We start from the raw sequence: 72,089 nt of genomic DNA, 5'->3' as shown, positions 1-72,089 counted from the left end.
GGTCTGTATACTGTTAATACTAATTATTTACATGGTCCAACAATTACTATAACATCCCAGGCGAAAAGTTACAAAGTGCGTTTAATATGAATATTGTTAAGGAAAAAATTGAAAAAGTGTATCCCAGTGTCTCAGAAACAAAACACTCATTAGGAATATAATGTATGTGACTTTGTTCTGTTGTTTGGTTGTATTGTGTGCACTATGGTTGTCGCATTGTACCTCATTGTATCCCTGTAGCTGTTTTAAATGGCAAACGGTGGTTACTAGCTGTGACTTTCACTGAGGGGTCAACGGTCGGTACTGTGTTTCAGTCTAGTGATGAGGATGGTTGTTGTGCTGTATATTGTGTGCACTATGGTTGTTGCATTGTACCTCATAGTATCCCTGTAGCTGTTTTAAATGGCAAACGGTGGTTACTAGCTGTGACTTTCACTGAGGGGTCAACGGTCAGTATTGTGTTTCAGTCTAGTGATGAGGATGGTTGTTGTGCTGTATATTGTGTGCACTATGGCTGTTCCATTGTACCTCATAGTATCCCTGTAGCTGTTTTAAATGGCAAACGGTGGTTACTAGCTGTGACTTTCACTGAGGGGTCAACGGTCAGTATTGTGTTTCAGTCTAGTGATGAGGATGGTTGTTGTGCTGTATATTGTGTGCACTATGGCTGTTCTATTTTACCTCATAGTATCCCTGTAGCTGTTTTAAATGGCAAACGGTGGTTACTAACTAGCTGTGACTTTCACTGAGGGGTCAACGGTCGGTACTGTGTTTCAGTCTAGTGATGAGGATGGTTGTTGTGTTGTATATTGTGTGCACTATGGTTGTCGCATTGTACCTCATAGTATCCCTGTAGCTGTTTTAAATGGCAAACGGTGGTTACTAGCTGTGACTTTCACTGAGGGGTGAACGGTCGGTACTGTGTTTCAGTCTAGTGATGAGGATGGTTGTTGTGCTGTATATTGTGTGCACTATGGCTGTTGCATTGTACCTCATAGTATCCCTGTAGCTGTTTTAAATGGCAAACGGTGGTTACTAGCTGTGACTTTCACTGAGGGGTCAACGGTCAGTATTGTGTTTCAGTCTAGTGATGAGGATGGTTGTTGTGCTGTATATTGTGTGCACTATGGCTGTTCCATTGTACCTCATAGTATCCCTGTAGCTGTTTTAAATGGCAAACGGTGGTTACTAGCTGTGACTTTCACTGAGGGGTCAACGGTCGGTACTGTGTTTCAGTCTAGTGATGAGGATGGTTGTTGTGCTGTATATTGTGTGCACTATGGTTGTTGCATTGTACCTCATAGTATCCCTGTAGCTGTTTTAAATGGCAAACGGTGGTTACTAGCTGTGACTTTCACTGAAGGGTCAACGGTCGGTACTGTGTTTCAGTCTAGTGATGAGGATGGTTGTTGTGCTGTATATTGTGTGCACTATGGTTGTTGCATTGTACCTCATAGTATCCCTGTAGCTGTTTTAAATGGCAAACGGTGGTTACTAGCTGTGACTGTCACTGAGGGGTGAACGGTCGGTACTGTGTTTCAGTCTAGTGATGAGGATGGTTGTTGTGCTGTATATTGTGTGCACTATGGTTGTTGCATTGTACCTCATAGTATCCCTGTAGCTGTTTTAAATGGCAAACGGTGGTTACTAGCTGTGACTTTCACTGAGGGGTCAACGGTCGGTACTGTGTTTCAGTCTAGTGATGAGGATGGTTGTTGTGTTGTATATTGTGTGCACTATGGCTGTTCCATTGTACCTCATAGTATCCCTGTAGCTGTTTTAAATGGCAAACAGTGGTTACTAGCTGTGACTTTCACTGAGGGGTCAACGGTCAGTATTGTGTTTCAGTCTAGTGATGAGGATGGTTGTTGTGTTGTATATTGTGTGCATTATGGTTGTTGCATTGTACCTCATAGTATCCCTGTAGCTGTTTTAAATGGCAAACGGTGGTTACTAGCTGTGACTTTCACTGAGGGGTCAACGGTCAGTATTGTGTTTCAGTCTAGTGATGAGGATGGTTGTTGTGCTGTATATTGTGTGCACTATGGCTGTTCTATTTTACCTCATAGTATCCCTGTAGCTGTTTTAAATGGCAAACGGTGGTTACTAACTAGCTGTGACTTTCACTGAGGGGTCAACGGTCGGTACTGTGTTTCAGTCTAGTGATGAGGATGGTTGTTGTGTTGTATATTGTGTGCACTATGGTTGTCGCATTGTACCTCATAGTATCCCTGTAGCTGTTTTAAATGGCAAACGGTGGTTACTAGCTGTGACTTTCACTGAGGGGTGAACGGTCGGTACTGTGTTTCAGTCTAGTGATGAGGATGGTTGTTGTGCTGTATATTGTGTGCACTATGGCTGTTGCATTGTACCTCATAGTATCCCTGTAGCTGTTTTAAATGGCAAACGGTGGTTACTAGCTGTGACTTTCACTGAGGGGTCAACGGTCAGTATTGTGTTTCAGTCTAGTGATGAGGATGGTTGTTGTGCTGTATATTGTGTGCACTATGGCTGTTCCATTGTACCTCATAGTATCCCTGTAGCTGTTTTAAATGGCAAACGGTGGTTACTAGCTGTGACTTTCACTGAGGGGTCAACGGTCGGTACTGTGTTTCAGTCTAGTGATGAGGATGGTTGTTGTGCTGTATATTGTGTGCACTATGGTTGTTGCATTGTACCTCATAGTATCCCTGTAGCTGTTTTAAATGGCAAACGGTGGTTACTAGCTGTGACTTTCACTGAAGGGTCAACGGTCGGTACTGTGTTTCAGTCTAGTGATGAGGATGGTTGTTGTGCTGTATATTGTGTGCACTATGGTTGTTGCATTGTACCTCATAGTATCCCTGTAGCTGTTTTAAATGGCAAACGGTGGTTACTAGCTGTGACTTTCACTGAGGGGTCAACGGTCGGTACTGTGTTTCAGTCTAGTGATGAGGATGGTTGTTGTGTTGTATATTGTGTGCACTATGGCTGTTCCATTGTACCTCATAGTATCCCTGTAGCTGTTTTAAATGGCAAACAGTGGTTACTAGCTGTGACTTTCACTGAGGGGTCAACGGTCAGTATTGTGTTTCAGTCTAGTGATGAGGATGGTTGTTGTGCTGTATATTGTGTGCACTATGGCTGTTGCATTGTACCTCATAGCATCCCTGTAGCTGTTTTAAATGGCAAACGGTGGTTACTAGCTGTGACTTTCACTGAGGGGTCAACGGTCGGTACTGTGTTTCAGTCTAGTGATGAGGATGGTTGTTGTGTTGTATATTGTGTGCACTATGGCTGTTCCATTGTACCTCATAGTATCCCTGTAGCTGTTTTAAATGGCAAACAGTGGTTACTAGCTGTGACTTTCACTGAGGGGTCAACGGTCGGTACTGTGTTTCAGTCTAGTGATGAGGATGGTTGTTGTGTTGTATATTGTGTGCACTATGGCTGTTCCATTGTACCTCATAGTATCCCTGTAGCTGTTTTAAATGGCAAACAGTGGTTACTAGCTGTGACTTTCACTGAGGGGTCAACGGTCAGTATTGTGTTTCAGTCTAGTGATGAGGATGGTTGTTGTGTTGTATATTGTGTGCATTATGGTTGTTGCATTGTACCTCATAGTATCCCTGTAGCTGTTTTAAATGGCAAACGGTGGTTACTAGCTGTGACTTTCACTGAGGGGTCAACGGTCGGTACTGTGTTTCAGTCTAGTGATGAGGATGGTTGTTGTGCTGTATATTGTGTGCACTATGGCTGTTGCATTGTACCTCATTGTATCCGGCCCTGTAGCTGTTTTAAATGGCAAACGGTGGTTACTAGCTGTGACTTTCACTGAGGGGTGAACGGTCGGTACTGTGTTTCAGTCTAGTGATGAGGGTGGTTGTTGTGCTGTATATTGTGTGCACTATGGCTATTGCATTGTACCTCATTGTATCCCTGTAACTGTTTTAAATGGCAAACGGTGGTTACGAGCTGTGACTTTCACTGAGGGGTCAACGGTCTGTATTGTGTTTCAGTTTAGTGATGAGGATGGTTGTTGTGTTGTATACTGTGTGCACTATGGTTGTTGCATTGTGCCCCTTAGTATCCCTGTAGCTGTTTTAATTGGAAAACAGAATTACAATAGACAAAAACTGATTCCACAAATTACATATTTGAAAGCCACTGTTCATATAAAAATCACCTAAATTTTTATTTTTTGTTTCGTTTCAATTCGTTTCGTTTTGATGCAGCGATTGCCATAAATCCTGTCATCCACTTTAACCAAGTCTCAGCTAGTCTGTGTCAGACATAAGCTGGTGACAAATCACTGTCATCCATTTAACCAAGTCTCAGCTAGTCTGTGCCAGACATAAGCTGGTGACAAATCACTGTCATCCATTTAACCAAGTCTCAGCTAGTCTGTGTCAGACATAAGCTGGTGACAATTCACTGGCATCCATTTTAACCAAGTCCCTGCTAGTCTGTGTCAGACATAAGCTGTGACAAATCATTGTCATCCATTTTAACAACGTCTCAGCTAGTCTGTGTCAGACATAAGCTGGTGACAATTCACTGGCATCCATTTTAACCAAGTCTCAGCTAGTCTGTGTCAGACATAAGCTGGTGACAAATCACTGTCATCCATTTTAACCAAGTCCCTGCTAGTCTGTGTCAGACATAAGCTGTGACAAATCATTGTCATCCATTTTAACCAAGTCTCAGCTAGTCTGTGTCAGACATAAGCTGGTGACAAATCACTGTCATCCATTTTAACCAAGTCTCAGCTAGTCTGTGTCAGACATAAGCTGGTGACAAATCATTGTCATCCATTTTAACCAAGTCTCAGCTAGTCTGTGTCAGACAAAAGCTGTAACAAATCAATGTCATCCATTTTAACCAAGTCTCAGCTAGTCTGTGTCAGACATAAGCTGGTGACAAATCACTGCATGTCGTCCATTTTAACCAAGTCCCTGCTAGTCTGTGTCAGACATAAGCTGTGAGAAATCATTGTCATCCATTTTAACCAAGTCTCAGCTAGTCTGTGTCAGACATAAGCTGGTGACAAATCACTGTCGTCCATTTTAACCAAGTCTCAGCTAGTCTGGGTCAGACATAAGCTGGTGACAAATCAATGTCATCCATCTTAACCAAGTCTCAGCTAGTCTGTGTCAGACATAAGCTGGTGACAAATCACTGCCACTGCCATCCATTTATCTAAGACAGGTAACACCTCTGTGAGGATGGCCACACAACTCAGACCTTTTAAATATGTACTGTGTAGGGAGAATCAATAAAGAGGGTTTTGTGGTGTGAGGGTCAGCAATCTCTAATAGTTTGGCCACACAACTCAGACCTTTTAAATATGTACTATGTAGGGATAGAAAGTAAAGAGGGTTTTGTGGTGTGATGGTCAGCAATCTCTAATACTTTGGCCACACAACTCAGAACTTTAAAATAGGTACTGTGTAGGGATAATTTAGTGTAGCGGTACTGTGGTGTGACGGTCAGCAATCTCTATGAGGATGCCACACAACTCAGACCTTTTAAATATGTACTGTGTAGGGATAGAAAGTAAAGAGGATTTTGTGGTGTGAGGGTCAGCAATCTCTAATACTTTGGCCACACAACTCAGAACTTTAAAGTATGTACTGCATAGGAATAATTTAGTGTAGAGGTACTGTGGTGTGACGGTCAACAATCTCTATGAGGATGCCATGGACACACAACTCAGAACTTTAAAACATGTACTGTGTAGGGAGAAACAATAAAGAGGGTTTTGTGGTGTGAGGGTCGCGATATCAGCAATCTCTAATAGTTTGGCCACACAACTCACAACTTTAAAATATGCACTGTGTAGGGATAAAAAGTAAAGAGGGTTTTGTGGTGTGACGGTCAGCAATCTCTAATAGTTTGGCCACACAACTCAGACCTTTTAAATATGTACTGTGTAGGGATAATTTAGTGTATAGGTACTGTGGTGTGACGGTCAGCAATCTCTATGAGGATGGCTACACAACTCACACCTTTTAAACATGTACTGTGTAGGGATAAAAAGTAAAGAGGGTTTTGTGGTGTGAGGGTCAGCAATCTCTAATAGTTTGGCCACACAACTCAGAACATTTAAATATGTACTGTGTAGGGATAATTTAGTGTAGCGGTACTGTGGTGTGATGGTCAGCAATCTCTATGAGGATGGCCACACAACTCAGACCTTTTAAATATGTACTGTGTAGGGATAAAAAGTAAAGAGGGTTTTGTGGTGTGAGGGTCAGCAATCTCTAATAGTTTGGCCACACAACTCAGACCTGTAAAATATGTAATGTGTAGGAATAATTTAGTGTAGAGGTACTGTGGTGTGACGGTCAACAATCTCTATGAGGATGGCCACACAACTCAGAACATTTAAATATGTACTGTGTAGGGATAATTTAGTGTAGAGGTACTGTGGTGTGACGGTCAACAATCTCTATGAGGATGCCATGGCCACACAACTCAGAACTTTTAAATATGTACTGCGAAGGGATAAAAAGTAAAGAGGGTTTTGTGGTGTGAGGGTCAGCAATCTCTAATACTTTGGCCACACAACTCAGAACTTTAAAGTATGTACTGCATAGGAATAATTTAGTGTAGAGGTACTGTGGTGTGACGGTCAACAATCTCTATGAGGATGCCATGGCCACACAACTCAGAACTTTAAAACATGTACTGTGTAGGGAGAAACAATAAAGAGGGTTTTGTGGTGTGACGGTCAGCAATCTCTAATAGTTTGGCCACACAACTCAGACCTTTTAAATATGTACTGTGTAGGGATAATTTAGTGTATAGGTACTGTGGTGTGACGGTCAGCAATCTCTATGAGGATGGCTACACAACTCACACCTTTTAAACATGTACTGTGTAGGGATAAAAAGTAAAGAGGGTTTTGTGGCGTGAGGGTCAGCAATCTCTAATAGTTTGGCCACACAACTCAGAACATTTAAATATGTACTGTGTAGGGATAATTTAGTGTAGCGGTACTGTGGTGTGACGGTCAACAATCTCTATGAGGATGGCCACACAACTCAGACCTTTTAAATATGTACTGCGAAGGGATAAAACGTAAAGAGGGTTTTGTGGTGTGAGGGTCAGCAATCTCTAATAGTTTGGCCACACAACTCAGAACATTTAAATATGTACTGTGTAGGGATAATTTAGTGTAGCGGTACTGTGGTGTGACGGTCAGCAATCTCTATGAGGATGGCCACATAACTCAGACCTTTTAAATATGTACTGTGTAGGGATAAAAAGTAAAGAGGGTTTTGTGGTGTGAGGGTCAGCAATCTCTAATAGTTTGGCCACACAACTCAGACCTGTAAAATATGTAATGTGTAGGAATAATTTAGTGTAGAGGTACTGTGGTGTGAGGGTCAACAATCTCTATGAGGATGGCCACACAACTCAGACCTTTTAAATATGTACTGCGAAGGGATAAAAAGTAAAGAGGGTTTTGTGGTGTGAGGGTCAGCAATCTCTAATAGTTTGGCCACACAACTCAGAACATTTAAATATGTACTGTGTAGGGATAATTTAGTGTAGCGGTACTGTGGTGTGACGGTCAGCAATCTCTATGAGGATGGCCACACAACTCAGACCTTTTAAATATGTACTGTGTAGGGATAAAAGTAAAGAGGGTTTTGTGGTGTGAGGGTCAGCAATCTCTAATAGTTTGGCCACACAACTCAGACCTGTAAAATATGTACTGTGTATAGGGATATAAAGTGTAGAGGGTTTTGTGGTGTGTCTGTGTCAGACATAAGCTGTTGACAGATCACCATCATCAATTTTAACCAAGTGTCAGGTAGTATTTGTTAGACACATAATGTTGTTCTATTCTACCATACCTCATAGTATATGTAGTTATTTGAAGTGGCAATTTGCATCAAATATGTGACCTCCACGAATAGGTTAACTGTCAGTATGAGTGTGTTTCAATGTAGTGATCTCTTGGTTCTATTAATAATGTATGGGGTAATGTTACTGTGCCTGTGCGGAATATATCTCCAGAGAGCTAACATACATTCAAGGTCAGTCCAGTGGATAGCACACATTGCTACAGTCCTTGTATAAATATACTCTGAAGAGAAAAATAGAGAAGTACATTTGTTCTACAACTGGATTTGAGAACAATGCACATCTCCTCAAATTGTCAAAAGCTTAAAAACATTCTTTTCCGCTAATACAACCATTCGTTACATAATGGTTTTCAATTCGACTTGAAACAGTTTATATTTAACTGGTCAATACCAAATGTCTTGATATACAAAAGATTGCCACCTTATTTACATATCAAGCACGGGTCAATACCAAATGTCTTGATAAACAAGAGAATGCCATCTTATTTACATGTCGTATTAATTTAAGCACTAGTCAATACCAAATGTTTTGATATACAAAAGATTGCCATCTTATTTACATATCATATTCATTTTAGCAATCACCCTTTATTGTTTTCTCTTTATTATAGACCTTGAGGAGCATGGAGATGTTACTCATAAGGGAACTAGGTGAAAATGCATAAGCAACGGTCATAGACCTTGACAACAGTTCCAAAGTGTAGATGAACGACGAAGACGAGATGGAATAAACATTGAATTCTCTATTTTCTCTTGTTTAACCAATGTCTGTGTCACACACAAGCTAATCACATTGACGTCCATTCTGCTAACCGAATATCGGCTTATATATGTCATGCACACAATGTACATTGTGTATTGTTAGTATGCACACTACGAACTTTCGTGATAGATCTTAATAGTTGTTACAGATGGATATAATTTCTATATTTTCACCATTACAGTTGCTCTAAAATATGTCCATCAAACGAACACTATTGTTGCCTGGCCCTAGTGTTCCTCTTTGATTTGTCAACATTTTATAAAAAAAAATTGAGTTATTAGAACAGTTTTGCTTGTCATAAATAAAATGTATATGTCGTCCTTGTTACAACCATATATGTAACACATTGCTATTTTTATTTACAATGATATACACATTGCTATTTGTATATTCACAAAGACACAATTACGAAATTTGAAGCTACAACATTGCACTTTTTGACTTTCTGCGATAATATCTATATTCGTCTGAAAGTTTAACATTTTGAATAAAAGATTAGGGAGAGCCTTCCCCGACAAAGAGATTTTTATATGATAACAATCTAAAATCGGACATTTAATAAAAAACTTAAAGATATTGAGAGAGGGCTTCCCACAACGAAGCGTTTCTATCTAATATTATCGACAATATCAGCTAAATATCTAACACTTTGAATATCTTTTTGACTGACTACTCAGATGAGGGCGGGCTTTTCCCGACCGACAAAGCGTTTTTATTCGACAGTATCGTCTAAAAATCGAACCCTTTGAATGACTTACACAGATTTGAGGTTGAGGTCTGGCCTTCCACGACAAAGAGTTTTTATCCGATAGTATCATCTAAAAATCTAATATTGTTAAAAACTTAGACTACACAGAAGATAGAGGGTATTTCCCGACAAGATTTTCTGTAACCATCGTAAATATTTGACCTTTATCGATAATCCGGTCATGAAATTTTGTGCAATGTCGCGCTTGCATGAGTTCAGCATTCCCGTTAATTTCTTTTATCTCACAGGTTGCAGTATAGAGAATGCAAGTATTAAATAAGTAATCAAAACAATGCTTCTGTTTTTACTTGTATCCTATACTTCCAGTCTACTTCTGTTTGTTATGTCGACAGCTTTTTTGTTAGTCTGTAAGGTACGCCGTGACGGGACGCCCTCACACATCGGCCAAACCCTCCTTGAGAGGAGGTCGGTAAGGGCAGAACGTCACGACGTATCTTACAGTCTACTTTTTTGTGTGTAACATTCATCAGGAAATCGTTTTTTCAAAATAACGTGAGTTCTATTCGTGGTCGTATGCATGTAGGTACAGTGATGCACTCAATATCTATTGGGATCGTGTCCGTAGAGTGACGCTGTCTGGTAAATGTAGACTATATGGCGTAAATCATCACTTATATTGACACCAAATGTCCATTTTAAAAGATAAAAAAATGAACATGTGGAAAGGGGACTAACATTATTTTCTGAAGTCATTACTAGAGGGCGCTACACTAGGAGAAATGTTTTCTTGATTTCATTGAATTTCTTTGGGATTTTATCATACAGTCGTTGGTGGCGCTGTTTATAAGAAAAATAATTGCGATCATTTCATTTGAATTCATTTTTGTTTTCCACTTACTCTCGGCTATTCAGCTCACCACTGATGGATCGCTTGTTGGCCGGGGTAGACTGGTGGTGGATAGTCTTAGTAACCGAGACTGTATACACAGTTGCCACTTGGACAACCAACACAAATGTGTTCGCTTTAAGTGGTTGCCATTACCAAAAACCTTAGACAATCCGGACAATAATGTGATGTAATGCTACACGTGACCTATGAAAAAACTGGTGAGGTATATGAGCCAATTAGTTTTTATACCTATATTTGATTCAATACAAATTCTGCAATGTTCAGAGTATCATATCGGATATGTAATAGGTATTCTCTGTTACATACACACATATGAATGTCAGTATGATCTTCTCGAACAAGAATGTGCATGAGTCATAAATGACATATTCTTATTAATAATACGTCTGGACATATTGTTCGTAACAGGGGACATATACTCATGAATGTTTGCACTCCCACACATAAATATCCCGAACAAGAATATGTATGAGTTATACAAACATATTCTTATTCATAATACTATTCCAGCGTATTCAGGCTTCCATATTGGGTTTGCCTAAATATTCTTTGCAAAATACTTTAGGGAATACGAGAATGAATATGTATGTCAATTTACCCAACATATTCACTTTAAAATACTACGCATATGCAATATTCCGAAATATTCCGTAATATTCACACTGGCATACGTAAGCATACAGAGATATAAGAATATTTCAGCATACTTCTGGCATACATAAAGTATTGCTGACATATGCTTGTTCGCATAGTACTGAATATGCAGCATTTGGTGCAGTGAAAGGTGTCGCGATTTCGAAAGATAATAAGTATTTCATTACTGATGCTGCAAATAATCAAGTGTATGTTTGTAACGCAAAAGGGAAACTTGTGAGATGTTTCCAGGGTAAATTCAATCTTCCTTTTGATATTGCAATTAATGATTCTTTAGGAGTAGCTTATGTTGTCAATCAGGGGTATGGTACCATAGACATGTTCACAGTAGGGGATGGGAAGTTCCTGCAGTCTTTTAGGGATAAAGACTCCCCAAGAATCCAACTTGATAGCCCCCGTGGAATAGCCATTAATAGTGAGGGCACTGTGTATGTTACAGAGAAAAACAAGCATCGCATCCAGGTTTTCAGTAGTGATGGTGAATTTGTGTTTTCATTCGGCACAAAAGGGCAGGATGAAGGTCAGTTGATTCGTCCATTAGGAATCGCTGTAGATAAGAGTGATTTTGTGTTTGTTTGTGATCATGGAAACAACAGAATTCAGAAATTTGACAGGATGGGAAGATTCATATGTTGTATATATGGTGAATCGTTGGAAGAACCAATCGGTATTGCCTATATTCCCGATGAAGTCCACAATAGAATCATTGTTACTGCATCTGATAAACTATTCGCATTTGAATAACTTACTTTTGTGATATCAAGATTTGATATCACAAACTGTTTACTGATGACTTTGTATCGGACTAAACCAGATGACTTATTCACTTGCTGCTGTTGCCTTTATACAGAGGACACGCCATGGCTTGAAACACTAGCCACCACTTTGTTTTTCGCGGACTGAAATAACACCATATTTCTTCCTATATAAACCAGATGAAGATTGTTATTCAGAATAGCAGTGGAAGGACTGTGTCATGGGACACAACTTGTCGATTTGCCTAATACAAATCAAATAATGTTGAGTTTAGGTTTTGAATGATGGACTTTGTGAATATTTTAATGCCTTTTAAGATGGCGGTTGACAATTCTTTATCGTACATCATCATTAATTAAATTTTTCTATTGTTTCAAAGAAACTTTAGAATATAGAAGTTTCACGATGGGTGTTTAGGGACAAAGAAAAAAACAAGTATTTATGATCGAGGTGAACGCCATGCATGCAGACGATTTGTTCACTAGAACACTAATATCTGGACATAACTATATATAACCATATCATAAACATACGGAACAAAGCTTTCATATGCATGGCTAAATTTAGAAAGATTTGAAGAACTTTATCTCGGAGATGCATTCTACTTTCATATGACAACGATACACCTCAAGTGGTGTTTTATTAATGAAATAATTCATTAAAGTAATAATTTATTAATTCACTAAGTGTTGATAACAATATATATATCTACTCAAACCGTTTTTGGATTATCCATACATTTTCAACCCATGTAACACTATATACTTTGCCTGCAACGCAGCTGTTTTAGTTATAGCTTTGTTTTCTAGTCATATGACATCATATTATGGGCAGAGTATAGACAGTCACATTCTCTCTGCCAGCAATGTTATATTGAGAAATTATGGTTGGTGTAATAAACTCAAGTCAAGTGAATTAATCTATCACTCTTTGTCATACTATATATATCACTAGAAGCACGCGGGGTGGGTTGGGGGGTTAGGAGCTATACATACTTTAAGGCGACCTACTCTGATGGTGACATATTTCAAAGTATTCGAAGGCTAACATTACTTTTGCCAATGGCATAGTACCGCCATCGGGTTGAGGGATTTCTTCGTGAGAAAGTGGTCCATTTGCAATTGTGTGGTACATAACCTTATATATCTCTATGTGTATCCCTCTGTAAGCGCATATAATTAAAGCATTCACATTGCAACCTCTGCCCTACTGGGTATCTAATTGCATCAATTTAAAAGAAATATGACCCAAGCGTAACTGATTTTATTAAGTTTAATGTCGATACAACTAGAGGGCAAAGTACAAACTTTTCAAGGAACATACAAGGCTTGACATACGAAAGTATTACTTTGTGAACAGAAGTTTGCCACAGTCAGTGGTCTCTGCACCAAGTGTTCAGTCCTTTGAGCGACGACTTGATAAACTTTGGAAAAACTTACCATACAAGTTTGACATTGACTCTCAACCATCAACTTTAGACTTTAATACACACTCAGCGCTGTATATGGCTGACAATAATCTGATTTAGAGACTGAAAAGCCTAGTATCAGATTTTTTCCTGTATTATCCCGTAGTAAAACGTTCCCGACTTTTCATAAACAACGTACGCTTGAGGAGGCATTATTCTCCAATATTTTCTGCTAACCGAAGGGTTCATCACTCGTATTTCCTTACAGCTTGCAAAAAAGATTTCGGGGGAAAGGTGGAAGTATCGATATCGTCCTAACATATCAAGTCGCGTGTGCTGGTACAAGATAACAATATAGATCGAGAGTATACACAGTGCTGTAGACCCCGTTGTACACGTGAACACATACATGTAATTTACAAATTTGTAGTGTGCATGAATATATTTGACATAGTCGCCACGCCTAGTTACGTTATTTTGTCCAACAATCTCGCTGATGCCGTCAATATCATACGTCCTGCACTGCCATTACAGTATTGTGTATCAGTTTAATACCTCATCCACTGAACTAAACATTCTCAAAGTGCTATATTAGTAATTCCTTCAGTACTGCAGTCAAAAATGAAAAATAACAAATGGTCGTCATAATATCATTGTTTTTTATTTGTATAGTAAAGTTTAACAAACATACAGGAATGAGCATTGTGTCAGTTTCAGCTTTTAATATTCAGTGTAGTCGACATCACCATCCTTTCCCAGTAGGAGGAATCTAGAAGTGTCATTTTTTGCTTTTAACCAAGAATGGGAGACTTGTAAACCGTCTGCGTAATTTTGTTGTGAAATTTTCAGCAGATTTTGCGTTTGTTGTTTTCTTGGCATTCTTGTATGTCATTGCTGCCAGGTATTTGTCTTGTTCGTCCATTCTTTCTTCACAAGTTTGGAAAGCTTCGAATTCGGCGACAGCTACAAAGAATTGGATGCCGTCTTGCACAATTGCCTTTTCAGGCACAACTCTACATACGGCTTGAGCTTGTTCTGTGGCTTCATGATCAGCTGGTGCAGCTGCCTTTGTTGTTGTTTTCTTAGCTCTTTTGTGTGTTACTGATGTCAGATAACAGTCCAGTTCGTTCACCCTTTCTTCATAATTTTGAAAGGCTGTGGTGATACCTTCAAAGAACCTGATCCTCTCTTTGACGCTCGTCTTTCTGGACATGTTTCCGCGTGGTCCATGTTCTATGACGTCATCCTGCCAATGTCAAACGTCAATATATAGCACAAAAATTAAATACTTTTATAAAATGATAAAACGACATTTTATCAGGTATCAGAGAAATTTATAAATCAAGGGTATCTTATTGTAAACCTTAGTTTAAAAGAGCTTCTGACAACTTTTCAAATTTAGTTTAGAAAAGAAAAAACAGTAATGTATATAATACACACAAATGTGAATTTTGTGTAACAACAACTGCGTGGCTTTATCCGAGACAAAAAAAATTGACCCTGAACTTCCTGAAGTAAAGAATGGCGTTATTTATCAGAATCAACTCGACTGATTACAGATAACACTAATCTAAGATGGTGGGATTCAAACATTTGGTTTTAATCTCCTACAGTGTATTAAAGACACACAACTTCATATACCAACACAATTACGTCATGTGTGTACGTGATTAGTGGTCTAGACGTCATTTGTTCATCAAAATACAAATTTCATTTTTTTTAAAGTACAATGTCGTTATTTTTCTATTATCGTATACTTACTGCAAGTTTATTATTCATTTCATCTGTTTGTACCAATGCACCCTTGAACCGTTTCTCATCTGTTTCTGTTTGTGTAGCAGTACTTCCAGTGGACTTAGGTGACACGGTGATCAGTGGCGTACCACATATTTGGGTTCCGATGGTCTTTGTTGATGGCTTAGATTGTACTGATACTGTAGCAGTTCCCTTTGGTGAAGTCTGGGTGGCAATTGTCTGCAAACTTGAGGATGCAGTTTGTATGCCGACTGTTTTCGTCTCCAGATTTTCCGTCTGCACGCTGATTTCGCGTGTACCAAGACGAGCCTCTCCGGTTTGTATACCTACTGTGGACATACTTTTGACCACGGTCGGTTTTCTTTTTCTTCTACGTTTCTTTTTTGGCGGGTTATACGTTTTGTCGCCTACACTACAGATGTTGGCCTCTGGATAAGCAACACATTGTTCGTCGTACAAAGTACTGAGATGAAAAAAATATCGAAAGTGCAATAAACTTTAGAATTAAAATGTTCCAAAATCGGAAGATCATAAACTTTGCAACGCTAACAAGTAAACATACATAGATAATAAATACACAGAAAATAGCACTGAAGAATATTAATATTCTGTTTACCTGTAGTCGATCTTAGTGTCGTCAGTAGATGGTGGCTCAGGCTTCTTGGCGGCAAAATAACGGTACATAAACAGAGTAAAGATACACACTAGTGTAATTATCATGGTGAGCAACTTTGACGTTGGTAACACTGAGAGTGAAACTAGCGTGTGTGGAACAGTGTTCCATGGACAACATTCTTATAGTCGCACACAACAACGGTGCTCTATTTTGATTGGTCTGCGGATCACGTGTCAGTGATAACGAAGGTGATTGGTGGAAAGTTTTCACGTTGTAAAACAGCAGTCACTACGCGCTGTCACAGTTACAATATAGCAAGTGATCGATCGTCTTTGTTTATCTGTAATGTGAGTTTAGATGTCCATTTCAACTTGAAACATTGATAGTGTATTTTATCGAGATAGTCTGTATTCATATTGAAGATATCTTCTAATATCAGACAACCAACACCGTTGTCGGGGCTTCTGGCTTCTTGGTCATGAGCTCGACTGCTTCCTTATCAGCCGCTTCTCCAGCAAGCGCCAGGGACGATATAGCGCTCCCCGACACAGTGTATAGTACAATTGTGTAGACCGAGTAGCCATCATTTCCCCAAATCTAACGTATACTGTCATTAATTGGAATCTTATCTATGAATATCAGGGAATGCCCATTAAAGTGACCTTATGGGTGAGAAAACAGCAATACACCATTTTTAATTTTTACTTGAAAAAATAAACAGCATGAAGCAATGTAGCCAATTACTTAATATGTTTCGTAAAATGTTTTATTTAATTGTAAACTCAAATAATCAACTTTTTTGTACGATGCGGAATGGTGTGATTAATTGTGCAGACAGCACAAGCAATTCAGACTGCAAATAAAATCTCTGTGCTACATCCCTGCCGGTAAAGTTGTCAAGTGTAAGTTACAATGATGAAAATCGAAATTAGACTAATTGTTAATTTTGACATTTTTTTTTTTTTCATTTTAAAAATTATTAATTTTTGGCTTGAATCGTATGTAATACCGATAATTTGCCAAAGGTTAAAAATAAGGTGACTTGGTATGTGTAAAGACATGTTTTACTGTCAAGATCGGTTTTTCTAATTGTACACAAACATGTTTCACGCGTGGTCCAAAGCATGTTGGTCAATTCATCCTTCTTTGCCTAGACCATAAGTTTATTCACGTGTTTATATACTTCTTTAAAGAAACAAAGAAATACAGACAGTGATAAATACCGGAACACCATGTTCAAGGGATTAGTTAGAATGTCAGTACGCCGATCGTCCAGGTTTTTCTAATGTATCTATGGATACTCTTTTACTTGCTAACTCTCTTTGATCAAGTAAAAGAGTATCCACGTCCCTGAGTTTACACATTTTGTGAAATCAGGGTCTGCCAAAGTGTAGCCTGAGTTTACTTCCAATCTACATGTTCTACTTTTTAGTGACTTCCTTGCATACCAGGCTAGTATAGTAGAGCGCCCTCTATGACATATTGTGGAAAGAGTGTATACTTATTTCACAAAAATGCATTCCGAATATATTAGCTCATATATTATGTGCGCACATTAAACAGTAAATAAACTGATAATAAAGAATGTAAGAAAGTCGATCACATCTCTCTCTCTCTCTCTCTCTCTCTCTCTCTCTCTCTCTCTCTCTCTCTCTCTCTCTCTCTCTCTCTCTCTCTCTCTCTCTCTCTCTCTCTCTCTCATAACATAACAAGCCATATTATCAGGGAATTTCAAGGAAAACTGTGCCAGTGAGAATAGGATTTCTCGATATTACATGCATTGTCTGTGCCGTTAAAATGTCTTCATCTACTATTTTCACTGTCAATTATGTAATACCCATTTTGACATAAATCAATCAATCAATCAATCAATCAATCAATCAATCAATCAATCAATCAATCGATCAATCAATGAAATTAGCCACATACTAACACAGGGGCGTGTAATATTTCATAGATTTGTTGTTTTCCAGGTCTACAGGCTAAATATAACAACCTTTTGAATACTAGTATATATTCCTACCTGTACAGGGGAAGAGAGTATACGTAGTACTATATAGATTGATACATTTGTAGCAGCAAGATTCGTATGATATTTTCCTAAGAAAACGGAAATCTAAGCAATAATACACGCCCCTGTGCATACTAATAGAAGAACGACTAAAAGTCATAAAGTTTACAATCATTACAAATTCGTAGTCCACTTGACTGAGTCTGCGCAATGAAATAATAATGCGCATGAGTCATGTGGTAATCACATGCCAAATATTAACCAATAGCATTTGATCATACTGACACAGCCCTTTCGGTAGTGCTGAAGGAACCCCCGAATATCAACCCGACGAAAAAATGGACGGGAATCCCGACCAAAACTGGCAAGGGCATACTCAAAATGGCGGCCCCCATGAAACCAACCAGACGGACCAGAAAATCACACAGAAAAACGACAACGATGATAAATTTGTTACCAAAGAAAACAGCGAGGTGAGTCGAAATGAGGAAGAGTCAAATGGGCCCCATGAAGCTGTTCAAAATGGCGGTGAAGCCGCCCCGGATGGTGTTCAGTGGATTGTCATCTCTCACGCTGACAACGCGAACAATCAAAGCAGCAGCGACGTTCACGCATTAAAGGTCGGAGCCATCGTTGCCGAGAGGTACAGTGACGAAGAAACACCACTGTGGGAGGATGAAAGCATTACTCCCGACCCATTAGATAAAGACAGAGGAATGCAAGATGGCGGAGTGAAATTGGGTCACGTTTTGGAAGGTGGGTCATCAGAACCCGGAAGTAAGGGAAATCCAACCATCTCACAAGATGATAATGCACCCGTTCATCTTTTAGAAAACATCACTCAAGAAAATCCGAGTGAAGTACACAAATTAGGGAAAGAGTTCGATATAGAATCTCTCATAGAAGGAAATTTAGGAAGGGACAAAAGCAACACACTTATGACTCCACAGGAGCTAGAAACTATGCCTGATGAAGGAATGGAATTTGAGGAATCGGTCGGTCCAAAGAATAGTGGGGCATCGAGTTTAAATGACAGTGTGTGTGACAGCTTTACTGAAATTATGAATGCAGGTGACAGTGAACAGTTCGAAAACAATGATTTGAGCGATTCACTGGAGCCAGTATCAAACCAAGTTGAAACAACTGCCAATACTAGTAGTACTACGAATAAAGGACAGGGTGCGACTATTTACATCGTCACAACTAAAAGCACAAGAAAGGAGGATGGAACTATTCAGAGAATTGTAACAATAAATCCTGCCGACCCTAGACTTGTTTCAAATCAAGGAGTACTAACTTTGCAGGGACCCAGTTCCTCTACACAATCATCATGCTCACAAACTGTGACAGCAAACCAACAAGTGTTAACATTGTCGGGAAGTAATTCTTCCATCACACAAGCTACATGCGCACAAACTGTACCTACTGCTATGGCTGCACATACAAACGTTGTAGTCACTCCTTCCAGTGAATCTCTGTTAAACACACCAGTAAGTGAGGGACTTGTAACAGCTCCTGTTAGTGGGGGATTAGTAACGACGCCACCTAGCGATGGTTTGATTTTAATGAATGAACCATCAACTGCTGGGCAAACACCAGTTGTTCCGACTAGTGGACCACCAGCAAGTGTGTCAGCAGGGGTGAAGTCAGAGGGTAAGTTGCTATCATAGACTGCTATATTATATGAAATGCTAATTTATGGTGACATTGTTAATCAATATTTTTCAATAGTGATTTCAAATCATGGCAATGAAAATATTAACTAAAATATAATATCATGTACACATTATTGTTTTGCTAATTTGAATGAAAATGTTGTGGCACTTCTCGCTATTACATAGTAGTACATATATTTGATATGAGTTCCGTGTTCTTTGTTTTAGCTCAAGAAGGAATAGAACCGGGAAAGAGTGACGGAAATGAAATGGAAAATGAGATACCTGCAGGAGAGGTATGTGTCTAGTTTCTGCAATATCTGTTAGCAAATCACTTCCTGTACTAAAAATAACAAACTTTTAAAAACATTATTTCTAGTTTTTTGCAATATATTTAGACACCAAGTAGGAAAATATAGTAAAGTTGTTTTATAAATAAAATGTCAAAAATTGAATACCCTGTGTCTTATTAATATGGTCACTGTAAATTAGTCAAAACAGGACTATAGATAATAGAGGAAACCTGACCTGTGAAAATACCTTCAGCTTTGTTGAATAATTTTGTGATTTGTCACCAGGATATGACTGATGAAGAAGAAGATGAGGACGATGAAGATGAGGACGACGATGATGGTGATGATGCTAGTGGAAAAGTATATTTTTGTCCTGAGAATGGCTGTGGTAGAAAGTTTAACTCAAAGGCAAAACTCAAACTTCATGTGTCAGCACATACGGGAGAGGCAAGGCCTTTCAAAGTAAGTATATACTTTCATAGCTGGCTTGATGTTAGGGTTCTCATCTGAAAATAATATTAATTCATATTTGTATAACAAAAGAGCTCAGTGTTATGCTAATTATCATGTTTTCATGAAGTCAATGTGCTGCTTTAAAATGACTAGAGAGGACTGTACATATTAGTTAGTAAAAAATCAATGGTTTGAAAATGTGGAAAGAAATGATAAAATTTCAGTCACTATGATGTGTCAGATTTTCAGTCAAAGCTGGACTGAGGTCACATTTTGCACCGATACATGTATGTACTTCACATACGTACGTAACTACATGTATGCACATAACCACATCTGTTGGCTCTTGTACATTGATTGTAATATATTTATCTTCCCTTTTCAGTGTACCTTTGAGAACTGCGTATGGGCTTTCACCACCTCCTATAAACTAAAGAGACATTATGCTAAGCATACTGGAGAAAAGCCATTCAAAGTAAGTATTATGTTTACCAGTTGATTGTTTAGTTGTGTGATACAGTTATATTTTGACGATGAAGGATCAGTGACTTTGAAGTAAATTAAAGGGGAATGTTACGCCAGGAAGTAAAGGTATTTTCTTAAACTTTGGGTTAGAGAGTCACTTCATGTTTTCACATCATATAAATATCGCTTAGTTGCCAAGAAACACCAAATTGAAACTCGTTTTCACCTTTGTCTTTTTTGTTTCTCCCAGTGTCCTGTCGGTGGATGTGGCAAATTTTATACAACTGTCTACAATCTGAACAGTCACATGAAAATACATCTCAGACCAACTACTCTCTTCCCATGTGATGTCGAAGGCTGTGGTGAATCGTTCTCCACACGACGGAAATTGGAAACGCACAAGCGAAAACACTGTGACGATAAAAAATTCATGTAAGTATGAACAATCCGTACTAGGTTTTGCTGACCTGATGATACTCGGTGAATAACGACTTGTCATTTTGTTCAGAAATATGTTATATGCTAGGGAGTATAACCCTATTCCTAACCATAACTATAACTCCCTAACTTGATACAAATGTGTATCAGCTCAACTTTATTCATGTTGATAAACTCATCACTATAAGCTGTCTTATTTGTACTTTCTTCACAGCTGTGATCATCCTGGCTGTAACAAGGCATTTGCCACGTCTAGTGCACTTGGTTCTCATGTACGAAGTCATCAAAGAGAAGAACAAATCTTTCCATGTACCTTTGAAGGATGCGAGAAGAAATTTGATAAACCGTGTCGGTTGAAATTACATCTAAGGTCACATACTGGGGAAAGACCATACGTCTGTCCATTTCAGGTATATTCCACCACATTTTAGTTTCCCACCTATGTTGTCATTTTCAAAAGAAATGCCATGAGAGCGGTACACAACATGAAACAAATGTAGGCCTAAAATCACATCGTAGCAGTACATTAAGCTGTCAACAATATTTGACTCAAACAATTCCATTGGTTTCAAAAAATTCAAGGATCTTAATTAAGCAAAGTTTGCAGAATTCTTCGGTTGAATATGCAGCCAACATTTGCTATGAAATTCTGGGAAATGATTTTTTCAAAGGATGTTACAATATTGAAATATCATAGCCCTCACATCTAGTCACTTCTTGAGTAATTTATTCATGGTAGTTATTCAATGTCTTGCCGTTTGTTCAACCTAGTGCAAGAGGCCTTATTTCACTTCTGCAATATTTTTTAACTATGCATACATCAAAAAGTAGAAACTTGTGAGAAGGACTCGGTAACCATTCTACCATTCACTACTTAAAGTTCATCATGTGTAAAAACAGTTTTCAATTTGCAAGAACTCTGCTTCTGTGTTTCATATTCATGCAAATATCGACATATTACTTCAGTATTAAAGAGACTGGGAGTGTGTTGGTTGCTTTGGTTACAAGATATATTTACTTTCTTTTCAGGGATGTGAATGGGCATTTACATGTCTACAGAAATTGACCAGACATCAAAGAAGACATACAGGTGAAAAGAAATATGTTTGTCCTGAGGATGGCTGTGGTAAAGCATTCACAAGAGCTGAACATCTTAAAGGTCATCTAGTCACTCATACTGGTGAAAAACCATTTGAATGCCCTGTCACAGGTAAGCACTCTCACGCTATGTATGAGTTGTATAAATGTATCTTTGAATGCCCTGTCACTGGTAAGCACTCTCATGCTATGTACGAGTTGTATAAATATGGCTTTGAATGCCCTGTCACAGGCAAGCACTTTCCTCTCTATGTATGATTTCTATATGTAACTTTGAATGCCCTATGACAGGCAAGGATTCTCGGAGGATTAATTTTCACTGTAGCTTGAAATCTGAATTTTTCTGTGGTGTGGTCTTAGATTTATTTAGATAAACACACATCTATATAAAGACTCGCATACACACAAATACATAGGCACACACGCACTATTATTACACATTGTATATTATTACAAAACTATTGAAATACAAAGATCCCTAAGAAAAACAACTTTCAGCTGTATTCCTGAAGCACAGTGCGAATTATGTATGTATGTATGTATGTATGCATGCATGTATGTATGTATGTATGTATGTATGTATGTATGTATGTATGTATGTATGTATGTATGTATGTATGTATGTATGTATGTATGTATGTATGTATGTAGAAAGAAATGCATAAGGAACTAATAAACCAGTCCGTATATATAGCTGTTAAATCCGACATTTCGAATAAATATTCTTTTTCAAAGGAAAAATTGGCGAGACAGAGAAATGCCAGGTGAAAACCCGAACATTTCTAAATATAATGGAACAAAACTGCGCGTGATATAAATAAACGGTTATACGTGGGATAAGTTCTTAAATTCGCACGCACCTAATAGAACCCAATAGAATACGCCTGAAATCTAAAAAAATACCCAATAATCATGATAATTTTATTGGGAAAGACGAGAATAATCTATTAATTCCAAGGGGTTCCAGCGTTCCAAGACGGAAAATGATTTCTTCTTCCTTCAACCTCAAAGCTTTCTCATCACCAGAAACCTTACAAATTCCTGAAATGGACATATCTGATACATTATGGTCGTTTGTAATAAAATGCATAGATACGGGATAGTTACGATTCTTTTGTCTGGTCAAACGGAGATATTCCACGAAACGGTCACCAACATTTTTGACATGTAATGCAATACACTACATTACTAATACAAGTAAATCTACTTGTAACAGGCACACTGTTCTTAGGGCCAAAAACATGATTAGTATTAATAATGAAATTAATGTATGTATGTATGTATGTATGTATGTATGTATCTATCTATCTGTCTATCTATCTATCCATGATGTGTAGCTGTCTGCATATATGTGACTGTAACATATATTGTCTATACCACTAAATTCAGCAGTTGAGTTCCTTATTTCTCACTATGTACCATATGTATTATTTTGAGACATCTAAATGATTTAATCTTTCAGATTGTGAAGCCAAGTTTTCAGCTCGTAGTAGTCTGTATGTCCACATGAAGAAACATGCTAACACCAATGATAAAAGCAAAGAGAAGGAAGGCTTTGATTGTCCAGTCCAAGGTTGCCATAAAGTGTATGCCAGTAAAGCTAGTCTCAAAACACACATCAACAGACTACATAACATCAACACAGTGGCATGTAAGTACTGGGTTTCTTTTAACAGACTCAAAACTTATCAATTTTCCTAACCATTTATGATTGATTCAGCTGTGTTCTTCATAGTATCATCAAAACAACTTTGTTAGAGGGGAATGCCACGCTAGGAAATAAAGATATTTTCGTACACTTTAGGTGCAGGAGAGTCACTTCATGATTTTACGTCACATAACTTTCACTCAATTGATGGCCATTACCACAGTATATAAAATACTTATACAGACAACAAACCTGTAAAACTGGAGTGACTGTACAATAGTCAGTAGGGGTGGAATTTGTATGAGTGACCCTTTCATTCATAGACGACAAGTACCTGTGGTTTACTCTGTATAGCACATATTTATATTGCAAACATTATTTTACTTTGACAGTGGAGGCCAACCAGTTTGGTTTTATTTATATCAATCCTGAAGATTTGTCTGGGACCACTTTGGAAAACATTACAGGAACCGGTGATGGTACACCCACAGGTAAGCACTGTATGAATATTCCACTTTCAAGATGCCTGTGTGGCACACATCCTGGTGTTCCTGGAGGCATGCAAAAAAAAATATTCATAGCAAACGAAAATATTAAAACACTTTAATCTCTTAGATCACTGGAAGCATAATAAAATGTAAATCTGTGTTCTTAGAAGAGGTATTATAGCAATTAGGAAAACAAAAGTTTGATTGCATATTACACCTGATAATACTACTGTGGTCATTCATAAAAGTCAACCAGTAGTTGGCATTTTGTAAATTTTGGCCATATCTTGAAAGACCTCAGAGAACAAGGTATTATACACAACACACACAAGTGCAATACATGTATCTGCTGTGACGAACGTGCATTCTAAGAATTTCACTCTTGGTATTTTTGTCTCCATTACAGTGGTGCGCATTGCTCAAGTTGGACAGATAGGACAGGTTGATCAAACAGCTGATACCAGCACATTTGATTTACAAGTCCAGCCTACAGCAGTCACAGCTGTAGCTGCTGGCCAGGACAACTCATTCCCACAGGAAGGTCAGTTTGATGACCAGAACTTAGACAATGCCACTGAAAACGTACAAGATTACTTAACCACCACTGATGTCGACCAACCTATTGTGACTGCCACCAACTTACAACCAGAAGTAATGGCACAACACGTTGGCAGTAATGTTGTCACTCAGTTTGTGGTAAACCCAGACATTGCATCTGTCAGCTCGGTGACACAAAGCCAGACACCAGAGACAACAGCTACATCTGAGAGTCCATTACAGTATACCACCAGGGTGTTCCAAGCCAATAACAGTGGTGCTGCCAGGACTGATTACAGTGCTATACAGGGTCTTACTGTGGTGCAACACAGACCTGTAAAACGACGGAAGATATTTCATAACGTTCCAAGTCCTGATTCAGAAAAGGCAACAGGTAAGAACTGGAAAGGCTCTAGGGCACAAGGATTCTCCATTTGTATCGGACTGGTCCATTGCTTTATCACGGGTGGGTGGGTGGGGGGGGGGGAGCTCCTAACAATCAACACAGTAGCCAAAGTTAACTTAATATTTCACCTAGGCTTTATCTCTAAGTGGACATTTCATTTGGTAACTTCACCTGTGTTGTGTGACTACTAAGGACTTGATCAACTTTCTGTGTACAAAGTGTTTGTTCTTAACACAAAGAGTTTCAAACAATGAACATAAATATTATAGTGTATCTCATTATTGTTGCATCATCTTGGTTGTCATACCTTCATCTTCTAATGACTGTAGATTTAAGAAAGACTTGTTTACGTTTATTGTGTACAGTAGATGATGAACACAGTCTTGATGCGTCTGAAGATTCCACCAATCCCACTTCACCAGTCTTCACTACTACAGCTGCAGTCAATTCACCTGCATTCACAACCACTGGTGTAGTTATGACATCCAGTGCCATTACACTACGGGACCCAGCTACTGGTTCACATTATGTCCAGACACAGTTGCTACAAGTAAGTCAGTTTCCCACCAAAATTTACATGACCAAATGTCAAATTTGTTACACATCTCAACTTTATTTTTGGTGTGAATTAAAGAATTAACCATCGTTGATCAATTCTTGTAAATAAATATCGCTAAAACGTGACTAAATTTATAATACAAACATTTTGACGTTACTGGAGGTCATATATTCAGGTAGCACAAGGTTAAAGGTCAGATGTGATCATGAAGAGGTTAAAGGTCATAAATGATTGGTATAAATGAAATGTGTATTCAGTGTCGTTATCTGTTCATTAAGGGCAGCTGTCAACTTCTGAGCACTCACTCTACTATGATATGAACATTCCGGCAATAAAATGAACCTATGTAAAATCAAAATGTTAAATCGAAATATCTGATTTTGTTGACAGGATGACCCACCATCAGACCAAGATATACCATTCCATCCAGACATATCACTGCCAGCGTCGTCTACCAGTTCAGATCAGTCCAGCATTTCCAGTGAACTGCCAGTTACAATCTTACAGGAGCCACAGAGTAACGGCGATGATGATAACCCATCAGAGACTAATGTCAGTGATGACTATATAGAAACTCATAGCAACTCAGATAGCAATGTTACACCATTCACTGAAAGTACGATAAATCTACAAGACCTGGCGTAACATTTGTCGCACCTTGTTACTTGTTATCATGCATATATTTTACATTGTGTGACATGGCGTCAAGTTTTCACTGTGACTTGTCCAGTTTTTCACATCGCTTGACTTGGAGTCAAGAATTTCGCACTGTGTTACTTATCCTAGAATTGTTACGCTGTGTGATGAAGTGAAAGGTTGATGGTGCTAAGTAAGCAGTTGATGTTATGGAAATGATGCTATTTGTCTTGTATCTCACACACACAACTCACAGTATACGTCAAAGATTTCCGTCGACTCTCAGAGAAAACTTTGTACAAGTTTTGAATATGTAAAACAAGTGTTTAATACACTAATGTGTACCGACAGCATTCTCCATCATTGGTTGCTGTGGTAACAATCAGTACAGAATAAACTGTTGATGGCATCTAAGAAATGCTTAAGAACTTTCAAATGGTAAATAGAATCTTTGAGCCAAAGTATTGTATACAAGGGGAAAAAATTGAAATTGCACCATCACAAGTTAATTCATCAATGAAATGTCATCTGTGATGTACTATACAATTTAGTGTGTTGTTTCACATGTCTGTGTAAGTTACCCAAGCTTTTCAAGTCATTGAACCCAAGACCAAGGCAATAGTATTTACGTAGTCCATTTATATGTAAAGCTGGCGAGATAAATTATTTGCTCATTTTATGTTTTTAAATTCAAACCTTCATCCCCAGTACACCAGTAAATATAAACCTAAACTTGCACATCAAATACATTCTCACAACTCAAGATAAGGAGAGAAGCCTTGACCTTGATCTATAAATAGAATACTTCATCATAGAATTGAATATGGGTATTTTCTTGCCTGTACATGCTACTTGTGGTTGGGGGGGGGGGGGGGGGGGTCAAAGAGGGAACTCTTGATTTGATGATTCAATGTACACAACCCATAACCTCTACACTTTGTATATATTGGAGGAGGAGGAGGGGGGCATTTTTTTTTGTATGAAACAGTATACTGTTGCTCCTTGCCACACAAAGTTACTTGAGTCGGGCAAGTATGGGTTGCAATTGACCGATACTGAACTGTATGCTTTTGTATGTAACAAGACAGTAGTTTGCAAAACACACTGTACTATAAAACGGTAGATGTTAGAACTAGTAATTATATGAGTGATTATAATTTAATATGTATTGTAATACTCAATAAAAGATAATGGTGTATCTATATATTTGTTGTCGTATTCACTTCACACTGTAGTCCTTTCTGCCCATAACAAAATGGACCATACATGTCATGTCGCACACATGTATTCTGAGATAGAACTTTTGTTCCAAACATAAACTTGCAAACTTCATGTCATTGTCAACAAATTGACCCACTATTTGGCACGTGATCTTATGGGTATGTGAGCCTAAAAAGGGGTCATAGATGTACATTTGTATTCAAAGATTGTTCCGTTAACTGCCCAGAACATGATTATGTTTACAATAAGTTGTAATCCATCTAGTAATCAGAATTTAACACAAGCCTCTAAATGTTAATTTGTGCAAGCTTCAATGCTACCATTCATGCTGATATACACACAAGAACTTGAACATACAGCAGGTTTCAAGTTACCATTCACCAGCTCTGTTTGATACGACCACGTAGAAACCAATAAGAAACTATACTTGCTACACGTAAAGGTAGCAAAATTGAATGAATCGTTTCTTGCTACTTTTAGTGTAAATGAAATATACACATCAAATTCAGATGTCAAAACACTTGAACCCGCAAGTCTGTCTAGTTGCAGTTCATAATAGACTAAAGGTAGTGAGAAATTGTGATATTGTATTCTTAGTTTAGGATATGCTGTTTCTTATTTGTTCTGTGTGGTTGTATCAAAAAGATCAGTGAATGGTTAATTGAAATGGGCTGTAGTATAAATGGGACAATGACAACGCCAATACAGAATACAAGAATTTATTATACCATGCATAAGCTAAAAATATGGAATATATACTCTGGTTGTTGTACGTCACGACACTGCATGTCTAAATCACTGGTTATGCTGTGTTTGAAATATGAGTCAAAATGTTCAAAATTGACATTACTTTCCTCGATTTTTCTTTGATATTACTGGCGCTGGTATAATGTTATACTCAAATATTTTTCTTCATTCAGCTGGAAAATACTCGTGACCTAAGTCACTACTTGTCCAGCAACTTTAATAGGTCACTCATATTTTCCTTGACTGAATGAAGAAAGATTTTTGGAGAACAGCATCTAATTATATATATGGTATACATGTATGGTTGCAAAGACTCCAAGTAATATAAACCTTCACTTCAGCCATTTTTTGTTTATAATGTCCTATAGGAAGCTTTGTCATAGTCTATGTCTCTCCAGAACATCTAAGATTACTGAACAAAGTATTATATAGCCATTGCTAGTGTCATCTTGTATTCTGATTCAGATCCTTGTATAGACTTGCTAAACCAGACTCATCATTGGGGGCTCACACTCAATGGCTGCCACCTAAAAGTCTGGGGAAATAGCAAACAAAATTATGTGACTTCTGCTTGCTCAATTTAGGAAATATTTTCCTAAATCCATTCTATTTGCATCTGGCAATTTTCACATGTCTTTCACTATTGCAGGGAAAGTTTTCCTAATCTTATTCCGATTTCTGTTGTCTTGATTTTTCCAACGTTTTCTTAGCCATAGCTAGAACGCCTTCCTTTGTTTTGTTACCACCAATGAAGCCACTAGCATGCACAAATATACAGCCAGGAATTCCACTCAGTTCACTAAGTTCATCATCACGTACACCTCTCCACTCTTCATACAAGGATAACCTATGGACATAATTATGCATAGAGGGCAAAGGTCATCATCTCATTCAACCAATAGACAATGGAGGGTCAAACCATTATTATTAATTTAGAATTTTCCTATATCAGATAATGAACTACAATTTCTAAAAATAGTGCAGTGAATAAAACTCCTTATACCAAGGCTAAAAATTCAGACATACAGGCGTCATAGGGGTAAGTTTTCATTAACTGTTGTAAATCTTTGCCTGCTGGAAAAACACATGAAACACTTTGATCCTTCTGATTTGTTGAGTTTTCTACTAGCCAAGTCATTGGTGATACTGTGTACATTGGCTTATGTCCACATGTAACTAAGAATATACAGCACAGACTATAAATTATACAGAATTGAATGCTGTACATGTTAGGGATTAATCACTGAACTATCAAACATGTTTTTTTTATAGTATGTACAAAAACTAAGTTGAAAACAGGAATGAATTCTGAGAAAAAATAGTACAAATTACAGTTAGTGGGGGTTCAATCATAGACCCTCCACCCAGTGGGTGGAGGGGCTATGGTTCAATGAACTTGTTCAATCAAACATGTTTTTTATATTTTGTACAAAAACTAAGTAGTATGTACAAAAACTAAGTTGAAAACAAGCATCAATTATGGAAAAAAATATTACAAGTTACAGCTAGTGGGGTTCAATGAATTTGTTTACAGTATTTCTATTCTATTTCAACACCTACTGCCAATCTGACCTCATCATTATTTCAAACACAAACTTTCCATACTCGTAACCATTACATATCCCTGAGAAAACATATGATTGCGAGCAAAAAACAGAATGAAATTTTCAGCAAAATCTTTGTTGAAAGACATAATTTGCATCAGACTAGACTGTATATGTCATATCATCCCACCCTCAACAGTCTGTGTATGAGTGATGGATGGTAGAACGACATGATATGGCGTATCGTACAAACTAACATCAAACTTACCTATTTTCAAATGAATCTTTTCTGATGGGTACGCATTGTATTCTCCAATTCCCATTCTGATCTGTGTACAATGCATACTTGATTGGAGTCTCAATCTTGAGTTCTGCTTCAAGGTCAAATAAATGGTCCTTCCATGGAAAACCACCCTGCTTTAATAGCATAATTTCACCACTTTCATCAACCTGTGGTGAGAACATTTACAAGGTTTCTCAACATTTACAAGGAAATGTGTATATCAATCAATCAATCAATCAATTTATAAAACAACAGTATCCAATTTGAAAGTTCAAAGGTACTGTACGGTTAGAAAATTTTAGAGAATAGATGGTTCTTTAAATTCTTTCTGAAGGGATTAGCTGTAGGTTTTTGCCATAATTCTAATGGACATCTAGTCCACAGATTGGGAGCAGCACAAGAGAAAGCAGGTCCAACATGCAACATTTGACAGATGATTGAAGTGTTAAGGGAGATGGTTTCCTGTGAATTATGTCTGATAAATAGAGTCAGTTACTACCAAACCAGAGATATTGTAGTTTTAATTTTAGGTGGCACAATGTTTTTGACATCTCACACACCATTTTTTGTTATGAATTACACAAACAAAATACAAGCACTGATACTGTGTACACACATGAAATGTTGCATTTCATCTCACTATGAACACAAATAACCAATTTGTGTTTGAATCTTCCTTTCACACTATCAGTGTCTGTACTTTGTGGTGTTTTATGTAATTTGTAACAAGAACATTGTGTGAAACGTAAAAAACATTGTGCTGCCAAACTGAAACTCTATAGTCATTCTGGTTTGGTAGTAAAGTCTTCTTTTTCAAACAAACAAACAAACAAACAAACAAACCTGAAATCTTTCCCCAATTGCTTCTTCTACCAGTGCTCTAGCAGGCCACCAACATTTGTGATAAAATACAACTCTATCAAGGAACTCTTCCCCGACAAGTTTCATTGCTTTTTGAAATCTTTCCTGTAAAAGTCATAGAAACAAAAAAATGTCAATCATTACTAACACATGGACAAAAATTTCTCAAAATTATCAGATAATATTAATAGCGTAAAAGTTACAAAACTTATATATCACAAGAATAAAACAATTTACACTAATCAAAATAGGAGTTTGGTGACACATTTGATAATTTAAATTTTTTAAAAAATGACAAAAATATCATTGAAGTAAAAACACTAGTCACTGCTTACCTCTACATCAACATCTTCATCATTCCACCATGGGTTTAAATGACCAACCCTTGAACTCAGGTTGGTAGACACAGCATACCTATCAAGTGAGAATATATACATATACTTGTACATAATCGAAGTTTTTAAAACTTTTAAATTTTTCTATAAAGTAATGAAACAGTGATAGAAATGGAGTCTTGTTGAAGATTATACATCAATATACATGGTAAATCATGGTGATAAATGTTTGTAAAGTGGGCATTCTATAATATGTGCATAACTATTCATAGGCAAAACATACAACAGTGTACATTCTCCACAGCAATTGCAGATGACACTGACAGCCACCACACTACAATCTTCTGATTCTTACACAAATTTCAATTGCATATCAACCCAAATGTATTGTGGATAAAGTTGCTGCAAAGCCTTGAGAAATCCCTGGGGAGAACACAACTACAAGACAATACGGTGAACATTACATACAACTCTAGGACTAACATAATATGGATAGTCCAGTTGCTTACTTTTAAGTGATTTGGGAAAATGAGGATGAACACCAAAGGAACAGAACTAGTTGGATCCAACTGACCAAAAATGTTATCAAAATTTGCTATGAAATATTTGAAAGGGTGATTTTCTAAGTATGCTACAGTACTACAGTACTGAAAAGTTCTGGCCTACACGTCAAGCCAAAATCTTGTCGAATAGCACCCCTAGTGGTGACACTACAGAATCTTTTATCTTTATGGTAACAGAAATATGGCATATTGCCGCTCTGTTTTAGTATCCAGTATACTCTTGGACAATGTAGACTTTATAAATTATGCTTACAGTGCAGAAAGTTGAACTGATTTACCTTGGTTTTTCATCAGATTGTGAAATGCCATTATCAATAGCATCAATCTCTTCAATAAAATTTTCATAAACTTTGTTATAAATGACTCCTGTTATCTGTGCATCAGCTGTGGTTTTCAAAACTTGTGCCAGAATTTGGTGACCAAAATGAAGATACACTAAACCAGCACTACTAAGCTTTGTAGTCCATTTCTTGTCTGGAGTCAGGGTACTCATGGAGTCTTTGAAGGACCTGTAAATAATGGGGGGAAAATGTCACATCAAGAAATACTGGTTATTTTTATGAACATTTCTGCTACTTTTGGGTATTTCTCATAAGAGTAAAGAATTTTGGCAGTCTGGTCATTGAAATTGAATTCATGGTCTATATGCCCCTGTGCAGGTAAACAGGTACACAGCTATCAAATGGGATACTGAACAACTTTTTCAATGAAGCCTGTTTTTCTCACTAATATTTCTTAAACTCCGAAAGGCAAGCATGGCCAAGTTTTTACAGAAATGGAGAAAAGACAATCGTTGGTGGCGCACTTTACAATACCTTTGATGATGATCATATCTATGTTTGCTAGGGTCATACTCAGCACCAACATCTACCACTATGTCACAAGTATCCAGAGTAGCTGAATCACGCGTTCTGACAATATCTGTAAACATACAAATGGTGACAAATGTTTATATATATATATATATATATATATTATGAGAAAAATGTCAGATGTGTGAAGAAATACCAAAGGAAGCATACATTTTTTCTGATAATTTCAGTCATGTATTTTGTTTTATTGTTATCCAAAGAATGTTCAGAAATGTTTCAGTACATTCTTGCCGAGTGTTATGTTGTGAACTTAAAACTGTATTGAGCTAATGTTTAATTAAAAGACGGGGCAAGATGTCTCATTAGCTCTGTTAGGCGTAAAAAAAAAATTGTGTCGTTCCGATTACATTCAATTTTATAATAGGTGGGTAGGTAGATTTTTAATTTTATTTTTTTAATTTTTTTTTTCATATGTGAGTGTCTAGTCCAGGTAGTTATGTTTTTTCTGTTGTTTTTCATATGGTCTCTGTGTTATTGGTTTCTTCTCATCAGACGTACAGCCATTACAGATTGGAAGAACTGTCTTTTTCATTTGATATCAGTTTCCACATCTACTATTATTGCGAGACTTCACACAATTTTTTTGCGAATTTCTTATTTTTTTTCTCGAATATGTAAAAAAAAGTTTAGGGTTGGTGTGAAAAAATAGGTTGGGGTCAGGTAACTGGAACCAAACAACTTTTTTATTTGACCTTAGAGCTATTTGTCACGTCCTTCACTATGGCATCTCTAGTTTCTGTAAGTTAATGTACATTGGTCAAATAAAGGAATATCATACCAATACAATATTAAAGGAAAACAAACTGTAACACAGACACTTCTCTTGGTCACCAAATATTCACCATCTTGAGAACTTCAGAAGATCAAGAGTAGAGTATTAGTAAACACACACACTCATCAAAAATTATTTTTTCAGACTCTTTATTCAGGTGATGCCATCAAAAAGAACTAAAAATTATTATAAGTTCACATCATACTAAAGATGTTATTAGGAAGATAATTCTTTTGATCCATAGTTCACAGAAAATATCAATATTTTTGAAGCTGTGAAATAAAGATTGATCATACCTGCATCTTTATATTGTGGTAACTGTTTCAGCATAAAACATGCCAACACTTCATCACAATGAAATGTACCATTATGAGTTCCTATTTTAACCAATGACTTGGTTTTCTTGGTTGGGTTCTTCTCCTCTGTTGACATGGTAACCAGTCTTCTAACACCTTCAAGGTATATAAACATGACATTTAGGATTTAATCAGACTTTTTAGAGATTCTGTTTGTGGATATATATAAATTTGCATACACAACTGAAAAAAATTATGACCAAAGAGGAGCAAGGTGATAATTTTCAAATTTCAAAAACCAACCAAATTTTACATTTCTTGATTACAATTTATTAGACGTTACTCAGTTTTTCCATTAAAAACAGTGTTATCTGTCTACAGTAACAAACTTATTTAAATTACACTTCCAATTTATTATATACCAAAGACAAGGAAGTCTATGTATATACCAAGTATGTACACGAACTTGCATCAGCCAAACTTTAAGGGATTAGTAAAGACGGTCTGTTTCATTACTTTCATACCAAGACATTTTGGTAGCTAATATTACGGTTCTGGCTAATAAGAACTCAACTGTAACGTGCTGCTTAAATTAACATCAAGTTTAGTTGAAAAATATGATTTTGAAAAGGATCATATTTATAGACTGTAGACATTACACAACGTCTCTATCAACAAAGGCAAATTTTGAAGATTCGCTTGTATAAAATGTGTACATTAATTTCTTTAGGAAATCTTTCAAAGTAAAACAATTCCAACAGTTATGGACACACTAATTCACAAATTAACTTTTCGCATTTTACTGTATCAAATATCGCTGACCATGATTGTCAGTTCATTCCTGTGTCTGCTGTCTGAGGTCTGTCATTGTCATCGAAACTATTTCCTCCTAACGTTACCTATTAAATTTCGAGAGAAAACACACTGTACAGAAGTGCATAGCGATCATGTTGGAAATTTAGTCTACGATTACAACTAGCACTGAGATAGTCCGTAACATTTCTTACTCACCACCAATATTATGAAAGGGAACAATAAGCCGGCGTATGCCCACCACACGATGGACACAAACAGAAAGGAACATGTGAGAATTTACCGCGCCGCATCAACGCATGCGCACATCCCTGAAATCTTTGACCTCTAACCTGAGTTGACCTGGTGACTAAATTTGACTAAGTTGACGCCAGCAGACACTCCTTGCAGACGTCAACAACAAAGAAATATAAATCACCACTATTGTTTCGTTACCAACGCATATCTGTATTAAGAAAGTAACTTACCATTAAGGTGCCAGTGGCCATATGGATGAGAATTTGGTATATAATATTTTGGATTTTTTAATTACTAAAACAACTTTACTATATTTTTCTACATGAAAAAACTATGTAAAACAACATATTCCAATCTCTTGTTTGCAACTCAATAATTTGCAAAAAACTAAAAAGTGTGTAAAATGTTTATTGTACACACAATAACAGCATTTTTTATACTTTTTTATTCATTTTTTTTTTAGCTTTTTGCAATTTCTTGAAGTACAAAACATGGTCGATTTTTTAAAAATGTTTCATTTTTTTACAAGTAGGAAAACATGGTAAAGTTGCTTTATATATTAAAATCCAAAATAAATTCGATAATTTGACTGTTTCGATGATGCTACTTTATTTTCTCTACAGTTCTCAAGTGAATTTCAAAATTGTTGGCACCTGTGAAGTTTGAAGGCTGAAATCATGTGGCCTTAACTTCAAACTGTGTGTGCAAACTATTTCTGAAGCAAATGCTAACTTTGTACCACAACAAAATTTTTTATTTCTGGTAAAGGTGGCTGGAGAGGGATACAATTCAGAATTTTTCTTTATTTCACATTCCAAAATTTAGCATCAGCTATTGCAGTGGAGAATCAGGAGTTACACCAATAGACCCTTTCGTGTAGGGTCTATGCTTACACATACAGTGAAAAAACAGCAACACTTAAATGTGCACATGTATTCTTTCATGACAAAGTTTATTTCCAGTCAAATGTGAAAAAATCACAACAGTACAATGCAGATTTTCTCATTCACAGTACATGTAAAGACAGTACCAAAAGTCAATCCATTGACTTAATCACAAATTTAGTTTACTTTGTGACAAAATACTCAAAATGAACAATTGACGTAATGGTATATTTGTATAATATATTTCAAAGATTAGTTTAAAGAAAGGTCTTTGAAAATCAAAGGTAAAGAAAAAGCAGTGACAGTATGTGACATACTCAAAAAAGAGAATATATATTAATCTGACATTTTGATTAAACTAGCACCCTGTGCTTTACAAGATAATACATTGTACTTCAAATTTCAATTTCCCTTGGAAAATTGTAAGCCCTGCATTTCTGTCATGGACTCATGGAGTGTTCACTAAAGCTGATACACTATCGTGTACAAAACTTTCCCGAAAGTTCAACATCTGCCAATTCCATACAGTACATTCTTCTCACAACGTACTGAAATCTCATTCTCTCATGCCTGAGTAGCATCTTTCTGCTGGGGTAACGATGCAATTGTGTCTTTGTCACAATGAAACCCGTGGTTTTAAAACAATATGTAATGTAACTAAATTTGCATTTTAAGAATGTCAGCAAGCAAAAGTTATAATACCCTGAGTTACACTACAACTAAAGAGATGAAAATATTTAGTCTATCACTGCTAATCAGTGTTGATGGCAGACAACACATACAATTAACACTTAAATGAGTAAATTGTCTGGTAATATGAAAACCATTTTAATATCTTGAAGTGGTGTTTGAAGATTAAAACATTCATAGTATGCAAATGAATACAAAGGATGTATTAGGGTGATTATAAAGTCTTGGTCACTATAACTTTTTCACAATTTCAAAATAATTTTTGTTCTTTGAAAATTAAATCAGACCTTTACGAGAATAAAGCAATCCTGATAAATAGCTGAATTACCTGTCTACAAGTATCAATGGTATTGTGTACACTGGCTTGATGTCAGTGTGTAAACAGTATGAACAAACAGTTTACATAATCTTACTATTTGTTGGGGATGAAGATGGGATTGGTAGGTAGACTGTTTATGTAAACACACAACATAAATATGGAAAACTATCAACAAAAATTAGGAAAATGTTCCTATTACAGATATGAGGGTTTTTATGTACCTTCAAATATTGTGTGCTACTACACTATAGTGAACAGAAAGTTAACATGCTATATCATATGTAATAGATTCTTAAATTCTACATATAAATCCCTTGGTGTTAAGACATTTTCAAGTTGATTGCATGACTACCGATAGGCACCTTAAAACATCAACAAAAAATATGAAAACGTTCTTATTCTAGCTATATGGGTTTTCATGCACCTTCAAATGTTACTCTACTACCACATTATAGCGAATGTTGTAAGTTCTTCATATGAATCTTTTTGTGTTTTGTAAGACATTTTCAATCGATTGCATAACCACCTGCAGGATTACTGCTCAATTTTTGAGTTACTCTGCAGTATTATACAGATAACTAGGCACCTTAAATAATACAGGGAAATAAAAACAAAAGTTAAAATATGTATGGCTTATAACCATAGAAAATTGCTGTATTAAAAACAAAATCTGGGAAGCACAATACTATACTATGCTGACATCAATGTTCATTCATTTTGTTTGTAGTGTAGATGAAAATTCATAAATTGTTTCATGTTGGTACACTTGCTATAGAGTAGGTCGGTCTACATGTCATAGTGCCAACTGAAGTAGCCACAGAAATTACTGAAATGTTACATAACTTACAAGATGAATATTATAATTGTGATCTTGACAGAAAAATCTCAAGATGGAAACACTCTAATTTATTCTTTTTATGGTGATAAGTATGTATTAGTATGATTACACACAAGTCAAGTTCTACATGTTCAAACAGAAAATATGGGTTTGATTTTCTGGTTGCTCAAGTTCACAACAATACATGTTTACATCACTGGTTCGGCGGTTCTCAAATCATGAGTCCACACATTCAAAATTGCTATTTCTTTTCTCATATTTTCATATGTACAAGTATATAATTCCCGGATATTTTCCTTACTCAGTCCATAGAAAACAATTGTGACATAAGGGCTTTGTCACTATTCATCTACCAGTATGACTTGTGGTGAAAATGCCTTATATGGACGTCACTCATATTTTAAATGACTGAACAAAGACATATGTTAGGAAACAATATATGATTATTATTCTAGTGTATTCTAATTCTAATTCTATCTATCAGTTTTCTGTATTTTATCAAAAAGTTTGTTAATTAATATAGGAGAAAGCATTGAAACCTATTATCTTTTCAAGAACATATGAATAAGCACATTCACTTTAAATGCCCTTAGTTTGGGGAACGGCGTTCTCTTATTTGATGAAACCATTTGTGCTTTCAAACTGTGATCTCAAAATGTTCACACCGTTTGACATTAAATCTCAAAACATGATATGTCTCTCATTCTTTGGTCACAGGTCTATCATTGCCAAAACAAAACCCCAAATGCCATGGCAACACAACATACTGCTACATATTGACTTTTTCTCTCTCCTATCCTAGCACACTTCCAAAAAATACCAAGTAGCCTGGAAGAGAAACAAAATACAAGTATTAGCTACAAGAAAAGGTAACATACCATGAAATAAACACAGCCTAAAGTCTTATTTTACCACAAGTACAAACTTCATATTACCTGAGAACTTACATGCCGAAGATATCTTATTTAAAATGTTCACATTTTAAATATTTTCAAATCTTTTGATCACATTTTTTTTTATCATAACTGTGAATCAAATATGATTGATTCTTTCAAATGCACTTTCAGTCTTAACTCATAGGGAAGTATTAGCAGTGGACTGACTATGAGATAACTCCATAACACATAAGCGCAAGTGTGGCATACCCATAATCAGGGTTTTTGCATGAGTGCTTGCAGTGTTCTCTGTGGCCATACTTTCACAAGCATAGTGAGTGAAAGTGCTGCAGAAAACACTGCAAGCATGAGTGCAAATACCCCTAAGTAGCCACAGTGGAACTCATGCAGTATGGGGTTCTGTTCTGAAACAACAAATTTCTGTGAAAATGATACTGTGTATTTGCATGCTTTCATGTACAATGAATGATTGAACTCTTACTGTTTATCAGCTAAGTAAAGAAGAGCCAAATTATGAAAAACTTGAATTTCTGCTAAAAGTTTAGCCTACAATCGCTTACATCAAAGTTGAGCACTCACAACAATGAATCGTTCAGTCTACTAAAATCAAAATCAAAACAAATATGGTAACAGTGGTAATACCCAAAGTAGCATCATAACTATGTGTAGATAAAATTAACTTACCCTTCTTTGTTTTTGTCCAACATTCTAGGTGCAAGTGCTCTGATATATGTACATGTACAAATCAGCAAAAGAATGACTGTCAATAAACTCTGGAAGTTGAATAATGCAGACTGGAATATAAAAATATACATTATATCAGTGAGACCACAAATTGTTGAGTTAGTTGAGTGACTTGGGGCCTTTAAATAAAGCCTAGCACCCTATTGTATGGGAAAGTATACATATGATAGACATCCTAGAAACCATGGATGTATAGTAGTGTCTCCATGTAAAAAACACAGGGTTAAAAGGTGACCGTATAGTGCTAGTGGCACTACAATCAACAGTTTTCACCTCTTCTCACATAATAATAGTCCTGCTTGCTGACGGAGTACAGGACTCGATTCTGACACTTTCCCTGTACAAAAGGGAAAATATCAGAGTCAGGTCCCGACTATATCCGTCTGCATGCAATCAGCACTACCACTAGTCATGTAGTGGTAATAGCTCGCGCAGCGGCAGCAAAGCTGTCGCATAGCGGCTCAATGACTAGTACGCATGTATATACTATGTGAAAAAAATTGGTGGTTCTCCCAGGGATGCATTGCGGCGCGCAGTGACTACGCATGCGCCTTCCATATACTACGTGCATATACTACCGTATCATCGTATAGCATAGGCGACACAACATCACCATGCATTGCAATATTGTAATAGTAGGCCTGTTGGCACGATTATCGTAACATTGTAATGAGTATCGAGGCATCACTGTACCTCAAGGAGAAATTGTTACACTATTTGGAAGTTTGATGCACGGCGGTCCGCGATATGAACCACTGATGTCATAGCGCAGTTTAATTTCTGGGTTGTGGAAGTGTGGTTTTGACATTTATATTGTCGATAATTGATTTTTTTACATGTTCTAAAAAGAAAAACAACTTTCCTGTGTTTGTTGGTACAGTAACATTCCTAAATCATCGAGTTGAATTGAGAAATCGTGATGTTCGGCAACATGTCAACAAAATATTTGTCCACGTTGGTGGAGGGTCTATGGTAAGTTGGCTGATTGAAAATGAACAATATTAATCTAATGGCTATGATGGTTTTTGAAACCAACAACTGCATAGAGTGTTGACTTTCTTTACTTCTCGTCCATGTCAGAGAATTAGATGTCATTCAATAAAATATATTTTGATGGTTAATACCCCTGGAAAATGACCCAAATCAAGTGTATCAACCCTGGCCCAGGCAGCCGGTCCCAATGAATATACCCTGCGCGAGCTTATGGGCTTTGCCTAGTTATGATATTACTCTAGGCCTGTTAACTTACTTTTTGGAGCTATCACTCAGATTCAAACATAGATCATTTGAGGTTACTTGGTGATCGGGGGACTGTGACCTAATCAAGTGATGAGAGCCCGGGGTGAGAGTGAAAATGTGAATTCATATTTGGAGTTGAAGTTACATCTATCTTGAAAAAGGTTCATTGAGGGCGATATACAATAACACTTGAAAGTACAACGTGTCAACTTCTCAAGTAAACCGCTGGTTGTAGCTACATTCAAAGTGCTGCCAGCTGTGTACGAGAGACTTCAACCTGTAAAACAAGATTAAAACAGTACTCACCATGATTTACCGTAGTATAAATGAGAAAACTGTTACATTTGTCGATCCTCAATTTTATCTTTAGTAAATTTGGTAACGAATACACGTAGAAATCCCTAAAATTCGACTAGCCGGGCCCAACACACTCACGACTTCCGTGACATTTTGAAATGCACCATGGGAAGGAAGGAAGTGCATTCGAGGTCATAGGTCAAAGCCAGGACGCGCTGTTTGTAAATCTACGATCATCAAGACAGTAGTGTTTATTGTCTCGTCTTGTGGATCCGAAGTGTAAAATTATGACGAGAAAAACTTTATGTAAATTAACAGCGAGTGGGGATGAATATTATCTGCTGACAACGCTGTACGAAGAGGGTGACGATGGTTTTAACTTGGTCCTTAGCAATGGAACAGCTGCATGGACAGGGGAAAGTAAGGCAATAATTTGGAAGGGAAAATATGCATACATTATAATTGTGATTCAATATCCTCAAGAGTGATAGCACGAAATGTATTGAAAAATTTCATGTATTTGTTTGTTTGTGTAAGTGTGGTGTGGGAACCATATTTTTAATTTAAAATAAACAATGTTCAGAGATAGAAGTTGTCTGGTCTGTACACAGTACAATGCTAGTTAAAAAAAAAAGTGTTGAGAAATTACAGAAGATAGTCATAAAAATGCCATTTTTTGTACAATTTTACTCTTTTATTTGCTAGGTTTTCATTTTTGTTAAATTTTGTTGTATGACATACAAGTTTGTATTGCTAGAAAACAACACTTACATATAGCTCATAGACCCTACACAAAAGGGGCCATGCTTACATCTACATGTAGATTGTAGGTCTATAAAGATTCTAAAGTAACCAACTGTGGTGAACTGGTAGTTTTGTTTGCAAACAGTGCACGCATTTCACTCAACATTGGATAAGGAAGGGATCACTTACTCCGTCTGCAAGCAGGACTAGTGAACTGGCACCTCTGTAACATAATCTGGCAAAATATATAGTGAAAATTTGTTTATTAAAAGTTTGTTACTAGAGGTGACTGACTGTAAAGTACATCATGCCATTCTGCCCTCAGGGGTTGATGTGTGAGGGCGCCCCGTCATGGCATACCTTACAGACTGATGTGTGAGGGTACCTCATCACGGCATACATGGACCTTACAGACTAGAGGTACTAGTACATGTAACTTACCCTTTATATCAAAAAGAAAGAATCCGTGACATTTCAACACGTTTTTGCTTAATTATTGATTGATGAAGGGCCCATGATTCCCTTTCATGTAAAAACCAAACTGAGGACAGGCAAAGACACATGTATTTCTTACAAATCTTATTTTTCTACAGTTACTTTAGATGAGTTAGAATCAATGGCTGAAGCTATAAAGATGGACCCCTCTGATTACATCACACAAACATGTAAAGCACTGACAAGAGAAGTGACAGGTCGGATCACGTTCCAGTATCAAATCAAGAAATACAAAGGAGACAGCATTGAATTGAGTTGGAAAAAAGTGATGGATACAGATAGAATAAAGGTTTGTCATTCTTATCAAACCTATATACTAATAGTACGACAATTACAGTGTGTGCTGTGGTATGAAGGTGGCTCAATTTATTTCAGAATTGATATGATTTGAAGCGTTCAACTCCAAAATTATTTGAATGCAATATGTATGTATATAAAAGCTGTCTTTATCATTGAAATGCCTGTGTAACTAGCCTGATTACATGGTTGTATACTATTACATTGTTAGACTCTCTCACAATCCTCAGAGCTTTGCTTTACTAAAATTAACGCTAAATGAATTATTTTGTATGTACCGATACCATCTACATAACGTACTCCATGACTGTACTCGAATAACCTTGTAGTGTGCACCCTCATCAACCACATAGAGATAAGTGACTGCGACGCTCAGTGTTTTCGCGAATCGGGACTGCGCAAAAACACGAAGCGTCGCAGTCACATGTCAATGAATGGTTATCTCTATCACAGTACAAGGATATTCAAGTACGGTTATATAGCTGGTATCGGTACATACAAAATAATTTGTTTAGCTTTAATTTTAGTAAAGCGAAGCTCTGAGGACTGTGAGAGAGTCTATTACATTGTTAGCTCTCATACTTCATAGTCCTTGTACTGCTTGTCATGATTACATGGATATGATGGCTATAATGTATGACAGTTAACGATGTAACACAACCATGTAGAAAACAGGTTCTTGTGCAATGTATAATATACCTAACTTATTTGTCTGATATAATGACAACGATGTAATTTATTATATGCATTTTTTGCTGAGAGCTCAAGGTGCTCACAATTATTACCCCTGACATGGATCAATGGCGTCACAACAGCCCTTTATACTTCCTCAACTCCCTTGTAATCCATTGCAGCCTCTGTAAGCACATAGGATTAAAGCATTCACATTGCAACATCTATCCTACCAGGTCCCCAATTATACAGTAACAGCTGGGTTGACTGAGGCACAATCATGGATCAAATCTTGCCTAAGGGCTTTAGCCATTCAGAAACAAATGGCAGTGATGGGGTTCAAACTTGTAACCTGCAGATTCTAAGCTGGTCACTCAAACCATTTGCCTATCATGACTCCAAGGATGTTTGACTATATTTATGGAATCTGACAAAAAACAAATAAGTACTAAATATCTTGTATTAATATGTCAGTGATGGTTAGATGTCAACACGACAAATATGTTTCAGTGATGATACTTTAATACATATATTTGCTATTTCCAGTTTCAGCTAGGTTCAGTTGTTTTAGAGAAGTCAACAAACACTGCAGAAACAGTGCGAGAAATCATTGAGTTCAGCATTGAGAAAATGGGAGATTTGAAGAAAACAATTTCAACATTAGAATCAAATAATGAGAGGCTGTCTGCAGAGAGAAGAAGTGCACTCAAGGTAAGGAGAAGGATTTCGCTAAAAGGTTAAGGTCACTGCTTCTACCAAATCAGCAAGGCTACAGAGTTTCAATTAGGCGACACAATGGTTTTCTTAACATCTCACACATTATTTTGTTACAAATAACACAAACAAAACACAGGCACTGATAACAAGCACACACAAGAAATATTACATTTATCTCACTGTGAACACATAAACAGTTAGTATTTGAACTTCCCTTGTTTCATCCGACAGTGATGTTCAGTTGTGTGCAAATTGAGATAAAAATGCATCGTTTTATATGATTGCGCATTATCAATGTCTGTATTTTGTTTTATGGAAATTGTTAAAGAAAAAAAGTGTGTGTGAGACATAGAAAACATCATGTTGTGTGATTGAAACTCTATAGTCACTCTGCAAACACTGGGTTGGTAGTAAAAGTCATATAGTCAGTGTTAGTGTGGTTTCATTTTCAGCTAGACTGTAAGATACATTGTGTTAGTCAACCCCTATCAGGCTTCTTAACCATGACTGTACAAATCTACCCGGCAATATCCTACACAAGCCAACCAGATTTGGTTGCAGCCAAGCAAATATCATTATGTTCTAAAAGGTGTCAAACTGACCATGATGTTAGCCTTTCAGTGCTGATTTATGACACCAGCCATCTAATTTTACATCAATAGTAAAGTAACTTTCTGGCCAAAATCTGGTATTTTATCAAGTACAAACAATTAACAAGTATCACCATGACAACAATCATTGTTATGAAGAAGCAGAAACTCTTCTGTCTATTTGATTTTTAATCTTCATAATGACCTCTGTTTGAACTTCTAATCACAAGTTCAAACCAGGTACAAGCTCTACCAATGTGTCCAACATTGTACTTTGTGTTCATAATATGCCATCTTCTCATCTTTATTTTACAGAGGTTAGAAAAGTGTGTTGACCTGAAATCAGAAGTGGAGAGTGATCTATATGGAAAGGTTGGTGAACTCTAAGTACCATATTATAGGAAGATATACTCTATTGCATAGACTGTAACATGTGTAAGATGTGATGTGTTGCTGAGCCCTAACTCACCTGCTCTATATCTAAAGGGGGTCGACCCATGTGTGAGGGTGCTCCATCATGACATACTGTACATACATGTACTACATGTATGTACTACATTCAAGCAAGTTTCGTAGCTAAAGCAGTGTTCTCCCCTCTATAGAGAAAGCATGGTGCAAACACTGTTCTTGCCATCTAGGCCGCCATGCTTAACAGGTTTCTACTGTGCTTCAAAAGTGTTCTACCATCCTTGAGCTTTAGTAATCTTTGAATGACAAAATCATTATAATACTTTCACATGAAGAGAAATGGCTGATTCCAAATGTACAATATGTGTATGTGTTAAAATAAACATGTCAGAGTTTGTTTCAGTGTTGAAGACATGCATATTATATGCTGATCACTATGCAAACCAATATGCAAATTACCATGTTATTCATATGTACATTGATATGCAAATTAGCCACCATCCTTGCCATCACCAAAACTATTAAAATTATGTGTTATTTTAACATCAGCCATTCAGACAGTATTTTGCAAAAGAATAGTGTTGGTATGAATCATTATGTTTTTATTTGCATTACCTTTTTTTGACTTAACGGTATTACCGGGTAATGTTAATTTACACCAAATGATTTATAGAAAATAAATCATACTTCCTCCTCAGTGACATTTTAATCAGATTGTTGTGCTACCATGATTCTTATGCTGCAGCACACCGTTTATATTTGTACTTTCAGTGTAATTTTAGATGAACTTGACCTTACTTGACCTTTGTCTTCCTAACAGTTCCAAGTACTAGTGAATGAGAAGAAAGCCAAAATACGACAACTCAAGGAGGATGGTAAGACATTTGACAAGTCGCAAGTTTTTGGATTTGGGCAAAAATTCAAAGTTTTGTGCATTTTTGGTTGAAATTAGCATAATATGACTTCAGTACTTTCAAACAGAAAAAATGATAAATGATGAAAACCTGAAAGGCTATCATTTCAATCCCAGGTCCTCATTATTGCTATCTTCTCAATGGAGCAATAAGGATTACATGGAATCATTCTTTTGATCTGATCTAACTCTCAGTTTAGCTCTACCAAACAGCTGTTTGCTCACCCAAGTTTTAGTCTGTGTCAGTATCCTTTCAAGTGCAATGTTTGAATCAAATTTTCTTTCATTACTGCCCTCACATCATTAGAGTCCTAAGGAGTGAACAGGACCAATGTTTTGTTCTGGACTGAATCATGCTATTACCAGACAACGTTTTTGTACACCCAAATTTTACTACTATTTAGAACTGGACTTTTAAACATGAAGGGACAAGAGCAATGACTAGGCCAAAAAAAAAATAATTGTTTGGTTCCGGTTACCCAAGCCCACCTAGCTTTTCACTACCAACCCTAAACTTTTTTTATGTATTTGATAAAAAAATAATAAAATCACAAAAATTGTGGTGAAGTCTCACGAGAAATAGTGAATGCGGAAAGTGACATCAACGTTAAAAGACAATATAAAACTGTTCTTCCAATCTGTAATGGATGTACATCTGATAGGAAGGAATAAACATCACAGAGACCATTTGGAAAACAATGGAAAACCTGAACTAGAAACTCAAACAGAAAAAAATTATATAAAATAAAATAAAAACTCTACCTATTCTAAAATTGAGAGTAATCGCAACCACGCAATTTTTTCATTAGGCCCTATCACTTATTCCATAAATCAATTTGAATGAACAATGTAAATTGAATGTTTTACGCAAATTATTTTGTTGGGAGATTTGTTACACTAAATGAATAATGTAAAAAAAAATATATAGAAAAACTTACCTTACAGATTTTTTTTTCAGTTACAGAAGCAAGGAGAATTGGTATTTCACAACCAAGTAGTAAGTTGTATTCAGTGAGATATTTAATTTGATGTTATTCCCCCATAGTTTTCTTCATTCCGCCAAGGAAAATAAAAGTGACTTGAGAGGCCTTTATCACTATGCGTTGCTAGACGAGTAGTGACAACCCTTAGGTCACAAGTATTATCTGGCTGAATGAAGAAAAATATTGGAGAATAACATCATTATACCAGCACCATAACAAGTGTTGTTGTTTTTCAAAGAGTTTCTTTGATTAAGACCTCAGTAGTTGAAATGTTTTACAATATTTTGTGATGATTTTTGTATAGTGAAAAATACACCAGTTGTAATCAGCTGAATTACTTGTCTATAAGTCGTTTATTGGCAATATGTACACTGGATTGATGTCCATATGTAAACAGTGTAAAAAATACACCAGTACTTTTAACCTGTCTGTTTGTCATTCACGGTCTTGTTTCATTGTTTTGATATTTATTTGTAAACCACAAGATGTAATAGGTTTAGATATCAGTCCCTGAAAAATACTAAAATCAACATTTTTTATTCAAGCAATATTGATATAGGACAGTACAATAGCGTTACTTTGGAACGGTAGATAAGGAACGAATGTGACGTTTCTATCCGTCTACTATGGACCTTGATAATGAAATGATTTAATATATTCTCCAATGATTGATGTGATTAGTGGGTTGGTGGTGGCTGTGCGGTTAGCTCATATGGCTCTTTCCTCTGCAGCCTGGGTTCAAACCCACCAGGTGTTGGCTGGGTTTGATTAAAATCTACCACGCTGTAAGTAAGAAGAGTGTCATTCAGTTTGACTGTACCGTACAATGCAGGTTTTCCCCGGGTACTCAAGTTTCCTCCTGCACTAACACTGAACCAAAGGAGCCTATAAATGGGACTAGCTCACGTTGGTTATCAGATTAAAATAAATAAATAAATAAATAATATATTTACAGGTTCAAGACAAACAGTAGATCAAAGAGAATCTGACACTGACAAAGAAATTGGTGATGGTGATACATCTGAACTTGATACTACTGATGAGGAAGAACAGGTAAAATTAGTGAAGTGTTGCCATGGCAATCATTTTACTCTTTTAAATTCCTCTCAAACCTAGTTATTAAACTTAAGGTAGGCAATGTGAGTCATGTGTGTGTGTGTGTGTGTGTGTGTGTGTGTGTGTGTAAAGCAGTTGAAGTCAACAATTTATAATAATCTTTATTTATACTTGATAGTTCTTTAAGCATATAAACACTTGTCTCCCAAGATTGCTGAGCTCTTTGAATCTAGTCATTCAAGGAAAATAAGGTGAAAAGTGTTATATTTGATTCATGTCATTTGATCTTCAAATTGTGTGGAGCACTGTAACTGCATTACAAATGATATTCCATAAATTTCACTTTTCACAGATGCCACTAGCTAAAGGTAGGAAGAAGCTGATTGCACCCCGAGTTGTTGAGACAGATGACTTGGTATTAGGAGATGGTGATGAAATGGACAGTGCTCGTCCCACTAAAAGGTAATGTAACATGTGGTAAATTATTGACTTCTGATGTCTTACATAATCAAACATCAATTATTTATGTGTGTGTCAGTGTGTGTGTGTGTGTGTGTGTGTGTGTGTGTGTGTGTGTCTTTGTCTGTGTCAAGGAGAAGGTTCAAGTTGCTTTATTTTCTGGTTTCATATCGACAGTGCATATCCTACATTCTCTTCTGTTTATCTGTCACACTCAGATGACCGTCTCAATTAATTGTCTTCTCCCTTGACCAGGCAGAAGACAATCACCTGACAGATAAGCAAACGAGGATATGAGGACATGCACAGTAGGTGTGCATTACAGTATTAATATAAAGTAAACCAGTCCTTCTCTTTGATAACATTTTTATCGGATTACATAAATCAATAAAAATCAAAGTTTTCTTTTCTAAACAGGAGAAGAGTTAGGCAGCCAACACAGAAGAAACAGACTCCATCCAAACCATCCATTCCTAAAATTTCATCTAAGAACTCTTCAAATGCAAGGTAAGTATCATTCAGCGTTAATGGTGTTGTCTTCTAGTTTCTCAACGATAATTTTATCCATACTGCTCACACATCAAGGCAGATTGGGTGAAGACAATATAATCAGCAACTAGTGGACAGGTAGCTCAGCTAGTAAGAATGAAAGAGCCATTTCTATTTACAGTGTGATGTATTTTACAGCAGGTAAAAATTAATGAAAAATAGGAAAAGTTACAACGTCTGTGGCTGAATGTATGCTGAAAGATAGCGAATGCTAGGGATCCAACTTTTTGAGAGAAATTTCAAAAGGATTTTCACTTTTCGACAATACCGACAGTTTTTCATGTAAAATTCCATTGACACTGTTTTACTCAAAATAATTGCAAGGTTTGAGACAATTTGAAAGAGAAATGAAGAGAGTACTATATATTCTGGTCATGTGACAGAAAAAACATTTGGGCACTATGAGTGCTAATCAGCATTTTCTCAATTGGAAATGAGGCTAGAAGATGTTGACTCTGAGAGTATACTTTGCAAAGGTACAATCAAATACATGTAGCTCAAATGTATAAAAAGCGTTTGGATTTGTAGCCTTTACTAAGTACAGTGTAAATCATGTACTATTGTTTCTTGTGTTAATTGCAGTGAATCCAGTACTGGTCGACCATCACTAAGGAAATCAACATCCAATGAGAGTCCAGATGACCTTCTAGGTGAACTTTAATGTGATGTCTCTGTTGAAAACACATCTACAACTCACATACATGTACTTTGTAAGATAGACTGTCATTGGATGGAATAGTGATAATTTCCATGTATCCTTGTCCTTCCACCAATGACTGAATGGATGACATAATTACCAGTTTCCAATCCACATCTCTAGAATCTCTGATGGCATGATACTGTATGGTGCATTATTGATGATTTAAGGCAATGGAAGAGAAGCCTGTTTAGGTATCATACCTCAGGCACTCCGAGCTCCTCTTTTTAGGCTCTTAGACAGGATGGTTTTGTGTTTACTCATATGGCAGTAACTACCCTAAGTAGTCACATGCACTCTCACACTGAATAAGTTCAGGTACAGGGAACTTGAAGTTGCCTTGGCATTTCACTCATGGTATTTCAAGCCCATACTAACAATAGCTGAGACGTTACACAGTAGTATCCTTTATTGAATCACAGTTGTAAACATTTGCTATTCGTTTACAGTGCAGTTGAAACAGGCTTCCACTGAAACGATTACACAATTGTTAGTCCCCGCGGACGAAGTCCGGAACGGGGACTTATGGATTGGGTTCCGTCTGTGCGTCCGTGCGTCCGTCCGTCCGTCCGTCCGTCCGCAGCCGTTTCTTGGAGATGCCTGTACCGATTTTTTTCAAACTTGGTACAGGGGCAACATGCTATGGCATACATATGCACGTCAATTTGTTTTATGATACGATCCAATATGGCCGCCTAGCAGCCATTTTGTTTGCGAATTTTCCCTGTCTAAAGCCATAATTCAGACATGCTCACACAGATCTCATTCAGAGTTGGTATTAGGACAGTGTTCTATGGCATATATGTGCATATTCATTGTTGTCATGATACGATCCAATATGGCCACCTGGCAGCCATTTTGTTTGTGAATTTTCATGTCCAAAGCCATAACTTAGACATGCTTGAACAGATCTCATTCAAAGTTAGTATTAGGACAGTGTTCTATGACATACATGTGCATATCCATTTTCATTGTGATACGATCCAATATGGCTGCCTGGCAGCCATTTTGTTTGCAAATTTCCCATGTCCAAAGCCATAACTCAGACATGCTTAAACAGATCTCATTCAAAGTTGGTATTAGGACAGTGTTCTATGACATACATGTGCATATCCATTTTCATTGTGATACGATCCAATATGGCTGCCTGGCAGCCATTTTGTTTGCAAATTTTCCATGTCCAAAGCCATAACTCAGACATGCTTGAACAGATCTCATTCGAAGTTGGTATTAGGACAGTGTTCTATGACATACATGTGCATATCCATTTTCGTCATGATACGATCCAATATGGCTGCCTGGCAGCCATTTTGTTTGTGAATTTTCCATGTCCAAAGCCAACTCAGACATGCTTGAACAGATCTCATTCAGAGTTGGTATTAGGACAGTGTTCTATGACATACATTTGCATATCCATTTTCATATTGATATGATCCCCCATACCCGACCAATCCTTTATTGTTGTAGGCATGTTCCATGTCCGACAAGCAGACACAACATATCTAAGTCTGTTTGATTTAGGTTCACAAGTGTTGTTGCATGATCAGAGTAGTGCTAATTCCTTAAAACCCAATCATAGCGGGGACTATGTCATTCTCAATGGCTTGTTTACTTTCCAAATGATAATCAACATGTTGACTTGTCTGCTTCCAAATCCCAATTGTGTGCCGCACCCCTATAACTCTTTGTATTTTAAGTTGTCTGAGTGTACATTAAAAATGTCATGTCAACATGAGAGAAATGCCAAAGCAACTTCAGTTTCCCTGTAAGTTTCAGGATTGCTCCCATAGATGTCCCAAGTCAGGACGGTTTTTTAGGACATACCTGTATACACAGACAACAAAATGTCATAGCTCCTACCTGAAGTAAGGTTAATTAGAGTGTTTTATGTAAACAGTGTAAATAAAGTATCTTACACTCTTCAGCATCACCAAGTTGGAACTGAGGATTCAGACTTTTTTTTATCTATCCATGTAGTGCCTAGAGTGCTTTGTATATTTAAATTACTAAGTCAGGTATTCAATACCAAGTGTGTAGTACATATATATACACACCTGATAATTTTTGTAAAGGACTTTATTTAATAAGTAGTCAAGATCAGTACTGCAACACTTCATAAGATAAATGTTGATAGAAATTTTTTTATTGAAACTGAAATGTCTTTTCATGTTTTTTTTGTGCAGTCATCAAGCGCAGCAAAATTTCCATTGCATATATGTTTTGGGACACCTACAGACAGGAGTTTGACACTAAAATTCAAATGTGTAATAGTTTCTCAAGCACCATATGTAGACCCAAGATATTGCTTGTCTTTCTGTCTTTCATCGTTCAGTAATACCATGGTAAACTACAGCAGTCATCCAAGTCAATTGTGGAGGTCAGGGGTTATCCCACAATGGAAGATTTACTAAGCCATGATTGACAGAAAGGAGCAAATTGGTACAAGAAAACAGATCAAACCAAGATATCTCTTGGGATTGCACATGATGCTTAAAAAAACCCATGAAACTTTTGAATTTTAGTTAAACTTTTGTTTGTAAGTGCAGCACAGGACAACTGTACTATTATGATACATTTCATAATTTTAAGTATATGGATCTTATGTGTGATGATTTTTTGAAATAATAGCTGAAAAAGTAAATAGAAAGGAAATTGGTGATGTTCCGATGTACAGTCATTGTATTATAATTTGATGTAATGTTTGCATGATAGATATATTGCTTAGAATTTTCAAACCACAGTAATAAATTCTTACTTGAATGGTGGCACAACTTAGTTAAGGAAAATAGACACGTTATAGAAGGTATACATATATATCTAATCATAATGCTGTGCATCTTCAAATCAATTTCTACAAAAATGATCAGAAAAACTACCAGTGTAAGTAGAAATCTCAATTCTAGGCAGTGAGATGTGGGTAATAGTCCTAAGCAATGACACGTTTAGGATCTGAGCTATCAAACTAATGACATATGAAGATTATGAGAGTGGTTTGATTTATTTGTCATAACCTGTGTGTATTATTTCAGGACAAGTATTATGCTACACCATATAATCACACTGATACAATAATTTTATCTCAATGTTGATGGAACATCTGATAATCTCCATCAATTCAATTCAACCTGTAATTACTTGATAAAATATTTGCCATGTATCCTGGTTACATATACTTTTCCATCAATAAGACTTGTATGAAATTTTATTTCAAACATTTCAAGAAGCAAGTTCGGGGAAGTTGTCATTCTCAAGACTATTTGGGTATTTTTACCATCTTTGTAGCGAATACAGCCGACATTCAGATTTTCTGTAAGTATTACATTGTATCAAATACAGTAATAAAATTATATTTTGTAAATAGGCATTTAGTATTTCAACTTGTTTATAATTTGAAAACGTTATACATACATACATACATGCATACATACATACATACATACATACATACACACACACACACACACACATACATACATACATACCGGTACATACATACATACATACATACATACATACATACATACATACACACATTCATACATACATACATACATACATACATACATACATACATACATACATACATACATACATACATACATACAAACTACTCTTTGTAAGATTTCATCTGCAGAATGGTCTTTGCAAGATATTACAGTCTAACACAATCAAATCAGCCCAACTCAATTTAAATTTTGAAACCCTCAGACAACAACAAATCAAACATTTGCCCTACAGCATGCCAAAACAATGAGTGTTTCATAAGAGACAAAAATGGTAACTATAACAGGTAGACAAGCAGATATACACTTGACAACATACTAGTTATAAACTACTCAAGTCATGCATGATCACCTAAACAAAACAATCAATCAGTCACCCAGACCATCTATTCTGTGCTTTCATCTTATCTGATTACCTAAATGTAAGCCTAAAAAATGAGCAGTGTTAAAATAAGTAAAAATTTAGAAATCTTCCTACAAACTGCTATTAAAGGGCCACAAGCTGTGTTGGTGTGTTTTTGGTTATAATTTTTGTTGCATATTCAAAATGTTATCGCAGTATTGTACTTATGCGGAAGCATACTTATGGTCGATGTAGGCTGTGATTTTAGGGTCCGTATCATCAAATACCATACCACATTTACCTTGCTATGTGTACAACTACAAACACAAGTTTATTACTTATAGATGATTCAATACACCTCATGGTATACAATATTGAAAGTGTGTTATTACATGTATTAACAAAACAGTTTCAAAAATGGTCCAGTCGCAGCTGGTACAGTTTTAAAGAAAAAGGATGTCATGTGAATTCACCATGAAATACTGGGATGCTGCACGAGATAAAACGTGGTTTCATCCACTCTCACTCGTGTTGCATCGATCAAATTGGCATCGACCCTAACTTATGCGGAAGTGACGTGTAAGACTTGCAAATTCTGTGTATGTACTGTTGATTACTTCTATTGTTCTGAAGAAAGTTGCCTACCAAGTCGATGTCTCGTATGTCACTTCCGGGTCAATGCCAACTTCGTATTGTTAAGTGAACGTGAATAAAAACCAACATATATTTAATAAACAACGTGAATTCACAAGGCAACCTTCCCCTTAGGTATATATGTAGTAAACAATGTATCTCGGTCAAGAACATATGCCCTGAATCATTATAAAGGAAAGATCTTTTTAATGTAGTTTAAATAGTGCATTTACAATTAGATTTCTGACACACAAATACAAATACAAATACAAATACAAATACAAATACCTATTACATATTTATCACAGCCTATTTCTCAATGGTATAATAACAGGCACATAATTACAATCTTGGGTGACTGTTACCACTTTTAAGAATTGACCAGAAATATCTATATAGGCATTACGTCAGTAGAAAAAACAGAAAATACTTTTTCTGTTTGAAATGGCATTGCATGTTTTGAAAATTGTCGAACCAAAACCCGCTTAACGGCTAAGTTAAGCGACTTATTCAGTTCAAAAGCTGCCATATTTGGAACTGGGCTAGTAATTGTAATGTATGCACCGTTTGGTAACATTTGAAGCACGTGGCCTAACAATGATTCGGCAACAGTGATGGAATCTGCGTAGAGTGGCATAACAGTGAAGCCGCCTCCACGTGCAGGCCAGACTATGATAAACCCTAAGATGACAAGATTTCCCATTTCATCTTGTTTTACGGCGGCAAATGTATACACACCATCCCCACTACACCATAACTTGAGAACATGGGGCCAATTACAAATTTGTGCATCGTATGTAATCAGACTATCAAATGGATGCTATTTGTTGGTACAATGTCGAACTCTTCAGGTAACTTTCCAATTAAATTTGTGTTAAACTCTTCCTGTCATTTCGTTTATCTCCATGTCAATTACCTTTACAGTATATGTTTTACTGTATCTATTTGCCAGTAGTCTATTGCCGGCTATCAAACACACATTTCTATCACCAGCGTATGGTGTGCAATATTGGTCAAACAGCAGCCTTTGTATACTACGAAAGCCGCTGAGGGCCATCGAAACCGTACTATAGTCTGAGCAATAATGGAACAACCCATCAGGACGCCATCAACGATAGAGGACTGACTGGTATATAAACGTATCACCCTGGAAAATCTCGTAGGACGAATTATAGCAAGTGTTGATGCAAGACATACGAATTAGTATATTCAAGCCTGCATCGACACAGCCACACCAAAGACGAAGTTGTTTAGCCTGACGTTAGTCAGTTCAGGTAAGACAACATAACCTCGGCTTTGATTACAACAATTGGCGTAGTCGCTCCCGTATCTGAGTGGTTATTCAGAATTTTGCAAACTTTTAGTTGTGGTAAACTTCCTTGTACTGGGGTGGGAACGCCATCTTGAATTTGATAATTGACGGAGGGGCCAACCAAAAAGTCAAAACCCGGGTGGCTCCACACTAGTACACGGTGAATTACCAGTTTTCATTTAGAATTGTTTGGTGTTGCATATTTCGGTTAGTGGACCTCGTATTTTGTGATAAGACAACATAACCTCGGCTTTGATTACAACACATCTGTGATTTGCAAGAAAAAGTTTTATTTTTGGAATTCTGACCAGAAGATCAGGGCCAAGGTCAAATTATTATACTAACAGAAAGATCATATTTTATAATATAGGGGTAGACACTTGAATTGTGTCTCTATGTTGTATAGTTCATAAGAAACTTCCAATAACTGATATTTTTATAACAACATGGCCGCCATTTTGTCTGTAAGAGCGCCCTCTATAGTTTGCACCTTGTAGTATGTCGTAAAAATCAGTAATAGACAAAGAGTAATTCTTATTAGTGTAGGAAATAATCAGAAAAACAACCTAAGTTTTAGTGGTAGAGCCAAGGACCTAGAATATATAGTTGGAATTTTAATCACTGTGCTGTATTTATGCATAATATTAAAAAGTCGTATAATTTCCAAAAGCTACTCATTTGGAATGTCCACCAAGCATTTTTGATATTAGAATAGCATTATACATCACTGGTGAAAATATCGTTTGGTACCACTTTTTGACAGTAGACATTTGTAATGTGTTAAGGCATGTATTGTTACAGCCTAGCTGCTAGTAGCTAAAAGTGACCGCAGGTCGCATAATGTCAAAGGTGTTGTTGAGGTCTTCCCCGAGAGGAATTGCCATGTCCTTGTCTTTTATTCGGTATTCGGTAACTTCCGAGCGCAGATTCGACTGTAAATGCTGCTATTCGTTTTTCGCTGGAATTGCTGTCATGTCACTTAGGGTATAGAGTGGCGGCTATCATTCCACTTTTTAGCTCCGCTGTCAGCGAAAGCTGAAAGCGTAGCTTTAGGTATAGGTTGTATAGAGTATAGAGAGTAGAGTGAATCATAGGTGTCCGTCAAACTTTTATATTTTCATTATTTTCTCCGGAAGTGACAGTCAGGTTTCGGGTTGTCGGTGGCCGAGCGGTTAGCTCGTACGCCTCTTACCTCTGCAGTCTGGGTTCGAACCCGCCTGGTGTTGGCTGGGTTTGATTTAAAATTTAACTAGGTCTGCATGTAAGAAGGGTGATGAATATTCATTAGTCTTGATGCGTTTATTAGACAAGGTGGTTAAGAAAGATTGTCAAGCAGGTATTTCACGTGAGAGAACACTTAAAGAGAAGTTTACAGAGGGGGTGAATGATGAATATCTTCGTAGAGAATTAAGACGCTTAAATTCAGATATGTCTGATATTCCATTTTGGGAATTTCGTGATAAAGCTATATTATGGTTAGGTGAAGGTGCGACATCTCGTAGTACTAAGAAAAGTATGGTGTGTGAAGCCACCACTAACGTAGCACGAGTCAATGACTCTGTATCGTCTGACCTAAAGCTTTTACTAGAAACCCAAAAGAAACAACAGCAACAGATAGATAAATTAATGGAAATGATATCAAAGAAAGGTAAAGGTGGAGAAATAGCTCAAGAGTCGAGTCGAGATTCGAATAGTAGTAGGAAAAAGCTATGTTTCAAATGTAGTAGTCCTGATCATCTTTATCGATACTGCCCTCAACGTCAGAAATCGAATAATGCTAATACACAACAATATCACAGTTCTTCAGGTGTTAATAATCCTAAACAGTCAACAAACTAGGATCTCTTGCTATGGGGAGTCGAATGGTGAGAGAGAATTCAAACGACTCAGTTAATATGAATGTGACTAAAGAATTAATACTAGAACGTGCTGTAGGCACTTGTCCTGAAGCCGACATTTTGTTTGGTAATTGCCCTACTCGTTGTTTGTTAGACACGGGTGCAGAAGTTTCAACAATAACAGAGAGTTTCTTCAATAGATATTTAAGGAAACAAGGTACAACAATACAAGATACTACTAGTTGGATGCGCATTACTGCTGCTAATGGGCTTGAAATTCCCTACGTAGGTTATCTTGAACTCAATATTACTGTATTAGGTATAGAATTCGAGAACATGGGCGTGCTTGTGGTGAAAGATTCTCTAGATCAAACAGTTCGTGAGCGTAAGGATAAAGTACCTGGCATTATCGGTAGTAATATATTGCGACGTATACATGATAAGTTAGAAACATCGTTAGGATCTGACTTCATACCTAATATAATCAGTAAACCAGAAGGGAAAAAGTGGTCTCAGGTTTTGATGCTTTATGAAACAACATGCCAACCCAGCAAGGTTAAACCTGATGGACAAATGGGGTTCGTAAAAGTGGCGAGACGAAAACCTGTGGTAATTCCCGCGAGAACTGTTAAGAAAGTGGTTGGTAGTGGACGATGGTCTAAAGATGGTACTTATACGGCGATGGTTGAACGAATCCAGGTAGCAGATAGTGCTTTACCCAAGAATTTGTTGTTGATTCGATCTTATGGTGAAGTCCAATTTGGTCGTGTACCGGTAATGATTGCCAACATAGGGAACGAAAGTGTCGCTTTACAACCTCGTGTTCGACTTGGTATGATTTACAAAGTGGACGAGTTAGATAAGGATAGATTTAGAGATTGCTCAATTCAACAAGTGAGTACATCTGAAGTGGTGCTTGGAGCTAAAATTGGTAACGATCGTGATAATTCAGAGAATGAATCATCCAATCACAATTTAGAGTGGCTTAATAAAATTAAAGTACCCTACGAGGAATTTACTCCTGAACAACAGAAACAGTTGAAAGACTTGTTAGTAAAACATCAAAGTGTATTCAGTAAAAGTGACAATGATCTAGGTTACACTGAGACTATAAAACATCAAATACACACGACTGACGACGTCCCAGTTAAATTACCTCATCGTCGTATCCCTCCTCATCTACAACCCGAAGTTAAACATCATTTACAACAATGGTTATTGAATGATGTCATTCGTCCTAGTTCTAGTCCGTATGCTTCACAAGCTGTCCTCGTGAGAAAGAAAGATGGTGGTCTACGAATATGTGTTGACTTTCGCGCTTTGAATAAGAAAACACGTCGTGATGCCTATCCACTTCCACGAATAGAGGAGTCTCTCGAAGCTCTGCGGGGAGCTAAGTATTATAGTTCGCTGGACTTAACTCAGGGTTATTTGCAATGTGCAATGGACGAAAATGACGTACATAAGACCGCCTTTAGAGTTGGGGTTGGTGGGCTCTATGAGTTTACACGAATGCCTTTCGGCCTATGTAACGCCGTAGCCAGTTTTCAACGACTTATGGAAGCATGCTTAGGAGATCAAAGTTATGAAACCCTCTTACTATACCTGGATGATATTTTAGTTTTCTCTCGTACATTTGGAGAAATGATAGAAAGATTAGATATGGTTTTTGATCGACTGAAAAAGGAAGGACTAAAGATAAAACCTAGCAAATGTTACTTGTTTAAAAGAGAAGTAAAGTATCTCGGACACTTAGTTTCTGAAAGGGGAATATCTACTGACCCTGAAAAGATATCGGCTATAGTAGAATGGGAACGACCACAGAACGAATCTCAGCTTAGGGGTTTCCTCGGGTTAGCTGGTTATTACCGTAGATTTGTTCCACACTTCGCTCGTATAGCATCGCCATTACATGAATTGTTGAACGGTCCGAGTGGAACGAAAGGAAAGAGAAAGAACAGGAATAAAAGAAAGAACGTATCGAACTCTGTGGTCATGTCAGTGACAGAAAGATGGAACGAAGAATGTCAGGCTGCATTTCTTGAACTAAAGAAACGTCTTGTTTCAGCACCAATACTAGGGTACCCTGACTTTACAAAACCGTTCATAGTTGAAACGGATGCCAGTTTTAAGGGACTTGGTGCAGTGTTATCTCAGGATCAAGAAAATGGTAGAGTGGTGATTGCATATGGTAGTCGAAGTCTTAAACCTTCTGAGCGCAATATGGAAAATTACAGTGCCATGAAGTTGGAGTTGTTGGCTCTTAAGTGGGCTGTGGCAGATAAATTTCGAGATTACCTCCTCGGTGCGAAATTTGTAATCTATACGGATAACAACCCTTTATGCTATTTGGAGACTTCAAAATTAGGAGCTGTAGAAATGCGTTGGGTTTCTCAATTATCACAATTTGACTTCACTATTAAATATAGGTCTGGTCAGCATAATAGGAATGCAGATGCACTTAGTCGCAGATTTGGACTGATGGAAAATCCGCAAGAAACTATCGTCCAATCAGCTAGCATTCAAATGATATTAGGAACATCTTCATCCAGTACAATCATACCACTTGACTTAAAATTTGCAGTAGAAAATGAAATCATCACAACTAGAATGAGTAATATCAATATGCAACCAAAATCTTCATCTACATTACCATCTATTTCTAGGGATGAACTCATTAAGTTACAGAACGAGGATCCTGTAATTGGTCGTGTCATGCATCATTGGCGTCTGGAACGACTACCCACAAAACGGCAGTTAATGGTTGAACCAAAGTCAGTTAGAAAACTACTTCGAAGTTGGTCAAGATTCCAGATAGATGATGGTATACTTTATAGAAAGATCCGTGATTGTGGCGAAGAAATTCTACAAATCGTACTCCCTTTGTCTTTGCAGTCACAAGTATTGAACTCTCTTCATGATCATGCTGGTCATCAAGGTATAGAACGGACACTCTCATTGGTCAAGACACGGTGTTATTGGTCAGGATTCATCAAAGACGTAGAAAATTGGTGTAAGAAGTGTGACCGTTGTAAATTGGCGAAAGCACCTATGCCGAAAGTTAGACCATTGATGGGCAACCTGTTAGCATCTAAACCACTTGATATTTTAGCTATGGACTTTACAATCTTAGAGCCAGCTACTGATGGTAAGGAGAACGTCCTTGTATTGACCGACGTATTTACCAAGTATACCCAGGCTATCCCTACGAAGGATCAACGAGCCCGTACGGTTGCTAAGGTACTTGTCAATGATTGGTTCGTACGTTTTGGTGTACCAAGGAGGTTGCATAGTGACCAAGGACGAAATTTCGAAAGTAACGTCATCAAAGAATTATGTAAATTATATGATATCCAGAAATCGAGGACGACTCCGTATCATCCCCAAGGAAACGCACAGTGCGAGCGTTTTAATAGGACTTTGCACGATAGATTACGAACACTTTCACATGAAAAGAAGAAAAAGTGGACAGAACACATATCAGAGTTAGTGTATGCTTATAATGCTACCCCACACTCATCGACTGGTTATTCACCATATTTCTTGATGTTTGGCAGAGAACCGAGACTACCTGTCGATCATTTGTTGGGAATTGGTCTACATGATGGTGAACAAGTTACCATAGATGACTGGGTCTACCGTCATGGTTTAAGACTTTCAGATGCTTTTGGTAAGGCTGGCACTAACATGAAAAGGGAAGCTGTATATAGACAGAAGAATTATAATCAACACGCGGCTGAATATCCGATTCCAATTGGTGGGAAGGTGTATTTACGTAAACGAGTTTTAGGTCGAAATAAAATCCAGGATACTTGGAATGCTATCCCGTATAAAGTTGTTGGTAGACCTGATCCGAGTGGAAACGTGTATACTGTTGAACCAATTGACGGAGTTGGAACTAGTCGTAATGTAAATAGAAATGAAATATTGGACAGTAAGGAAATGGTGGATGAAACTATCAAGAAATACGATTCGTCTGAGGATGAATTGGACGTCCCTGTACAGACTAACAAACTTGACGAAAGTGAGACTGACAGTGACGATGACGAAACGTATGTCTTACGTATACCACGTGACGATATTTCATTACCTGATGTTCATTCAAAACCTAGAGAAACTGTTATTGAGTCAGACTTAATTGACTATAATAAAACCACTCCTAATTATATTGTAACTGAAACCTCTAATCATACACACCCCACTAGAAATTCACATATCGATGATCAACACGAAGTTCAGCTGACTGATAGTCATAATATACCTTTGAGACGCAGTTCACGTAGTACTGCTGGTAAACATAGTAATCCGTACCATCTACCCCGTTCTGTTCTCCAACAGTCCCAAGTAGTTGACAATATAGAACATAGTAATCCTCAACCTTCGGTAATTGAACTAGGAAATGTACTTACTAATCTAGGATCAACTTTAGGAGAAGTAATCCTCAAGGGTTGGTTGAAAACTAATAATAAATAACTAGAGAAAAAAAATCTAACCCCTAACGTAGTTTATATAAGTTTTGTTTTGTTATTGTTGTAAGTTTAAATTTTGTTGAGTAATCTGCCGAGACAGCAGAATTTAAGTGGGAGAGAATGTGAGCCAAGATTTCTCGCTCTCTCGATTGGTCACTTGTTGTGTTCGACAGGTGTAAGTTTGGATTTTTACATTCAAATGAGCTTTATAAGGCGAGCCACACCCCATTCGTGACACTTCCAGAACGGGCGCCTTGCCGTAGGTAGTCACTCAATGTCCCTCTCGGTCTAGCCAACGTGCGGGGTAAGAGTTTATGTACTTGTTATAATTCATTATACTTGTGTTACTTTTATTAGTCCCATTTAATGAATTATTGTTCGCCTTATGTATCTGCTTTGAGTTGTGTAAACTTTCGTATGCTTTTCTTTTTTTTGTATACTCATTGTAGGTTTTTTTCTAGTCGTCTATTGTCTACACGTGAGTGTGAATAAAGTCTTGTTAGAGATTGAGTGAAACACGTCTCTTTGCCGCTGTTATTTAGTGACCCCGGTCACACTCAGTTTGACCCTGCCGAACAACGCAGGTTTTCCCCGGGCACTCCGGTTTCCTCCTGCTTCTTCAACACTAGGGCACTAGGGCGCTGCTCTGCGGCGACCATTCAACAAATTTCCGAATTTATTTGGACAAATAAAGATTATTATTATTATTATTAGTAGTATTCTTAGATATTTGGTGTGCATGTTCCCTGGGGGGAGGCTATTCAGATTTGTTCATGCCAAGTTGATCTGTGCCATTTTCAATTTGTTATGATTTTTTTTCATAAAATGTCATTTTCATCATCTCCGTGAAAACTTATTGTCAGATTGCTTTGATATCTGGTGTGTTGATGCGCAGGGGGTAGCTTACTCAGGTTTGTTAATTTCAAGTCAGCACATCTTCATTTTTATTTTTTATGATTTTTTTTTGTAATTTGAAAAAAAAAAGAATATGTTAATGAGGATAATGACCGACGCCATATTGGAAATCATTCGACGAGACTTTAAGTAAACTGCCACTTTTCAAAAGACACTATTGACGTCAAACAAGCAATGTAATATGTGCTATAGTCATAATTCTACGCATTGGGCGCCCAAATGCATGAAGTGACATGCGTTTATTCGAAACAGGGTTGTAAACTTCAAATCCAAATTCTGCACCCTTCTACATAATCAGCCAGTCCGCAACGTCCTTATTTGCATACTCTATCCTGATTCGACCAGAAGCTGAAGCTGACCTCATGTGACCGGGCGATTTTCCACAGCAAGCAACAACACAAGACGTTCTTGGTACTCACTAAAATCTCACTTCAGACCCACTATAAAAATGTGATGTTTTATAACATGTAACTTGTGATTAATTCTATATTGTCGTGCAATTTGGAGTGACAGTGAACCAGAATTAAGACAACTTGCGTAAGGAAGGCATGCGGTTGAAGTTATGCAAGAGCAGTCTAACTGCGGACTGTGAATCAACCAAATTTTGTTTATTGGCCGACAGTTCACATGTAAAGTTAGACGACATGAACTTGTCTTGCCATTTCCAAAATGCAAATATTTGGCAAGTAAAAATAATTAAAATAATCACAACTTTAATTTGGCTTCAGACTTTGCATTATGTTTTGCGTATCTTTCCCCGTTTTACATGTAAATCCGAAAAGGTTCTCTCGTCATGTCATCAGTGATAATACCGCGAGGGCCGAGGGGCTGCTTTGAGTACGAGCGAAGTGAGGCATGTTGAGGTATTTTGTTGAGAATTTAGCTGCAATAATTGTAGCGTCTTGTTGCGGTTTTGTGGTTTTTTTCGTCTGTTTTGGTGACTTTTTAAGTTTTTGTGTTAACCCGCACGTGCGGGTTAAACACAAAAACTTAAAAAGTCACCAAAACAGACGAAAAAAACCACAAAACCGCAACAAGACGCTACAATTATTGCAGCTAGTTGAGAATTATAAATATTGCGAAATGTCAAGTACAAGGTTTAAATACAATGGAATGATGAAAAAAATGGCCGAGTCTGCTGACAGGCGCCGCGCCGGTCACAAGAAACACTGTAAATTCCATCTTTCTTAGTTTCCGTACGGCGACAACCCCAGGTACCCGGATGCACGAGGGACTAACCCGGAAGCAAGTCGTTGTCAGCCATACGTTACAGTGGTAACATCGTCCGAGAAATCGCTGCGTTCAGAGTGTCATTATTCACAGAATTGTTGTTTTCGAGTGAAAACGCGTCTTGAATTGTATAAATCTAACAAATGAAGACATGTCAAGTTATATTTTGAAAGTTGTATCGCTAGTTTGAGACGATTTTCTCACGTACTATCGAGGCTTACTTGGACTTGGACCTTACTCCAGTTCATCGGGAAGTTTAGCCAGTCCGATAATTCTTTCTGGTTTAGTTTACAACACTTTTGATCACGCAGATTTTGTTGTGATGAAAAGAAATTTAAAAAAAAAGATCACTTCAACCATTTCGTTGTGTTTTCTTTATGAAAGGTAATAGAACATGAACGAGTGTTACCACTGTAACGTATGGCTGCCAGAATGACTCTCTTTCTGGTACTTGGCGTGGATTGTCGCCGTCCGGAAACTAAGATGGCGATTAATACATTTCTTCCCTATATATATCTACTCAACTTGTACAAGTTGAATGTTGTTGACTTCGTAAATTTGTTAGAAAATTGAAATTCAAATCGCCTCAAAATTATTTTAGATCCCTAGTTTATTTCATTCATCATTAAAATTTCCCAGGGTTAAAGCTGTAAGACAATGGAATTATTTATAGCCAACCTCAAAATCATCTTTTTTTTTCTTTTTCTTGTGTGCATTTCCCAGTCATTTTTTTCTGAGATTTTGTGCAATTTTTCATAACAGTAGATTTTTGTTATAAAATGGTGACTATGGTATAAAAGTACAATACATTACCAACTTCTGTGTAAAATGTGTTTTACAGTGAGACATCATATGAACCACTAACCACTTTATTGCATCGCTAAAACAAAACTGCATAGTGAAGAGCTGAAGAACTGAACCACTTCTACGTGTCACCAAAATAAAAAATAAAATTAAAAAAAAACCAGCGGAGCTATTCTGACCGATAGGTCGCTTGTTTAATAATAGTGTAGAGAGTGTCATTCAACTTACTAAATGTAGAAAACGGTGTCATTCCAAATTCGTTTTCTGTCATTCGCTTTTAGGATAAATGGTCACAGGTCACTTGATACGCCGCCATTTTGAAACGTCACTGTAAACTCACAAGCAACTGGTCCAGACAAGGTGTGTATTATACCATACATATGTTTTCTAGAATAATGTGTAATTTCTATTTTTGTTACCTTGTGTAGAACCTTTGGGGAGTAGGAGTATTCCTGATCAACGAACTGTCGTGAAAACCTTTACCGCGATACAAAAACAAAGGAATAAACATTTCAAATGTTTGTCTTGAACGTGCTAACACAGGGTATAACGAAATCGCACCAAAGTACAAAACTATTGATTTATATGGTCAACACTTTTTCTATCGCATACCAGATATTCCTCTTCCCAACAAAATGGTAGTGACTCGGGAGCATGTGTTTTTGCAAGAGATGTGGTGGTCTTTTGACGATGTATCGTAGTGAATGTGTATGGGGGGGGGGGGGTGCGCGTAAGGGGTGATCTGCCGTTAAAGCAACGAAGTCTGGCGGTTTAACAACGATGTTGGATGGGAGGGGGTATGTTCCACCGACACCGTTGCCACAAGATGACTTGGTGATCCGGGGGGGGGGGGGGGGGTGTTTTGCCGTTGCCGCAAAAACTTCCGGTGTTGTCCGACGATATTTATAATCGACTTCATGCATTGTAATGAACTGGTTGATTCATAAATCATATTGTATTTATAGAAGGAGTGATTAGAAGGCTATTTATAAATTGGTTTCATAAATACAGAGTATAGTATAGTATAAACCCAGATCTTAGAGTGGGGCAGGTACAGCCCGGGTCACCTGACGTCAGGTCACATGAAGGGCATCAGTCTCTGGCGACAACTCAGTATCGCCACAAAGAGCGCCCCCACAGCTGATTAAATCCAATATCACTATCCAATATCACTATGCCAATGGTGATCATTGTCATTGTCATGTGGTCCATGCTTCCAGTATATTTCAATGCAATATCATAAAAGTGTATTTCTTTTGTGTCTCTCCCCCCCCCCTCCCCCAGAATGGCTAACTTGAACAGTGCCATAGACCCGGATTCGGACTCAGTTGTTCAATTGGCCCCAGATGATGCTGGTCAAACTTTGCCCTTGATGAATAGTGGGTTTAAAGAAAATCAATACGACTTCGGCTACCACGTAAAGGTATTGGTATATTTAATTTCATAATTCTTTTTAGAGTATCAATGCAATAATGACAGCGTCACTTTTCCACTGTTTTAGCACAACTGAACACTAAGGCAGTTCAGTAGAGCTACATAGCTAGAGTGTTGTGTGTGTGTGTGTGTAGATGATCAGGTATGTAATAATTTAGGTTGGGTAGCTATGGGATAGATGATCAGGTATGTAATAATTTAGGTTGGGTAGCTATGGGATAGATGATCAGGTATGTAATAATTTAGGTTGGGTAGCTATGGGATAGATGATCAGGTATGTAATAATTTAGGTTGGGTAGCTATGGGATAGATGATCAGGTATGTAATAATTTAGGTTGGGTAGCTATGGGATAGATGATCAGGTATGTAATAATTTAGGTCGGGTAGCTATGGGATAGATGATCAGGTATGTAATAATTTAGGTTGGGTAGCTATGGGATAGATGATCAGGTATGTAATGATTTAGGTTGGGTAGCTATGGGATAGATGATCAGGTATGTAATAATTTAGGTTGGGTAGCTATGGGATAGATGATCAGGTATGTAATAATTTAGGTTGGGTAGCTATGGGATAGATGATCAGGTATGTAATGATTTAGGTTGGGTAGCTATGGGATAGATGATCAGGTATGTAATGATTTAGGTTGGGTAGCTATGGGATAGATGATCAGGTATGTAATGATTTAGGTTGGGTAGCTATGGGATAGATGATCAGGTATGTAATGATTTAGGTTGGGTAGCTATGGGATAGATGATCAGGGATGCAATGATTTAGGTTGGGTAGCTATGGGATAGATGATCAGGTATGTAATGATTTAGGTTGGGTAGCTATGGGATAGATGATCAGGTATGTAATGATTTAGGTTGGGTAGCTATGGGATAGATGATCAGGTATGTAATGATTTAGGTTGGGTAGCTATGGGATAGATGATCAGGGATGCAATGATTTAGGTTGATATGATAATCATGGTTATTTCTACGGTCAAAGATACAGTTTGTGGATGTCCAAGATTTTAAGTTGGTGGAAAAGAGTGGCGGAATGAGGATAATAGTCAGAAAATGTTGTAAACCGAATGATTTACTTTTGCAAGAGTAAGAGTGGTTCAAGTGCGATGGGATAAGTGTTACCCCCAAATTTCATTGCAGTGGCTTAGATGGGTTATACAAGCGGATAAGGATTGACTTTGGAACATAGTGGCGATTTTTTTTTATATGAGACCGACCTCTTAGGACTTATAGCATTTTTTTACTTTCTGTATGTAAATGGCTGTGTATATTGCAAAGATAACAACATGCTTGGTTAAGCAAGTGACAGAATTTTAAAAAGTGAATACATGTACACCTAGCAACAAGACCACGCCCATAGCAACAAGCATACGATGGCTTATACGCAAAGATAACAACAAGGCTAGTTATGCAAGCATGTAAATATGACAATATTGTTTTTAAATGGCATGGCCGGTCACCCAACAGCTGAAAAACTGTACAGCAACAGTAAATGATGGTGCAAATTGCTGCAATAACAACAATGATGGTTTGGCATGCAGATAAACATTTTTTTTAAAAACCATCAGAAACTAACAGTTGTACTACAGTGTCATTGACGCTATTTTCCTCGATACATACGTATCTAAGGCTGATTGGTATGACAATTTTACTTATGGATATTTTGTTACTGTAAGTTGATGAAAACCACTCACAAAAAGTGTCTCTTGTAAGATTGACAAAACATTGCGTAAAGGAACCTGAAATGTTGTCAAGTGATTGATAGGCCACCACATATCTTGGGTTTAAACAGCGCCTCCATAGGCCAAACTAATCGAATATCTTCTTCACTCTTACAACTATATAGTGTAAACTGAACATTTCTAATATCGATGTATAGATGTATATTTGTAACTGCCAATCATAGCTTATAGAAGATATACAATGAATGTTAGGTCTGGTTGAGTTATACTGATATTTCTATATTTCGGTTTTTAAAAATAATATTTTATGTAATTACTTCAATATGCAGACTGGCTACAAGGACGTATTCAATGAACCGGAGGCAACAAAGAATTGGGACAGTGTTGACAATGCATATAAAAACATTTTCACATATGTACAGGTATGCGTTATATATATATTTGTGTGTGTGTGTGTGTGTACAATGCAGTGAACTATTATCACAGGCTAAAATATCCGAGAGAATTGTATCGAATTTCCAGTCCTCACTTATTTTTAATACCAAAGTGTCCATATGATGTGTTTGTTTTCCCTCTTTATAGGAGCATATAGGTAATCCTTCGAGTTTATGCGAGATATTTTAATCTTAATTACTGCTGTATCCGATGATGACGTAATTCATTAGATGTTTAAGTAATGGTGAATAGCTACATGGAATACAACACTGTCAACAGTGTGTCCAATCATACAAGAACTTATTAATTACAGCTCTCTCTCTCTCTCTCTCTCTCTCTCTCTCTCTCTCTCTCTCTCTCTCTCTCTCTCTCTCTCTCTCTCTCTCTCTCTCTCTCTCTCTCTCTCTCTCTCTCTCTCTCTCTCTCTCTCTCTCTCTCTCTCAGGACTTTACTTATCGCATCTGGGTATTGTTATTCGGATGGATGCTTGCCGCAGTGTGGGGGATAATTTTTGGTACGTGTAATCTCTTCGTGGTGTGGTTTTTGCAGCCGGCAATAAAGGCAACATATATCCCTTTACGTCCACTCTGTAACTTCTATGCCACAATCATCAGACTATTCTTCGATCCATTATTCGAGTCAGTTGCTCGTCAATATGGCGCCATACGAGGGGTTTTCGAAGTCCGTCGTACCGGACCGGGTGCGCAAATAGGTTTGGTTAATAGTTAACATTCGAACTAATCGACCAGTATACCCGGCATGCAAATACAATGTGTTATTCAACTGGATGTCAACAATTTCCATTGCGCACCAATAACATATCGACAGTAACACATGATACAAATTTCAGCCACGCGAGATTTCAAATATATCTTTTAGACAGCTTGTTTTGCAAATGCTGTGAGAACAACAATTCTCTTGGTTTATATTAGGCCTAAAAAATGTTTGGTTCCGGTTACCTGACCCCACCTAGTTTTTCACGCCGACCCTAAACCTTTTTTTTACGTATTCTAGAAAAATATCTGATAAAATTGCGAGACAAAGTGGATGCCAAAACTGACATCAACTAAGAAGACAATATAAAACTATTCTTCCGATCTGTAATGCCTGTACATCTGATGGGAAGAAAGCAATAACACAGATACCATGCTGAAAACCTAACTACCTGAACCACAGGGAACTTAAGCTCAGTTAGTTTTGTTTACAAATAAATACAAACAAACAAAACACAAACAAACAAACAAACAAACAAACAAACAAACAAACAAGCAAGTAAGTAAGTAAGTAAGTCATTTTCATTTGTGAATACAGTTCACGTGTATATCATTGAATTGAAGAAATGGACAGCATGGATATTATACCTTAATTCAAAAATGAAGTACCATGGAATGATTGTAATAATTACGAATCCTACAACGGCTCACCAAGGTTTGTAGACTCACTCTTGCTGTTTGGTGAGGGAATGGGTTAACTTCCATTTTTCAGAATAACATATGTATAGAACTGTGGTCTGACACACTGTGATGGTATCTTTTCAAAATTTATGGCGACAATTAACAAACGTGAGGGAGTTATAGGTCACCGTATTGTATACTATTCATATTTAGTACTTGTTTATCATATGTCATATTACATTACAACCATTTTACCTAAATGAAATAAAGATATAATTGCTGCCATTAAAGTTGAACAAATCATCATTTGGCGCGACAAAAAACCTTACTATTAACATTGCTATATTTTATTGTCTGCATGTAACAGATATCTTACTAACATTGCATTGTCGCAAACCACGGCCTCTTTTACGGCACCGTCCAAAACGCACCGTCAACAGGTGTTATTTAGTTATTTCATTATATGGCAGTGTCGCAGATGAAATAACAGGTCTAGTTTGCGAGAATGTAACATTGCTACATTATGACTGGAACGTGTGTTTTGCAAGAGGTGTACATGTGGCGGTGTTACGACGATGTAGAGGGGGTGGGGTGATCTGCCGTTAACACAAAGAGGTCTTGCGCGGTTTTACAACGATGTTGGGCGGGGGTAGGATGTTCCACAGTTGTCTCAAGATTGTCTGCTGGTCTTACGACGATGAAGGGCTGGGGTACTGTCATTGCCACAAAGAGGTTTTGCATTTTCCGACGGTGTTTGTAACCGACTTTAATACATTATAAAGAACATGTTGATTCATTTATCTTTTAATGTAAATTTTCCAAATTCTAATTATTTCCGACAATGTCCTCCTGCATCGCAAAATAATTTACGATGCCATGACAGGTATTGTCTGTTAATTCTTCTCTTGTGTATTTTAATCGAATTCCCACTCACCTTTTTGTTTGTTTAAGTCTTCAAGGTATTTAGTTATAGTTACATCCCTCTTGGCACTCATTCAGATATGCAGCCATCTGAGAGACAACACTATGTATTTTTTTTGAACTTCCTTCAAGATAACCACTAATTGTGATTCATGTTTATCTGTTGACTCATCTCCGGACCTAATGATTATTTGAACAACTTCCTTTACGATACTTGATAATCACTATTGTAGCCCAAATTACATGAATTAGGTTATTTGGTGAAGGGTAACATACCAAGAATATTTAGGTTAATGGTTCAGGTGATTTATTGTTAAAGTTGACAAATCTTTCTAAATGTGAATTTGTCCGTGTTTTCATGTACATGGAAAATGTATATGCACAGGTCTGATATTATGTGACAATGCGTAGTGTCAGAACGTACGTGGTAGGAACGGGAGGGGGGGGGGGGCTGCAGAAGAGAAATATTTGAAGTACGTTTTATTCAAAGTTTCACCCGCCATCTGCCCCCACCCCCACCCCCACCCCCATCACGTCAAAGTGACAATATATTAGGCCTTATCAATAGGATTAACTATATAGTGGCTGGTTACGTCATGTCAATATGTGTATGGTAGCCATTTGAATGTGATATGGTTTTTTTTAAAGTTACTTTATTATATTCTATTTATTAGGAATGCCACAGGATCTAGTACCACTTACAGGCACCAAAACAAAGTAAAATGCACACACACACACACACACACACACACACTTTCGTTGTGGTGAATACTTTATCAACACTTGTACTATTTGAAAATAAGTGGTTTGTTCCAAAGCTGTCATCACATCACGTGTAGAGTAAAAATGGTGGAAAGTAGTTTTTAAAAAAGTACATGAAATACTCAAGTTAAAAGAATAGGACAACTGTACTGGAGTATATATATATATCGATTCATGGCATGTGTGCTGATCCATTCTAGTGATTCTCGGAAATTACGGTGCAAAAATAAGGGAATAGTAGATGTATAGGTATAGATTTCATTAATATAGTTTTTTTTTTAAGTGTTTTATTTTGAGAGAGACAAATTACAACAACACAAGTGTATTGTTTAATACGTCGCACCATCTGGAACATTTAAAACAGGGTACAGTGCAGAGGTAGGGATCAAAATTCATTTAAACTTCAAAATTGTCCCTTTTTGCACACAACTTGTAAAAGAATTTAATTTTGTATCTTACATTGAACTGTTGATCTCGTCCCTAACAATATCGGTATTCCTAAATAATTAAATGCTCTATGTATGAGATGTTATCTGGATAAAGCTCCCTCGTATAGATACTGACATTGTAGTAGATGCGTTATCGATACACATATAAAGTGTGTTCGGTGGTTTGATTAAGTTTGGTTTGGTTTGGTTTGGTTTGGTTTGGCATTCTAACTCAATCTACGTGATTTGATATAATTACCAAAAACTCGCAATACACTGTATCTGTGACGATCGATAATGACAACATTTCATGATTATTGGGGAGTTTTTTGTACTACGTATCCATGGTGATATCAAACAAAACAAAACACGCCATGGATAAGACGGTGTCGTCCTACATTCGCATCGCGACCTAGCATCCGAGTATTGTATGTATGTATGTATGTATGTATGTATGTATGTATGTATGTATGTATGTGCACACAGCATTTACCCGTTTCAAATTGATCCTAGTGATACGAACAAACTAGATACGAACAAACTAGGTCCGTACGAACGCGAAGTTTGCGCGAACGTTTTTTTTACAAAATTGACTTGTCAAATTTCTTACATATAGTTTTGTATATGAGGTATACCAAGTTGCCCTTTCTATGGTTATATTTGACGGGATAGTGAAAAACTTATCTATTAGTACGGTGTTACACATATTGCTTTTTTTTTTAAACATTCTATATATTGTTGATTTTACTTATCTAACACCTGTTTTCAGCCTAAGAGATCGTGGGTTTAATTTGTTGTCGTGTTGGTATGACAACCATAAACTCATTACATGTATT

The 72,089-nt window shown here is 37.1% G+C and overlaps 3 protein-coding genes and 1 long non-coding RNA gene across 5 annotated transcripts; 3 read left to right on the top strand and 1 right to left on the bottom strand.

The window, feature by feature from the left end:
* Positions 1 to 17,736: 17,736 nt before the first annotated feature.
* On the top strand, positions 17,737 to 26,960 carry LOC144433835 (uncharacterized). Of its 2 annotated transcripts, none has more exons than XM_078122212.1 (12): positions 17,737 to 19,091; positions 19,322 to 19,389; positions 19,672 to 19,848; positions 20,225 to 20,314; positions 20,555 to 20,736; positions 20,957 to 21,152; positions 21,772 to 21,952; positions 23,303 to 23,491; positions 23,881 to 23,979; positions 24,383 to 24,907; positions 25,288 to 25,469; positions 25,869 to 26,960. In XM_078122212.1, the coding sequence occupies exons 1-12, from the start codon at positions 17,777 to 17,779 to the stop codon at positions 26,121 to 26,123; spliced, it is 3,459 nt and encodes a 1,152-aa protein (XP_077978338.1). In that variant the 5' UTR covers positions 17,737 to 17,776; the 3' UTR covers positions 26,124 to 26,960. The 2 variants fall into 2 exon arrangements, with proteins under 2 accessions (XP_077978338.1, XP_077978337.1); XM_078122211.1 differs by having other exon boundaries at positions 25,285 to 25,469.
* Positions 26,961 to 28,068: 1,108 nt separating this feature from the next.
* Positions 28,069 to 34,726, bottom strand: LOC144433836 (MYG1 exonuclease-like). The gene is made up of 8 exons (XM_078122213.1): positions 34,620 to 34,726; positions 33,609 to 33,764; positions 32,484 to 32,589; positions 31,947 to 32,177; positions 31,106 to 31,184; positions 30,753 to 30,875; positions 29,895 to 30,076; positions 28,069 to 28,929 (listed from the first exon to the last, which is right to left on the bottom strand). The coding sequence occupies exons 1-8, from the start codon at positions 34,690 to 34,692 to the stop codon at positions 28,749 to 28,751; spliced, it is 1,131 nt and encodes a 376-aa protein (XP_077978339.1). The 5' UTR covers positions 34,693 to 34,726; the 3' UTR covers positions 28,069 to 28,748.
* A 6,068-nt stretch (positions 34,727 to 40,794) lies between these two features.
* LOC144434607 (DNA repair protein XRCC4-like) lies at positions 40,795 to 49,443 on the top strand. The gene is made up of 10 exons (XM_078123081.1): positions 40,795 to 40,985; positions 41,903 to 42,093; positions 43,320 to 43,484; positions 44,396 to 44,452; positions 45,309 to 45,363; positions 46,360 to 46,398; positions 47,340 to 47,437; positions 47,793 to 47,902; positions 48,317 to 48,406; positions 49,031 to 49,443. Exons 1-10 carry the CDS (start codon positions 40,853 to 40,855, stop codon positions 49,107 to 49,109), a joined length of 1,017 nt encoding a protein of 338 aa, XP_077979207.1. The 5' UTR covers positions 40,795 to 40,852; the 3' UTR covers positions 49,110 to 49,443.
* A 5,405-nt stretch (positions 49,444 to 54,848) lies between these two features.
* LOC144433572 (uncharacterized) lies at positions 54,849 to 68,849 on the top strand. The gene is made up of 5 exons (XR_013480795.1): positions 54,849 to 54,898; positions 64,474 to 64,552; positions 65,477 to 65,615; positions 67,643 to 67,735; positions 68,193 to 68,849. It is a non-coding gene; the product is annotated as an uncharacterized LOC144433572 (long non-coding RNA).
* The last annotated feature ends 3,240 nt before the right edge of the window (positions 68,850 to 72,089 follow it).

Source organism: Glandiceps talaboti, chromosome 4 (assembly GCF_964340395.1).
Source record: "Glandiceps talaboti chromosome 4, keGlaTala1.1, whole genome shotgun sequence".
NCBI classification, from domain to species: domain Eukaryota; kingdom Metazoa; phylum Hemichordata; class Enteropneusta; family Spengelidae; genus Glandiceps; species Glandiceps talaboti.
Note: the sequence above shows the minus strand (reverse complement) of the source record. Positions and strands in the feature narration are given on the sequence as shown.

Bases quoted from the DNA above. Each gene is read 5' to 3' on its own strand.
- LOC144433835 (XM_078122211.1), top strand. From the start codon at position 17,777: ATGGACGGGAATCCCGACCAAAACTGGCAAGGGCATACTCAAAATGGC. The intron at 19,849-20,224 runs GTAAGTATATAC...TTCCCTTTTCAG, and splicing joins GAGAGGCAAGGCCTTTCAAA to TGTACCTTTGAGAACTGCGT. The intron at 20,315-20,554 runs GTAAGTATTATG...TGTTTCTCCCAG, and splicing joins CTGGAGAAAAGCCATTCAAA to TGTCCTGTCGGTGGATGTGG.
- LOC144433836 (XM_078122213.1), bottom strand. From the start codon at position 34,692: ATGTTCCTTTCTGTTTGTGTCCATCGTGTGGTGGGCATACGCCGGCTT. The intron at 32,590-33,608 runs GTATGATCAATC...GTATGTTTACAG, and splicing joins ACCACAATATAAAGATGCAG to ATATTGTCAGAACGCGTGAT. The intron at 31,185-31,946 runs GTAAATCAGTTC...CTCACTTGATAG, and splicing joins CAATCTGATGAAAAACCAAG to GTATGCTGTGTCTACCAACC.
- LOC144434607 (XM_078123081.1), top strand. From the start codon at position 40,853: ATGACGAGAAAAACTTTATGTAAATTAACAGCGAGTGGGGATGAATAT. The intron at 40,986-41,902 runs GTAAGGCAATAA...ATTTTTCTACAG, and splicing joins AGCTGCATGGACAGGGGAAA to TTACTTTAGATGAGTTAGAA. The intron at 42,094-43,319 runs GTTTGTCATTCT...TGCTATTTCCAG, and splicing joins TGGATACAGATAGAATAAAG to TTTCAGCTAGGTTCAGTTGT.